At 45.8% G+C, this 71720-nt stretch overlaps 3 protein-coding genes and 1 long non-coding RNA gene across 5 annotated transcripts; 1 reads left to right on the top strand and 3 right to left on the bottom strand.

Moving 5' to 3' along the window:
* Window positions 1-20159: 20159 nt before the first annotated feature.
* On the top strand, window positions 20160-23621 carry LOC147971498 (uncharacterized). 2 transcript variants are annotated; one of them, XR_015604695.1, is made up of 3 exons: window positions 20217-20782; window positions 21947-22021; window positions 23328-23621. It is a non-coding gene; the product is annotated as an uncharacterized LOC147971498 (long non-coding RNA). The 2 variants fall into 2 exon arrangements; XR_015604694.1 differs by having other exon boundaries at window positions 20160-20782; window positions 21947-23621.
* A 1062-nt stretch (window positions 23622-24683) lies between these two features.
* On the bottom strand, window positions 24684-29553 carry HAG2 (histone acetyltransferase of the GNAT family 2). The gene is made up of 10 exons (XM_048674065.2): window positions 29315-29553; window positions 28301-28342; window positions 27773-27882; window positions 27542-27610; window positions 26593-26631; window positions 26434-26507; window positions 26284-26350; window positions 25914-25992; window positions 25683-25843; window positions 24684-25488 (listed from the first exon to the last, which is right to left on the bottom strand). The coding sequence occupies exons 1-10, from the start codon at window positions 29391-29393 to the stop codon at window positions 24817-24819; spliced, it is 1392 nt and encodes a 463-aa protein (XP_048530022.1). The 5' UTR covers window positions 29394-29553; the 3' UTR covers window positions 24684-24816.
* A 4095-nt stretch (window positions 29554-33648) lies between these two features.
* On the bottom strand, window positions 33649-38232 carry LOC125509161 (cell division cycle 20.2, cofactor of APC complex). The gene is made up of 5 exons (XM_048674066.2): window positions 37823-38232; window positions 35274-35552; window positions 34905-35174; window positions 34224-34814; window positions 33649-34119 (listed from the first exon to the last, which is right to left on the bottom strand). Exons 1-5 carry the CDS (start codon window positions 37970-37972, stop codon window positions 33979-33981), a joined length of 1431 nt encoding a protein of 476 aa, XP_048530023.1. The 5' UTR covers window positions 37973-38232; the 3' UTR covers window positions 33649-33978.
* Window positions 38233-46725: 8493 nt separating this feature from the next.
* LOC147971497 (E3 ubiquitin-protein ligase SINA-like 10) lies at window positions 46726-48074 on the bottom strand. The gene is made up of 2 exons (XM_087523998.1): window positions 48027-48074; window positions 46726-47316 (listed from the first exon to the last, which is right to left on the bottom strand). Exons 1-2 carry the CDS (start codon window positions 48072-48074, stop codon window positions 46726-46728), a joined length of 639 nt encoding a protein of 212 aa, XP_087380124.1.
* Between the last annotated feature and the right edge of the window lie 23646 nt (window positions 48075-71720).

The following is a 71720-nucleotide window of genomic DNA, read 5'->3' as shown; positions in this document are numbered from 1 at the left end:
TATCATGATGAATATGTTTGCTATAATATTGAAAGTGGGTTTGTAAGAGTGTCAACTCTAGGTAATAATGATCCCACTACTTTGGAGATTGATATATCTTATTTAATTTTTGATAAAAGTGGGTTCAGAGAGGTCATGACTTTATTTTATGATAATCCCACTATTTTGGAAGAGTGTCAACTTTGCATGCATGTGGATCATGTAGAGAATATGTTATGTGATAGCTATATTATTGAATTTGAATATGATCCCACATGTAATTATTATGAGAGAGGAAAATATGGTTGTAGAATTTTCATGTTACTAAATTACCTCTCGTTATGTTGAGATTGCTATTGTTTCCTTCTTGTTCCTTGCATATGCTAATTTGTGCTTGTCTTCATAATTTGTTTGCTTATATAATGCCTATGCATAGGAATTATGTTAGACTTAAACTTGTTTTTCACATGCTACATGATGCTCTCTTTGTGTTTCAATTGCTATCGTTCATGTGAGCATCATTAAAATTATCAACGCCTAGCTAAAAGGCTTTCAAGAAAAGCACTTGTTGGGAGAAACCCCAATATTTTTCTTTTCTATTTTTATATAAATACACATTATTACTTCTGTAGTGATTGCATTTTGGTGTTTTAATTAGTGTTTGAGCCAAGTAAGACCTTTGGGGTGGTCTATGGTGATAGTTGATTTGATCTTGCTGAAAAACAGAAACTTTTGTGCTCATTTCCGGAATTTTAAAAAATCACAGAAACGTGATTTTTCTCTGAATATTTTACACAATATTTATATACAAATTGCCTAGGTTTTCCTAATATTTCAGAATTTTTGGAGTTACAGAAGTTTACAAAGTTTTCAGATTGCTACAGACTGTTCTGTTTTTGACAGATTCTGCTTTCTATATGTTGTTTGCTTATTTTGATGAATCTATGGTAGTATCAAGGGGTATGAACCATGGAGAAGTTGGAATAAAATAGATATAACACCAATATAAATTTATAAGGATTTCACAACAGTACCTAAAGTGGTGAATTATTTTATTATACTAACGGATCTCACGAGTTTTCTGTTGAGTTTTGTGTTGTGAAGTTTTCAAGTTTTGGGTAAAGATTTGATGGACTATGAAATAAGGAGTGGCAAGAGGCTAAGCTTGGGGAATCCCAAGGTAACCCAAGGTAATATTCAAGGACAACCAAACATCTAAGCTTGGGGATGCCCCGGATGGCATCCCCTCTTTCATCTTCGTTCCATCGGTAAATTTACTTGAGGCTATATTTTTATTCACCACATGATGTGTTTTGCTTGAAGCGTCTTGTATGATATGAGTCTTTGCTTTTTATTTTGCCACAATCATCCTTGATTTACACACCTTTTGAGAGGGACACGCATTAATCCTGAATTTATTAGAATACTCTATGTGCTTCACTTATATCTTTTGAGCTAGGCAGTTTGCTCTAGTGCTTCACTTATATCTTTTTAGAGCACGACGATGGCTTTATTTTATAGAAATTGTTGAACTATCATACTTCACTTATATTATGTTGAGAGTCTTTAAACAGCATCGTAATTTTCTTAGGTTATGAATTTAGTCCTAATATGATGGGCATCCAAGAGGGATATAATAAAAACTTTCATATAAAGAGCATTGAATACTATGAGAAGTTTGATTCCTTGCATATTGTTTTGAGATATAAAGATGGTGATATTAGAGTCATGCTAGTGATTAATTGCAGATTGGTAGAAATACTTGCGTTAAAGTTTGTGATTCCCGTAGCATGCACGTATGGTGAACCGTTATGTGATGAAGTCGGAGCATGATTTATTTTTTGATTGTCTTCCTTATGAGTGGCGGTTGGAGACGAGCGATGGTATTTTTATACCAATCTATCCCCCTAGGAGCATGCGTGTAGTACTTTTTCGATGACTAATAAATTTTTGCAATAAGTATTTGAGTTCTTTATGACTAATGTTGAGTCCATGGATTATACGCACTCTCACCCATCCACCATTGCTAGCCTCTCTAGTACCACGCAACTTTCATTGGTGCATTAAACCCACCATATAACTTTCCTCAAAATAGCCACCATACCTACCAATTATGGCATTTCCATAGCCATCCCGAGATATATTGCCATGCAACTTCCACCGTTCAGTTTATTATGACACACACCATCATTGTCATATTGCTTTGCATGATCGTAAGATAGCTAGCATGATGTTTTCATGGATTGTCCGTTTTTTATGTCATTTGCTATGCAGATCATTGCACATACCGGTACACCGCCGGAGGCATTCATATAGTCATATTTTGTTCTAATATCGAGTTGTAATTCTTGAGTTGTAAGTAAATAAAAGTGTGATGATCATCATTATTAGAGCATTGTCCCATGTGAGGAAAGGATGATGGAAGCTATGATTCCCTCACAAGTTGGGATGAGTCTCCGGACTTTATAAAAAATAAAAGAGGCCAAAGAAGCCCAAACAAAAAATGATAGAAAAGAGAGAAGGGACAATGTTACTATCCTTTTTCCACACTTGTGATTCAAAGTAGCACCATATTCTTCATGATAGAGAGTCTCCTATTTTTTCACTTTCATATACTAGTGGGAATTTTTCATTATAGAACTTGCCTTATATATTCCAATGATGGGCTTCCTCAAATTGCCCTAGGTCTTCATGAGCAAACGAGTTGGATGCACACCCACTTAGTTTCTTTTTTAGCTTTCATACACTTATAGCTCTAGTGCATCCGTTGCATCGCAATCCCTACTCACTCACATTGATATCTATTGATGGGCATCTCCATAGCCCGTTAATACGCCTAGTTGATGTGAGACTTTCTCCTTCTTTTTTGTCTTCTCCACAACCATCATATTTTATTCCACCCATAGTGCTATATCCATGGCTCACGCTCATGTATTACGTGATAGTTGAAAAAGTTTGAGAACACTAAAAGTATGAAACAATTGCTTGGCTTGTCATCGGGGTTGTGCATGATGAAATACTTTGTGTGATGAAGATGGAGCATAGCCAGACTATATGATTTTGTAGGGATAACTTTCTTTGGCCAAGTTATTTTGAGAAGACATGATTGCTTTATTAGTATGCTTGAAGTATTATTGTTTTTATGTCAATATTAAAGTTTTGTTTTGAATCTTACGGATCTGAATATTCATGCCACAATAAATAAGATTACATGTATAAATATGTTAGGTAGCATTCCACATCAAAAATTCTGTTTTTATCATTTACCTACTCAAGGACGAGGAGGAATTAAGCTTGGGGATGCTTGATACGTCTCCAACGTATCTATAATTTTTTATTGTTCCATGCTATTATATTATCTGTTTTGGATGTTTTATATGCATTAATATGATATTTTATATTGTTTTTGGGACTAACCTATTAACTTAGAGTCTAGTGCCAGTTTCTGTTTTTCCTTGTTTTTGAGTTTTACACAAAAGGAATATCAAACGGAGTCCAAACGGAATAAAGCTTTCGCGATGATTTTCTTGAACCAGAAGACATCCAAAAGACTTGGAGAGGGGGGCAGAGGAGTCCCGAGGAGACCACAAGCCTCCTAGGAGCGCCCTAGGGGGCGCGCTCTAAGGACTTGTGGGCCCCTCGGGTGTCCTCTAACCCTAATTCTTGCACTATAAATTCCCAAATATTCCCAAACCATCAGAGCCATCCACCAAAATATTTTCCGTCACAAAAAGCCTCTATTCCCGTGAGGTCCCATCTTGGGGGCCTTTTCCGGCACCCTGCCTGAGGGGGATTCGATCACGGAGGGCATCTATATCAACTGTGTTGCCCTTTCGATGAAGCGTGAGTACTTTACCACGGACCTAAGGGTCCATAGCTAGTAGCTAGATGGCTTCTTCTCTCTCTATGGTCTTCAATACCATGTTCTCCTCGACGTTCTTGGAGTTCTAACCGATGTAATATTCTTTTACGGTGTGTTTGTCGAGATCCGATGAATTGTGGATTTATGATCAGATTATCTATGAATATTATTTGAGTCTTTTCTGAACTCTTTTATGCATGATCAAATATCTTTGTATTTATCTTCGAATTATCGGTTTGGTTTGGCCAACTAGATTAGTTCTTCTTGCAATGGTAGAGGTGCTTAGTTTTGGGTTCAATCTTGTGTTGTCCTCTTATGAACATAGTAGGGGTAACGAGGCATGTATTGTATTGTTGCCATCAAGGGTAAAAGGATGGGGTTTTCATCATATTACTTGAGTTTATCCCTCTACATCATGTCATCTTACTTAAGGCGTTACTCCGTTCTTATGAACTTAATACTCTAGATACATGTTGTATAGCGGTCGATGTGTGGAGTAATAGTAGTAGATGTAGAATCGTTTCGGTCTACCTGACATGGACGTGATGCCTATATTCATGATCATTGCCTTGGATATCGTCATAACTTTGCGATTTTCTATCAATTGCTCGACAGTAATTTGTTTACCCATCGCATGTTTTTTTAAAGAGAGAAGCCTCTAGTGAAACCTATGGCCCCGAATCTATTTTTCATCATATATTTTCAGATCTATAAGCCAAAAAACCCAAAAATACCTTGCTGCAATTTATTTAGGTTTACTTTAGTTTAATCTTTTATTTGTCTTTTATACCTATCTGTATTAAATCTCACTCTTATTCGAGACCGTGAAGGGATTGACAACCCCTTTTTCGCGTTGAGTGCAAGTGTTTGTTAGTTTGTGCAGGTGCATAGATTGGAGACTTGCTTGTGCCTCCTACTGGATTGATACCTTGGTTATTAACTGAGGGAAATACTTATCTCTAGTTTGCTGCATCACCCTTTCCTCTTCAAGGGAAAAATCAACGCAAGCTCAAGAAGTAGCACCTCCCGCTCAATTCTTTCGAGAGAAACTCCTTCTCTAGAAAGGATTCATTCTTGGCAACAAAGACCTTGCCTTCGGATCTGAGATAGAAGATGTACCCAACTGTTTCCTTAGGGTATCATATGAAGACGCACTTTTCCGCTTTGGGTTCAAGCTTATCTGGCCAAAGCCTTTTCCACATAAGCGACGTAGCCCCAAACCTTAAAAAACGACAACTTAGGTTTCACAACTCATACGATGTCGTCTCAATGGATTTAGATGGTGCCCTATTTAAAGTGAATGTAGTTGTCTCTAATGCATAACCCCAAAACTATAGTGGCAATTCAGTAAGAGACATCATAGATCACACCCTATCCAATAGAGTACGATTACGATGTTCGAACACACCATTATGCAGTGGTGTTCCAGGTGGCATGAGTTGTGGAACAATTTCCACATCTGTTTTAATGTATACCAAACTCATAACTCAGATATTCACCTCCACGATCATATCATAGACATTTTATCTTCTTGTTACGATGATCTTCAACTTCACTCTGAAATTGTTTGAATTTTTCAAATGTTTCAGACTTGTCTTCAATTAAGTAAATATACCGATATCTACTCAAATCATCAGTGAAGATAAGAAAATAACGCTATCCACCGTGTGCTTCAATACTCACTGGACCACATACATCAGTATGTATCATTTCCAATAAGTCACGTGCCCGGTCCACTGTACAGAAAACGGGGTCTTGGTCATCATGCCCATGAGGCATGGCTTACATGTCTCAAGCGATTCAAAATCGAGTGAGTCCAAAGATCCATGATCATGGAGCTTCTTCATGCGCTTTACACCAGTATGACCTAAGCATCAGTGCCACAAGTATGTGGTACTATCATCATTAATTTTGCATCTTTTGGCATCAATATTATGAACATGTGTATCACTACGATCGAGATTCAATAAATCATTCACATTGGGTGCATGACCATAGAAGGTATTATTCATGTAAACAGAATAACCATTATTCTCTGACTTAAATGAATAACCGTATTGCAATAAACACGACCTAATCATGTGCATGCTCAAGGCAGACACCAAATAACATTTTTTTCTAGGTTCAACACAAATCTCAAAGGTAGAGGGAGCGTGCGATGGTGATCACATCAACCTTGGAAACACTTCCAACACACATCATCACCTCGCCCTTAGCTAGTCTCCGTTTATTCCACAGCTTTTGTTTCGAGTTACTCATATTAGCAACTGAACCGGTATCTAATACCCAGGTGCTACTAGGAGTACTAGTAAGTTACACATCAATAACACGTATATCAAATATACTTTTGTTGAAGTTGCCAGCCTTCTTATCTACCAAGTATTTGGGGTAGTTCCGCTACCAGTAGTCGTTCCTCTTACAATAGAAGCACTTAGTCTCGAGTTTGGGTTCAACCTTGGGTTTCTTCACTGGAGCAGCAACTGACTTGCCATTCATGAAGTTTCCCTTTCTTTCCCTTGCACTTCTTGAAACTGGTGGTCTTGTTAACCATCAACACTTCATGCTCCTTCTTGATTTCTACCTTCGCGGCCTTACACTGGTAGAAAAAGGGCCTATAGTCCCGGTTCGTAAGGGCCTTTAGTCCCAGTTCAGGAATACCGACACTTTAGTCCCGGTTCAATCCAGAACCGGGACTAAAGGCCCTCCACGTGGGCAGTGCGCAGAGCCCAGCCAGGAGACCCTTTGGTCCCGGTTGGTGGCACCAACCGGGACCAATAGGCATCCACGCGTCAGCACTTCTGTGGCTGGGGGTTTTGTTTTTTTTTTGAAAGGGGGGGGGGGTTGGGGGTTTTGGGGGGTTAATTTAGGTGTTTCATATATTGTGTTAACTAGTTATAATTAATAGATAGAAGTGTCCTCTGTTATGTCCGTGCTTGGTCGACGCTACGTACTATACATACGTATATAGAGAGGACTAGACACGCTAGCTAGCTAGTAAGCAAACGAAGGAAACAGAAGATCCTCATGAACATATATGCATATATACAGAGAGAAGTGATATCGACCACCTCTCCTTCTCCGAGAGATTGGTCGAACAACAAGTTCTCGTATATCTATCTGACACTACCGGCTACATATATACAATAATTATCTCTTACAAATATAATCATACGGACTCAGGGTCCACATAGAATTCTCCGTCTTCAGGGATCACGTGGTCAAGAAAGAATGCCGCCAATTCCTCTTGAATTCCTCGCATGCGAGCTGGTGCTAGGAGTTCATCCCGCTTCCGAAACATCTAATTTAAAGAAGGGGGTCAATACATATATATATGAATGAATGAAACTCAACACAAATGATGGTAATAAAATAAAATTGTGAATGTTGTTATTTGCGTACTTCATATTGTTCATCAGTGTAGCCCCGCTCACAGGTCGTGTGGCGGATGGACTCGCAAACATAGTATCCACAGAAATCATTCCCTTGTTCCTGCCACAACCACTTTACAAGAAATAGAGGTTAATCAAACTGATAAGCAAGAATGCCAAATGGTATTGATGAAACTAGCGCTTGAATGACTAGTAGATGCGCTTAAAATGCTACTATAGCTAGTACTTACTTTCGGGTGTCTAAATTGCAGCTCCTTCGGCAGTCCCGGAGCTTTTCTGGTGAATTTTCTCCAAACCCTGCCGGACAAAGAAAACAATTACTTGATATATCAGAAAATGAACAAAGTTGCTGATATGGTGGATAATGATCGATTTAACTTACTTCTCGAGTATTTGAGTCATGTCTGCATAGTCCTTGGGATCTTTTCGTCTTGAGTCTAAGACGGTTACTAGTCCCTGCTCAAGCTTAATATGTAGGAGAATATAGTGGAAACTGCACACGCATGCATAACTCATCAATTACATTACTATAACCTTGACTAATATATAAGGGAAACCGAATACGCACAAGACAGTAACACTCACCTGAAGTTGTAAGGAAAGAGTAATATATCTTTGTTTTGATTTATTATCAACGATCGTAGCATGCTGGCCTCGGTTTCTGCGGCATGAAGTTTAACCTGAGTTGCATCTATGAGATATGTGTTAATGAACCCAATATCACCGACTTGTCTTTTCTTCAATTCGACGATCTTCAATCTGCATAATATAGTGAGGATGATTATAAATACATGCAATGAAAGAGCTAAGCTATATAGAGAAACTTAATGACAGAAGTAGTACTACTTATAGACAGTAGCAGGCGACCGTTGTTTTATCGAGGGCCAATTGATTGAAAAACTGATAGAACTCCTCAAATGGAACAGGCAACAGATCAATTCCAACGAGGTCATGCTCCTTTTTAACTTTCACATACAAAGTACTCCTCCCCCCAGAGTCTCTGCAGATTTTCAAGTACCAATCATGCAATCTTCGCATCATCGTTGATAGAGATCTTTCATCTTTGACGAGAGGCTTCCCGTACTCGTATCTTTGTATCTGCATCTCCATGGGTTCATAATGTACTTCGTCGGGCAGGTAATCTGCAAGATTGCTATAACCGGGCACCATCCTCGGATCATTATCGACGTTGTGGCTAGGCACCTTGAGCGGGGGGCACGATTGCTTCGCTTGTTCGCCGAGCTGGGCAATCTGTTTCCCAGCTCGTCGTTCTTTCAGCCTTTGATCACTGACAGTACTTCCCGACCGCTCCGCTTCGGCAAATTCCTTTCCAATAATGCGGTCATAGTTTCCTTTCGGCGGATCAGACTTCGGTGGTTTTGTCAGGGCAGCCAGAGTGCGCTTCACTTTCACCCGATCTACCTTCTCCTCCGGAGGTGGATGTTTCTTTGCTTTCACCCCTTCAAAGAATTTCTTCACTTCTTCTCGCGCGATCTCGGCGTTCTCCTCCTAGGTCCTCTCGTATGGTAACTTCTCTGGAGTCTTCAGAGAAGGACCGAATCTGTATGTCCTCCCGCCTCTGGTTGTAATGCTAGACGCCGACCGAGCAGACGTAGCGGTTGTCTTCTTTACTTGCTTAAGAGGCGGAGGAGAAGGACTACGACGCGCCGGAGCAGCTGGAGCGGCGGCAGGTCTCTTCCGCCCTTGCTGACGAGGCAGAGAAGGAGGAGGCTGGCTGCTCGGGCGCGTCGGCGCAGGCGGAGAAGGAGGCGGAGTGCCGCCATGCGCCGGAGAAGGAGCCGGCCGAGGGCCCTGATCGTCACTCGCCGGAGGAGGAGGCGGTGGAGGCGGAGTGCCCTGACTCGCCGGAGGAGGAGGAGGAGGCGGTGGCGTCCAGTTCGGAAGGTTGATGAGCTCCTTCCGCCATAGGCATGGAGTCTTCAGAGCAGGCCCCAGCCGAGTCTCCCCTTCACCGGTAGGGTGGTCAAGCTGGAGGTCCTCAAATCCCTCCGTTATCTCATCCACCATCACCCTAGCATATCCTTCTGGAATCGGCCGGCAGTGAAAAGTTGCGCCGGGTTCAGTAGGATAAACAGAGCCAACAGCCGCCTTGACCTTCAAATTCATCCATTGCGTCATAAGGTGGCAATTTTGAGACTCCGTTATAGCATCCACGGGATAGCTGGCAGGAGCCGTCAAGGCATGCTCCGGCTGAAGCAGCTCGGTGGAAGCCACGCTGCTTTTGCGCTGAGATGGCGGGGTAGCTTCGGGGGAGGCTTCGGCAGTACGTTTGCTGCGATTTGCTTCTCGTTCCTCTATCGCGTCTACCCTTGCTTGCAGCGCCTGCATTTGGGTATGCTGCACTTTTTTCCTCCTCTCATGGGATTTGTAACCGCCTGCGTCCGGAAACCCAACCTTCCACGGAATGGAGCCTGGCGTGCCTCGTGTCCGTCCAGGGTGCTCAGGATTCCCGAGGGCCATTGTGAGCTCGTCGTTCTCTCTGTCTGGAAAGAACGTCCCTTCATGCGCTGCTTCGATATACTGCTTAAGCTTACTGACTGGTATGTCCATTTGATCGTTCGTCCAAATGCACTTCCCTGTTACAGGGTCCAGTGTTCCGCCAGCCCCGAAGAACCAAGTCCGGCAACGGTCTGGCCAGTTAATTGTCTCTGGTTCGATCCCTTTATGAACCAGATCATTCTCAGTCTTGGACCACTTAGGCCGGGCTACGAGGTAGCCACCTGACCCCGTGCGATGGTGAAGCTTCTTCTTCGCAGCATTTTGCTTGTTTGTTGCTGACATCTTCTGACTCTTTTCCGATGTCTTGTAGGCCACAAATGCGGGCCAGTGATCTCTGATATTCTCATATCTGCCCTTGAATTCTGGTGTCTCGTTATTTTCGACAAACTTATTCAGCTCTTTCTTCCACCTCCTGAATAGTTCTGTCATCCTCTTCAGAGCAAAAGACTTGATTAATTTCTCTTTAACTGGGTTCTCTGGATTATCCTCAGGCGGTAGGGTGAAATTTGACTTCAGCTCAGTCCAAAGATCATTTTTCTGCATATCATTGACATAAGACACCTCAGGGTCTTCTGTAGCCGGCTTAAACCATTGCTGGATGCTTATCGGGATCTTGTCCCTAACCAGAACCCCGCACTGAGCAACAAATGCGCTCTTTGTCCGGAGGGGTTCAATAGGTTGGCCGTCGGGCGCGATTGCTATGATCTCAAACTTTTCATCCGAGCTCAACTTTTTCTTCGGGCCTCGTCTCTTTACCGAAGTTGTGCTCGATCCGGAGGGCTAGAAAAAAGAACAAAGACTTAATTAATATGTGTACATACCAAAACAATGAATGCATCAATCAGCTAGTCAGCATAGGCTTAACTAATATATATACCTGGCCGGACTCGGTTCGGTCACCGGAGCCGTCATCACGGTCTCCTTCTTGCACCGGCATTGGGTCACCGGAGCCGTCCTCATGTTCTTCTTCTTGCACCGGCATTAGGTCACCGTAGCCAGCTTGTTCACCCTCTCCTTCTAGACCATCGGTTTCGTTGAGAAACAACGAGATGGCATCACTTCCTTCTGCGATTATGTCCCTCAACAACGCTTCTTTTGTTGCTTCGTCTAGGGCGGTGTCCATAGTTTCTACAAATATTTACAACATGGCAATTATTATTCAAACATGACAGATGGATATATTAGTGCCAAATGTAGAACTAGCTACCTAATCATAGTAAGCTATCGGGAGGGGGTATATATCGACAACGACGACACTAAATCTATGTCCCTCGACGACCCTCGTTCCCGATAAAAAAAAGAGGAAGAAGAAGAAAAATAAGAGGAGAAGAAAGAATAGAGGAGAAGATCTCCTCTATTCTTTCTTCTCCTCTTTTTTTTCTTCTTCCTCTTCTTTTTTTATCCTCTTCTTCCTCTCATGTTCGATAGGATTGCCGAGGGGTCGGGAGGTTGCCTAGTGTCAAGGGATTCAACAAAACCATGTCTTCATCATTAGGCGAAAGTAACATGTGCATGATGGTACGAAGCTCTTCAAAGTTGTTCTGGAACGGACTCCCAGATAGGATAATCCGCCTTTTGGTACAAAGTTCAGCAAGAGCCTTCCGAATATCGCTATTTGGAAGGCCTTTGCTGAATTGGTACCAAAAGGCGGATTATTCTATCCGGGACTCCATTCCAAAACAACTTTGCAGAACTTCGTACCAACATGCCCTGGTTACTTCCGGCTAATGATGAAGGCATGGATTTCTTCAATACTTTGACACTAGGAAACCTCTCTCGACCCCTCGGCGATCCTCGACCCCTCGACGACCCTGGAACCCTCGACCCCTCGACGATCCTCTTCTTCCTCTCATGTTCGAGAGGATCGCCGAGGGGTCGGGAGGTTGCCTAGTGTCAAGGGATTCAACAAAACCATGTCTTCATCATTAGGCGAAAGTAATATGTGCATGATGGTACGAAGCTCTTCAAAGTTGTTCTGGAACGGACTCCCAGATAGGATAATCCGCCTTTTGGTACAAAGTTCAGCAAGAGCCTTCCGAATATCGCTATTTGGAAGGCCTTTGATGAATTGGTACCAAAAGGCGGATTATTCTATCCGGGACTCCATTCCAAAACAACTTTGCAGAACTTCGTACCAACATGCCCTGGTTACTTCCGGCTAATGATGAAGGCATGGATTTCTTCAATACTTTGACACTAGGAAACCTCTCTCGACCCCTCGGCGATCCTCGACCCCTCGACGACCCTCGACCCTCCTCTTCTTCTTATTTATTTCTCCTCTTCTTTTCGGTAGAGGAAACCCTAAATAGCTAGCAAGTATCGTGGGTGTGAGATACATGTGGCCTTCGGTGTCGGACACTACATCCACGTCCCACAAGTGACGTGGGCGTCGAAGCCCGCGCCACTTGTGGGATGTGGATGTAGTGTCTGACACCGACGGTACATGTATCTCACACCGACGATACTTTCTATTTAGGGTTTCTCCTCTACCGCTCGGCGACCCTCTCGACGACCCTCGTTCCCGATAAAATAAAGAGGAAGAAGAAGAAGAAGAAAGAAGAGAAGAAAGAATAGAGGAGAAGACTTCCTCTTCTTCCTCTCCTCTTCTTCCCCTTCTTCCTCGCCTCTCTCATGAATGTCCGGCGTTCTCGGCCCCCCCCCCCCGCCCCCACATGTCGAAGAAAAAAAAGAAGAAGAAAAAAGAGGAGAAGAAGAAAGGAATAGAGGAGAAAAGAGAAAATAGAATATGAATAGAGGAGAAAAGAGAAAATAGAATATATATTCTATTTTTCTCTTCTTCTCCTCTATTCCTTTCTTCTTCTCCTCTTCTTTTTCTTCTTTTTTCTTCTTCTTATTTATTTCTCCTCGTCTTCCTCTCCCCTCTCGGCGACCCTAGACCCCCTCTCGACCCTCGACCCCTAGGCGACCGTCGACCCCTCTCTTTTTTTTCTTCCTCTTCTATTTTATCCTCTTCTTCCTCTACCGCTCAGCGACCCTCGTTCCCGATAAAAAAAGAGGAAGAAGAAGAAAAAAAGAGGAGAAGAAAGAATAGAGGAGAAGATCTCCTCTATTCTTTCTTCTCCTCTTTTTTCTTTTCTTATTCCTCTTCTTTTTTTATCCTCTTCCTCCTCTCATGTTCGACGACCCTCGACCTCTCGGCGACCCTAGACCCCCTCTCGACCCCCTCTTCTTCTCCCTCTTCTAATTCATTTGTTCATATGAATATACAAACATTTTCATATTTACAATAATTAATATCACCAAAAAAAATCTATGAACAGAAAAAAATCCTAATTTTTCTAAAAAACTATCTTTTGCATATATACATGAACATAGATATATACACAGAGAACATATATATACATATATATAAAAAATCATATATATGAAAAAAAGCATATATATGAAAAAAATGCTAGCTAGGGCGCCGGCCGGACCAGAGGAGGACCGCGGAGTCGGCGGCGAGGATGGCGACGGGGCAGTGGGCGCGCGCTTGGGGTAGGAGACGCGGGCGACGGCGACGGCGGGCCGGGGCGGCGGGCGTCGGGCAAGGGGCCGGCACTGGCGACGGCGAGGGCGAGACGGGGCGGTGCGCGTCGGGGCAGGGACGAGGGCGACGGCGACGGGGGCGGGCCGGGGCGGCGCGCGTCGCGGGCAACGGCGATGATGGGCGCGGGCGACGGTGACGATGGGGGCGGGCGGCGTCGGGGCAGCCTGGCGGCGTCAGGGGCGGCAACTGCAAGATGAGAATGAAAAATTCCAAAGTGTGGCCTTATATAGAAGAGGCTTTAGTCTCGGTTCGTGGCAGCAACCGGGACTAAAGGTGGGAATTAGTCCCGGTTGGTGCCACGAACCGAGACCAATGTCCTCTTTTCGGCAGCCCAAAGGGTGGGAAGCGAAGCCCATTGGTCCCGGTTGGTGGCACCAACCGGGACTAAAGGGGGGCAATGGTCACGGCTGGTGCCACCAACCGGGACCAATGCCACCTTTAGTCCCGGTTGGTGCCACCAACCGGGACCAATACCCTTGTGCTGCCCCGCGCCCAAAAGTTTAGTCCCACATCGCTAGTTGACAGCGCCCAACACCAGTTTATAAGCTCTTCTGCCTCCTGCCTCTCGAACTCCTCTGAACTGCAGGCCTATGGGCCTAATTTGACACTGCTTTGCCTGTGGGCCTATTGGGCCTTCTGCGGGCCTGAATCCTGGCCCATGTAGGGTTTCTAGTCGTATTCAGGCCGTGGAGGCCCAGTAGGTGGCATTTTTTTTTGGTTTTTTCTTTTTTATTTCTACATTTTTTTCTATTTATTTTTTATTTCTACTTACAACTAAATACTTACAGTTTTTTAGTGATTTATTTTTGCTTTTAGGTCACAAAAATTATAAACTTTCTGTTAGTGCCATTAGTTTTAAATTTTAAATAGTTTAAATTTGAATTTTTAAAAATTTGTGTGAATCACTAGTTTATGAATAACTTTACTATAAAATTAGAATTTTTTTTCTATTTATTTTTTATTTCTACTTACAACTAAATACTTACAGTTTTTTAGTGATTTCTTTTTGCTTTTAGGTCACAAAAATTATAAACTTTCTGTTAGTGCCATTAGTTTTAAATTTTAAATAGTTTAAATTTGAATTTTTAAAAATTTGTGTGAATCACTAGTTTATGAATAACTTTACTATAAAATTAGAATTTTTTTCTTCTTTGCTATTTATTTTTTATTTATACTTACAATTAAATACTTATAGTTTGATTTTAGGTCACACAAATTATATTCTTTTTGCTATTGAAGAATATTATAGTTTTATTTTAGTTGATCATAACATAATATTTTAATTGATTGTTTTTATTTTCATAAAAGTTTTGTATTTCATTCTGTTTGCTATTAATTCATTCTTGGAGCTAAATGACTCTGAAATTGGAAAGCATTTCAAAATGAACTCTGAAAAGGTTGAAAGTTGGCATGGTATCATCATTTCACCCACATAGCATGTTCCAAAAAGTAGAGAGGGTTACGACAAAAACTTGATGCACTTCGTGTATAAAATGGACAATCACTTTCGAAGTATCAAAGTTTCGAACCATAAGACATGAAAGCATTTCAAATGAACTCTGAAAAAGTTGAAAGTTGGGATGGTATCATAATTTCACCCACATAGCATTTGCTTATTGCGGGAGAAAGTCTTCACTTTTTCTTCGCTTGTGTCATTTGCTTATTGCGCCGTAACCATGGATAATCTTCATTGTTTATCAGGATGCTTGGGTCAGCCTTGACATTGAAGGGAGGAATTTCATGAAACTTTTCATAATCTTCAGACATGTCTGTCTTGCCGTCCACTCCCAGGATGTCGCTTTTTCCTGAAAGAACTATGTGGCGCTTTGGCTCATCGTATGATGTATTCGCTTCCTTATCTTTTCTTTTTCTCAGTTTGGTAGACATGTCCTTCACATAGATAACCTGTGCCACATCATTGGCTAGGACGAACGGTTCGTCAGTGTACCCAAGATTTTTCAGATCCACTGTTGTCATTCCGTACTGTGGGTCTACCTGTACCCCGCCGCCTAACAGATTGACCCATTTGCACTTAAACAAAGGGACCTTAAAATCAGGTCCGTAGTCAAGTTCCCATATGTCCACTATGTAACCATAATATGTGTCCTTTCCGCTCTCGGTTGCTGCATCAAAGCGGACACCGCTGTTTTGGTTGGTGCTCTTTTGATCTTGGGCGATCGTGTAAAATGTATTCCCATTTATCTCGTATCCTTTGTAAGTCAATACAGTCAAAGATGGTCCCCTGGACAACAAGTACAACTCATCACAAACAGTGTTGTCACCTCTGAGACATGTTTCCAACCAACTACTGAAAGTCCTGATGTGTTCACATGTAATCCAGTCGTCGCACTGCTCCGGGTGTTTGGAGCGCAGACTGTTCTTGTGTTCATCGACATACGGGGTCACCAAGGTAGAGTTCTGTAAAACTGTGTAGTGTTCTTGAGACCAAGAATATCCGTCCCTGCATATTATTGAGTCTCTTCCCAGAGTGCCTTTTCCAGTCAGTCTCCCCTCATACCGTGATTTAGGGAGACCTATCTTGTTAAGGCCAGGAATGAAGTCAACACAAAACCCGATAACATCCTCTGTTTGATGGCCCATGGAGATGCTTCCTTCTGGCCTAGCGCGGTTACGGACATATTTCTTTAGGACTCCCATGAACCTCTCAAAGGGGAACATATTGTGTAGAAATACGGGCCCCAGGATGACAATCTCGTCGACTAGATGAACTAGGACGTGCGTCATGATATTGAAGAAGGATGGTGGGAACACCAGCTCGAAACTGACAAGACATTGCTCCACATCACTCCTTAGCCTTGGTACGATTTCTGGATCGATCACCTTCTGAGAGATTGCATTGAGGAATGCACATAGCTTCACAATGGCTAATCGAACGTTTTCCGGTAGAAGCCCCCTCAATGCAACCAGAAGCAGTTGTGTCATAATCACGTGGCAGTCATGAGACTTTAGGTTCTGAAACTTTTTCTCTGGCATATTTATTATTCCCTTTATATTCGACGAGAAGCCAGTCGTGACCTTCATACTGAGCAGGCATTCAAAGAAGATTTCTTTCTCTTCTTTCGTAAGAGCGTAGCTGGCAGGACCTTTATACTGCTTCGGAGGCATGCCGTCTTTTTCATGCAAACGTTGCAGGTCCTCTCGTGCCTCAGGTGTATCTTTTGTCTTCCCATACACGCCCAAGAAGCCTAGCAGGTTCACGCAAAGGTTCTTCGTCACGTGCATCACGTCGATTGAGGAGCGGACCTCTAGGTCTTTCCAGTAGGGTAGGTCCCAAAATATAGATTTCTTCTTCCACATGGGTGCGTGTCCCTCAGCGTCATTCGGAACAGTTAGTCCACCGGGACCCTTTCCAAAGATTACGTAGTGTAAATCATTGACCATAGCAAGCACGTGATCACCGGTGCGCATGGCGGGCTTCTTCCGGTGATCTGCCTCGCCTTTGAAATGCTTGCCTTTCTTTCGACATTGATGGTTGGTCGGAAGAAATCGACGATGGCCCAGGTACACATTCTTCCTGCATTTGTCCAGGTATATACTTCCAGTGTCATCTAAACAGTGCGTGCATGCGTGGTATCCTTTGTTTGTCTGTCCTGAAAGGTTACTGAGAGCGGGCCAATCGTTGATGGTCACGAACAGCAACGCCTTAAGGTTAAATTCCTCCTGTCTGTGCTCATCCCACGTACGTACACCGTTTCCATTCCACAGCTGTAAAAGTTCTTCAACTAATGGCCTTAGGTACACATCAATTTCATTGCCGGGTTGCTTAGGGCCTTGGATGAGAACTGGCATCATAATGAACTTCCGCTTCATGCACATCCAAGGAGGAAGGTTATACATACATAGAGTCACAGGCCAGGTGTTGTGATTGCTGCTCTGCTCCCCGAAAGGATTAATGCCATCCGCGCTTAAAGCAAACCATACATTCCTTGGGTCCTTTGCAAACTCATCCCAGTACTTTCTCTCGATTTTTCTCCACTGCGACCCGTCAGCGGGTGCTCTCAACTTCCCATCTTTCTTTCGGTTCTCACTGTGTCATCGCATCAACTTGGCATGCTCTTCATTTCTGAACAGACGTTTCAACCGTGGTATTATAGGAGCATACCACATCACCTTCGCAGGAACCCTCTTCCTGAGGGGCTCGCCGTCAACATCACCAGGGTCATCTCGTCTGATCTTATACCGCAACGCACCGCATACCGGGCATGCATTCAGATCCTTGTATGCACCGCGGTAGAGGATGCAGTCATTAGGGCATGCATGTATCTTCTCCACCTCCAATCCTAGAGGGCATACGACCTTCTTTGCTGCGTATGTACTGTCGGGCAATTCGTTATCGTTTGGAAGCTTCTTCTTCAATATTTTCAGTAGCTTCTCAAATCCTTTGTCAGCCACAGCATTCTCTGCCTTCCACTGCAGCAATTCCAGTACGGTACCGAGCTTTGTGTTGCCATCTTCGCAATTGGGGTATAACCCTTTTTTGTGATCCTCTAACATGCGATCGAACTTCAGCTTCTCCTTTTGACTAATGCATTGCGTCCTTGCATCGACAATGACCCGGCGGAGATCATCATCATCGGGCACATCGTCTGGTTCCTCTTGATCTTCAGCAGCTTCACCCGTGGCAGCATCATTGGGCACATCGTCTGGTTCCTCTTGATCTTCACCAGCTCCCCCCGTTGCAGCATCACCGTATTCAGGGGGCACATAGTTGTCATCGTACTCTTCTTCTTCGCCATCTTCCATCATAACCCCTATTTCTCCGTGCCTCGTCCAAACATTATAGTGTGGCATGAAACCCTTGTAAAGCAGGTGGGAGTGAAGGATTTTCCGGTTAGAGTAAGACCTCGTATTCCCACATTCAGTGCATGGACAACACATAAAACCATTCTGCTTGTTTGCCTCAGCCGCATCGAGAAACTCATGCACGCCCTTAATGTACTCACGGGTGTGTCTGTCACCGTACATCCATTGTCGGTTCATCTGCGTGCATTATATATAATTAAGTGTCCAAATTAATAGAAGTTCATCATCACATTAAAACCAAAGTGCATACATAGTTCTCATCTAACAACATATAGCTCTCCAGAGCATCTAATTAATTAAACCATACATTGAAACTATGTAAAACATTTCAATGCGAAAACAAATGCGATCATAATCGCAACCAAGGTAACAATTGATCCAACGGCATAATGATACCAAGCCTCGGTATGAATGGCATATTTTCTAATCTTTCTAATCTTCAAGCGCATTGCATCCATCTTGATCTTGTGATCATCGACGACATCCGCAACATGCAACTCCAATATCATCTTCTCCTCCTCAATTTTTTTTATTTTTTCCTTCAACAAATTGTTTTCTTCTTCAACTAAATTTAACCTCTCGACAATAGGGTCGGTTGGCATTTCCAATTCACATACATCCTAGATAAATAAAATCTATGTCACGTTGGTCGGCATAATTTTCATAAACAATAAATGAACCAATAGTTATAAAGATAATATACATACCAAATCCGAATCATAGACAGGATGAGGGCCGACGGGGGCGGATACCAAAACCATCGCACTATATAAGATGCAATAATAAATGTAAGAAAATGATACAAGTGTCTATCTAAACATACAAGTAAGAATATTTTTCCTTTCAGAAAGAAGATAAGAACAAGAGGCTCACCACGGTGGTGTCGGTGATGAGATCGGCGCGGGTGATCGACGGCGGTGAAGACGGGGACGGGGCGTGACGGACCGCTAAATCTAGACAAATCTTGAGGAAAATGGAGCTTGGAGGTCGAGCTTCGAGAGGAGAAAGCTTAAGTAGTGTGGCTCGGGCATTCCATCGAACACCTCATGTGCATAGGAGGTGAGCTAGAGCACCACAAAGCCCTCTCCCCCTCGGCCAGAAAAAACAGAGCACTGTGCTCTGCTCTTGCGCGAGGGGGTATATATAGGCACCTCATTGGTCCCGGTTGGTGGCATGAACCGGGACTAAAGGGGAGCCTTTGGTCCCGGTTCAAGCCACCAACCGGGACCAATGGTGGTGGGCCAGGAGCGAGGCCCATTGGTCCCGGTTCGTCCCACCAACCGGGACCAAAAGGTCCAGACGAACCGGGACCAATGGCCCACGTGGCCCGGCCGGCCCCCTGGGCTCACGAACCGGGACCAATGGCCCACGTGGCCCGGCCGGCCCCCTGGGCTCACGAACCGGGACCAATGCCCACATTTTCTACACTGAACCGGGACTAATGGGCTGAGCCGGCCTGGACCATAGCCCTGTTTTCTACTAGTGTTAAGCACCGCGAACAGCTCCGAGATCATCTTCATCCCTTGCATTTATAGTTCATCACGAAGTTGTAGTAGCTTGGTGATAGTGACTGGAAAACTCTTTCAATCACTATCTTATCTGAAAGTTTAACTCCCACTTGATTCAAGCGATTGTAGCACCCGGACATTATGAGCACATGCTCATTGGCTGAGCTATTCTCCTCCATCTTGTAGGCAAAGAATGTGACGCCCGGATATTTAAGCTACAGTGACCTCACACTAATGGTGCCATGTCATCACGTTTAACTAAGACAATTTTCCACTTGATAAAAATCAAAGCCAATTTCAAATTTAAAATAAAGTTAAATACGTTATTTCTTTAAACAGTAAAACTAAATTGTTCCCAATGTTGAAAATAAACCATAGTTAATTCTGGTGGATAAAAACTATGTCACTTGCTTGCTTAATTAAAAGTTGTCACCCAAAAACAGTACCTAAAGAGCCCTTTTTAATCCAATTTCTTTTGAAAAAAATTCAGATGAAATTATCTTGCCTCAAAACCTTTTTATGGCAGTGCTAAATATTGCAAAGTATTTATGTGGCACCATTAGATATTTTACAAAACTATTTTTGTGGCCTAACAATTTGCAAAACAGTAAAGAATATAGGAAACGTAAAAAGAAAGGAAAGGAATAAAAGGAAAATCCTCCCTGTGCACTTAGCCCATCCCTTCTACTGTACCAGGCCCAGCCCACCACCAGGGCCTTTCCTCAACCCCTGTACAGGAGAGAGGCGGAGCCATGGCGTGGAGCTGGCGCGCCCGTCCACGTCGCCGATGGGCGCGTGTCAACCATCCGCCGGCACCCTTGACCTAGTTAAGCTGGAGCCCGACCCAGTGGACGAACCCTAGCCCTCGCTATCCCCTCGCTCCCTCTCTCTCCCTCAAAATTTGTTCGTGCCCGAGCTGCTCGCCATGGTGGCCGTCGTCGTCATGGCCACTGGCCTCCCCGACTCTTGATAATACGTCCATGGGCTCCTCCATCGCCGCCTCCTTCGCCCTCGACTAAGGTCTCCAGCTAGGAGAGCCCCGTGCGCCGCCATCGACTATCTTCTCCGCGCACGGCCGCCCGCCATTCGTCGTCGATCTCCATCACCGGCGCCTCCCGGCCTCAGCGAGCTCGTCCAAGGCCTCCCCGGGGTGAGCCTCCGCCCGTTCCCCCTTTTCCCCTCTCCCCAACGCCTTTTGCCGCCGCCCCGCGCTGCCCAAGCTCCGGTCGTTGGCCGTGGTCCGCGCCCGCGCCTCATGCCACGGTGCCCTGTACGCGCCCTGATGCGCTCCCTGGCCGCGTTCGGCCTCGCGCTGGCCATCCCTTGGCCGCACCCCGTCGCTTCCGTCGTCGTGTGTCGCGCCCGCAGCCTGCTACTTTACCGCTGTTGCCGCTGAAACTCTGCTGTTGTTGCCTGCTTCATACTGCTGCTTCTTGTTACTACTACGGATGCATAGCTGCTGCCGCCGCTGCTATTCCTTAACTGATGCCGCTGCTGTTTGCTGGTCTTCCTAGCGCGTATCTGCACAGTCGTATCTGCAAAGTTGTTTGATGAACAAATAACTGACGAAACTGGACTGGCTTATAAAGGTACCGAAGAAACCCATGACTAGCAGAGAGCTTGCCCCGCCCAAGCATGGTCTTGTGCTATGTGTGCGTTTGTGTGCACACCCGCAAGGCTAGCTGTGCAATTAGGACGACCCTTGTTTATTAGAGCTTGGTTAGTTAGTGCTAAATTAGTCTAACAACAGATGACGTTTGGTCCCCTATTAATTAGATTTGTTTTATTTATTTGTTTATAGGTATAGCATATGACATGCGAGACCCCACCATGTTCTGTTGACAGTTGACCGGTCAACTGTTGACTGCTGAGTCAATAGTTGACCAGGCCCACCAGTCAGCCTCTCTGGCTGTGTACCCAATGGGTGCATCTAGCATTTTGCTATTATTTCCAATTTGTTAATAAATTCAGTAAACGCAATAAAACTTTGAAATTCATATAAAATAAACCGTAAGTCAAATGAAAATACTTTATACATGAAAGTTGCTCACAACGACGAGACGAACTCGAATACGCAGTCCGTTTGTCCGCCACACGTCCCTAGCATAGCGTACACGCAACTTTCCCCTTTCGGTTCATCTGTCCGAAAACGCGAAACACCGGAAATACTTCCCGGATGTTTCCCCCCTTTGTCGGTATCACCTATCCCTACGTTAGGTCACCCCTAGCACAACGTATTGCCGCATCTTGCTTTGTGTTACATTTGATTGCTTTGTTATTTATTGTGTTCCCCTCCGTTACTTCTTTCCGGAAGACTCCGAGATTGCTGCCGATATCCGTGTGTTCGACTACATTGAAGATGACCCCTCCTTCTTGCCAGAGCAACCAGGCAAGCCTCCCCCCTTTGATCACCAGATATCACATATTCTGCTCTCTACTGCTTGCATTAGAGTAGTGTAGCATGTTACTGTTATCCGTTAATCCTATTCTGATGCATAGCCTGTCCTTGCTACTACTGTTGTTACCTTTACCTACAATCCTACATGCTTAGTATAGGATGCTAGTATTCCATCTGTGGCCCTACATTCTTGTCCGTCTGCCTTGCTATACTATCGGGTCGTGATCACTCGGGAGGTGATCACGGGTATATACTTATATTCTTTACATGATACCTGTGGTGACTAAAGTCGGGTCGGCTCGTAGGAGTACCCGCGAGTGATTCACGGATTGGGTCCGAAAGGGCGTTTGTCCCGACGACCCTTTGAGTGGATCTTTGTGACGGAGCGACAGGGCAGGTTGAGACCACCTAGGAGAGAGGTGGGCCTGGCCTTGGTCGGCGTCCATGGTTATTTCTAAATAACACGCTAAACGAGATCTTGGTATTTGATCTGAGTCTGGCCACTGGCCTATACGCACTAACCAACTACGCGGGAACAGTTATGGGCACTCGGCGTCGTGGTATCAGTCGAAGCCTTCGTGACGTCAGCGACTGAGCGGCGTGTGCCGGATTGGACTGGAACGCCTGCTAGGCTAGGTCTGCTTCCGGCCACCCTCGCAATGTGTAGGTGTGCAATGGGCGATGGGCCCAGACCCCTGCGCCATAGGATTTAGACCGGCGTGCTGACCTCTTTGTTGTGCCTATGTAGGGCTGCGACGTGTTGATCTTTCGAGGCCGGGCATGACCCAGTAAAGTGTGTCCGGACAAAGGGGATCGAGCGTGTTGGGAAATGTGGTGCACCCCTGCAGGGAAGTTAATCTATTCGAATAGCCATGATTTTCGATAACAGGACGACTTGGAGTTGTACTTTGACCTTATGACAACTAGAACCGGATACTTAATAAAACACACCCTTCCAAGTGCCAGATACAACCCGGTGGTCGCTTTCTAACAGGGCGATGAGGGGACGATCGCCGGGTAGGATTATGCTACATGATGCTACTTGGTGGACTTACCTTCTGTTCTCTTGTACATGTTGCAAGATGAAGGTGGCCAGAAGCGTAGTCTTCGATAGGACTAGTTATCCCCCTCTTATTCCGGCATTCTGCAATTCAGTCCACATATGATACCCTTATTCCATTTGATACCAATGCATACATATGTAGTGTAGCTCCTTGCTTGCGAGTACTTTGGATGAGTACTCACGGTTGCTTTGCTCCCTCTTTTTTCCCTTTCTATACCCGATTGCTGCGACCAGACGATGGAGTCCAGGAGCCAGACGCCACCGTCGACTACACTGGAGGTGCCTACTACTACGTGCAGTCCGCTAACGACGACCAGGAGTAGTTTAGGAGGATCCCAGGTAGGAGGCATGCGCCTCTTTCGATCTATATCTCAGTTTGTGCTAGCCTTTTTAAGGCAAACTTGTTTACTTATGTTTGTACTCAGATATTGTTGCTTCCGCTGACTCGTCTATGATTGAGCTCTTGTATTCGAGCCTTCGAGGCCCCTGGCTTGTAATATGATACTTGTATGACTTATTTTATTTGTAGAGTTGTGTTGTGATATCTTCCCGTGAGTCCCTGATCTTGATCGTAACGTACACGTTTGCGTGTATGATTAGTGTACGATTGAATCGGAGGCCACAAAGAACTTGTCAGAGGTCTCATACCTCTCAACATGGGCGCACTCTCAGCCGCCGCCACATGTCGCACTCTCGGCGCTTTCAGCGGATTTTGTTTTTTTATTTTTCTGCACACGTTTTCGCCTTTTTAGATGTTTTTCCCCTGTTTTTTGGCTTTTCGGGTTTTCACCGGTCTTTCTTAGCTTTTGGACAATTTTAAAAAAATCATGAAAAAACACTTTTTTGCTTTCGCGGGGGGCGCGGATTTGCTTTCGCGAGAGGCATGGTCGTGCCTTTCGGAAATGAAAAAAATGTTTTTCTTTCGTAAAAGGCACGGGTTTGCTTCTGGAGTGGCGCAGATTTGCTTTCGCAAGAGGCACGGCCGTGCCTCTCGAAAACGAAAAAACGCATTTTTTTCACAAGGCACAGTCGTCGTGCCTCTTGTGCGAGAGGCACGGGTTTACTTCTCATGGAGGCACTGATTTGCTTCTACAAGAGGCATGTCGTGCCTCTTTCGAAAAGGAAAAAAACGTGCTTCCTATTTATTTTTCATCTGTTTTTTTTTTGTGAATTTTCTTTTTCATCAAAAGCTAACAACATGGGATCTAGTTTTAAAAATCTCCATGCGAGGAATCCAACAGCGAAAGCAGTTTAAAATTTAGATGCACAGTATAAAAGATTAAACATTTTGAATAAACAAATCTACAAAAAAAAGGAAACTCCCAAGTTGCAACAATGTACCACTTGTCGGCAACCTCGAGAGTTAGGAGGACCATTGCAAGGAGTGCTCCGTAGAGCATCTCTAGCAAATCCCGCAAGTCGCCGTCCCATAAATCAGCCCAAAAAGCATAGTTCACCAAACCTTTAAGGGATTTGCTAGAGATGTTCTTAATTAGTGATTTTGGGGGTTGGTACCTGGCATGATATTGCAAGTTCTGGCGTTTTTTCCTATTTGTTTTTCACTCAAATAACATCAGTTGGTACGGTTACTAAGTTGAAACAGTATAACAATATAACATTCTCAAAACAGAAAATCCGCATTGCATAGTTCTCCACGTCGAGGATAACCTCCGGTCAAGAAATTTTCCAACTTTCTACCAACGAGCTACAAGATCTCACGTCATCAAGCAGCCAATTTATCCTTGCCGCGTGAGGCAACGTTCTTGGCGACCTCAGCAATCTCTTCCATTTGATTGTCCACCAATTCATTTAGCTGCTGCTCCTGAGTGGCGAGATCTTCCGGCTGCTGCTGGACTGTCTGATTATCTTCTTCCCCGCCCTCCTTTGTCCAGAACACAGCAAATGACGTGTCCTCATCGAAACTAGTGGGCACTTGGACAAGCCGCTTCCCGTTGGTTCCAGAGGCGCCACCGAGCAGCTCACCTTTGGTGCGGTCGTAGATGCAGGCCCTGAAGTTGTCGATGCACTTGAGGTTTTCGGCGTCAAGGTGTAGATAGATCAGAATTTCCCAGCACCGCAGGAACTGCTTCTTGTTGATCTTCAGCTTCTGCCGCACGGTCTCGGCCAGGTCAGCCGGCGGAACCATTATCGAACTGCGAGTTCTTTTAGACAGGTTGGTCTGTTCTAGAGACAAGACCATAGCACCAAGTGCAGGCTTGATTGGCTCAAAGGTGAGGAGACGGAGACAGTCGATGGACGAACGTACATACTGCAGGTAATCAGAAGGGTCTTCGATAGTTACGTCATACATGTTCTCGGATTCTGCAATAGAATTGATTGCCTCAAGAAGACGACGGCCGTGCCCTTCACCCTGATAAGGTGGTAAGACCAGTATCTGATTAAAGTAAAAGAAACATATCAGCCAACATCCAAAGTAGAGTCCAAAACCAACTTTATTTTCCAAAAATCAGGTTATGCAATTATGTTCATGTCGGTTCAAACATTGGAAACAACAAAATGTATATGAGCTTGCTTTAAACAACGATGCAGACACATGAAGAAATAGACAGTAAAAGCTGCAATACCAACCTGACTGATACGCAAGCGAGTGCTCTCAGGGTAATGATAAAAATGGTGGACAGCTGCAAAGCCTAGCAACTGAAATTTTGAAGCAGATGACTCAAGCTCTGCCTTCTTCACTACAAGGAGCATTTGCCATCCATGTTCCGTGATATCTATAGGTGTGGAACCTAGAGTGTGATGATGTTAGAAAAGGGTTCCAAATATAACCGACCACTATACTCTAAAACTTTCAGTTACCTTCAACCAGAAGCAAAACAAGTGATACCAAACGTGAATAAAGGTATGCAGCAGCACCTTGGAGTTCAACTCGAACAATCTGACAATAGAAAAGGAGATCAATTTCAGTACATGTGCAACCCCAAAGAATGGCAATGGATTGAATGCAAACTGTCATTAAAGTAAACGACCTAAACCACATAACCATTCGTTCTCACAATTACATTAACCTTTACTTTTTAGAAGCATCGATGCAAAAATTGCATCTTAGTATTAAGTAATAGCACTTGATAGGAAAACATGTATTTTAAGGACTTCAGTTTGCATGCTGAATTCATAACTAAGTTAACAAAACGCATCAATCGCGCAACGGGACAACAAAAATACCTACCTGAACTGACAGATCATCTTCATCTGATGCATCATGTTTAATGGAATTACCATTCTTCACAACATCACTGCAGAAGTTTGAAATAAGTTCTGCCTGCTTCCAGGAGCAGTAAAGAAATGATCTATGGCCGAGCTCTACAAATAAAGGTACCTGATGCACTGGCATTCCTTTGAGAATGCCTCCAGAAATTCATCTTTTTCTACTAGGTTTTCCCCGAAAATGTTCTGTCAAAAAGAATAAACGAGTCTTAGATCATGCACATGGAAGTTTCTTTAATTACAACAGATATTCTAAACAGGCAGATCTTACCTGAAGGACAGGCTTTATATCTGTGATCCCTTTCCCTCCCTGAAAGAAATTTAGTTGATTGTATGATATTTGATAGCTTGAGAAAATCAGGAAATGCTTAGTTGCCATTACTAATAAATACAAAACAAGTGAAGTTTCAAATCCAGGATTAACTCACTGAGTCATTCGTACAGACAGAAAACATTACTGAAATTGAAGTCGTAGTGGTGTTGATTAATGGTTACACAGAATGAATGCAATTAACAAAATGAAGATTTCCATTCTGGTGAAATCATGTAAAAGCATGGCAAATACTACCTCTATAACTTAATATAAGACGTTTTTTGACACTGTCATAGTGTCTAAAAACGTATTATATTAAGTTATAGAGGGAGTACATGCTATTAAATAGCAGCATCAAAATAGCTACATCATATTCCATTACGGTTGCAAATGGAACACGAGGTGCCAGTTATAAAGCATATTAAACGCAACATGCTATTACAGTAATTCAGCAAGTATTTTTAGCAGATGAAAACGAAATGCTTCAGGTTTAGGTCAACAACAACAACCAAGCCTTTAGTCCCAAACAAGTTGGGGTAGGCTAGAGGTGAAACCCATAAGATCTCACAACCAACTCATTAAAAAGGGGATGCAACACGAGGACTTCCCAGGAGGTCACCGATCCTAGTACTACTCTCGGCTCTCGCCCAAGCATACATACTCAGTCATAACAAATATATACTGGTAGCCACTAACCATACATACTCGGATACTCTTACGATAAAATAAAATTACATGAGGTTAAAATTAAGAAACACATTGCAATAAATGGTAATGACTGGGGTAACAAGCATACAAATTATCTGAGGTTCTGTAGGCAAAGCTACAATTCATGACAGATGTAATTTCTTATAGAAGTCTCAAAATATCACAATAGAATAACCAATACTTGCAAAATAGTACTCACATCAGATGTTTCCTGGAATGAAATCTCGGCATATGCATGAAATGATATAGCACTTATCCACACATTGATCTGCACCAAGTGATATATCAGACATAAACAAATAGCATCCCATATTGCAAATTACAAGCATGTGAAACTTAAACATTGAAATAAAAATATCATGGGTTGAAGAGCCTGTCTTTTTTATCGTAAGACTATCTACAGATAAGAAATCATAATTTTGCTTTCTACCTTGAGATTTGTGTAGCCATATATCTTGCCATCTTCACCAAAGAAATGGTTTAGGTCAAATGGCTCAATGGGAGTGCTGTCTGCTGAGCCCACCTCGTCAGGGTTTCTTGCTGTAGTAATGCCAATAACAAAATACATTAAGGATCTGAAGAAGCGAAAATAACAAGATTATATATTCACTGAGCCTAGTTTGAAACCCTGCAGGCATAATTCTTTGCTTTATTGCAGTTAATTAAATTTGGCAACTAGATATGAAAGGCTCGTAATTTAGAATGATGTTACATGGAATGGTGAAAAATGCCATTCTTACACTATATAATGTTTTTCGCATGAACTTTTAGTACACCAAAGATGCTTGTATTTTTCTCCTCAATGATGATAGACTAAGTTACTGCTACAAAATTCCCTCTGTAATTCCAAGCTATGTAGGATAGTTTGAAATTGCACAACAGGAACTAGAAAGTAGAGACTAATGCTTGCTGCCAAGATACTGCACACCAGATGGGACTAAGGAAAGCAATTTCATACCAATAAACACTTGCATGCATTCATTCGCTTCAGTTCCAGCATCTGTTGAACATGTAAAAAGAGATAGCATTAAATTTGGCCATGTACCTATACAAAACAAATTACCTAGAAGCACTGAAATCAGTGCCCGATCTAGAAAGGCCTCATAGGGGCTGCCAACCTTACACAAATGCATTTGAGCACTGCTAATAGACACATGTTAGCCTAATTAGTATAGGTTAAAATATAAAAAAATGTATTTTGGAGGGGATGCCATGGCACCCATGTCACCCCCACTGGATCCGCCACTGGCTGAAACGCGCATCAGAGATGAACACAGCTGCACCATGAGTAACAAATGTAAACAATAGCTCTACAAGCCCGATACAATAAAAATGGAGTGATTGCTCTTCCTGTTTCTACAGGCCAATACAATCATAAACAAATAAACAGTTTATTGTACCACTCATCACCATAATTAACAGGTCAAACAGCTAGCGATTTCGTATGCAAACTAACGAGGATATGAAGTTCTCACGCAATGTGCAGTGCCCATCTTAATCCTTTGACATGCTGAAAGCAACCATGCAAAAATAACCAGTCCAACAAGTCCATAAGTACGAAATAAAACGCTTGAGGAATGCGCAGCCTCCCATCGGAATTGACCACACAGAACTGTCCAGTGTCGAAACCAAATGTGTTGGCAAGGTCACTTCCCCTGTTGACTAGCACAGAACAAAATGAAGAGAGAGAAAAAAAACGAAGCACACTGATATTGCCCGGAGAAGAAAGGCCACTCCGTCTGAATCCAACGGAACACGAATACAGCGGCACAAACACCTCGACTGAGGGCACCTCAGTCTCTCTCAGCTGAGTGGCCCCGTGTGCGTGTGTCTACGAGCCTACGCGGAAGCGCGCCTGAATCTAACAACACGCTCGCGGGAACATCAGGCCGTAGCCCGAGCACGAACCCCGACCTCGAGAACCAAATCTACGAATCGAGAGAGGATGTGGGGGAAAGGCGGGGTTGCGTACCGATGCCGGCGAAGCCGACGCGGCGGCGCTTGCTGGTGTCGGCGGCGGCGGCGTCGCTCCCCTTCTGCTTGAGAGCCATGGGTGGCTGCCGATCCGGTGGCGGAGGCGGAGGCGGGGGGGTCGAGGGGGGCTCTAGGGTTTCGGGGTTTGGAGAGGAGAAGACGCGGGAGATGGCGGAAGGGGGGAGGCGGGAAATGGGGAATTGCTGCGGAGTGCCCGCCTCTTGGCGACAACAAGTGAGACAGCCAGGGGTAGATTAGGAATTCACTATCTTCTTCTTCTTTTCTTTTCGAAGTGGCCTTTGCTCCCACGCCAGATCTCACCGTTGGCCCCTCCCCTCTTCCCCTGGCTTGCTGGTCGTGAGTAGGGCAAGAGCCATCTCTTTTCGTAGTCTGGCGGAGAATAGTCCTCGATGTTCTTTCTCTGCTCCGACTCGTAGGGCATGTAGAGGTGCGTTTATCTTTTTAGGTTCGGTCCGATTTGGTCTTCGGCGAATCTATTTGAGTTTTGCTAAAGCACATCTAGATGTGTCATAAGTATTGCACATCTAAGTCATATCATTGATTTTACATTGAAATTCATATGAATATTTTCTTTCTCTTTTTCCTTTTTCTCTTTATGCTTGATTCACTTACTTAGATGTGCAATAACTAGAGCACATCTAGATGTGCCCTAGACACACCCAATCTATTTAGATACGGTTGGTGTTTGTTTTCACAGATCCATCTGGAATCGACTGGTGTTTCTTGTCATTGATGTGTTTACATGTTTGGTTTTTTCAATCTATATTTTTCTTTATCGGCGATGTATATTGTTTTAGTGCACTGGTCCTTTGAAGTCTTAGCACGATAACTTTTTGATTGTGAACTACAACAAGATTTGTACAAGTCCGGTGAGGAAGAAGGATGACAGCGGTGTGCTTTCGACTCGTTTTAGTATTTGTATTGTAGTTGTCATTGGATGGTCGGTTGCAATTTTTGTTAACTCTAGGAATCTTTGTACTGTTGTTACATTTTACATTTTATTATAGATCCAAAGACTTTAAAAAAATGTATATTGTCTATTCATCGCCAATTTTGTTATGTTTACTTTTTAACTTTTAAGACCTTCACCTTTGATAGCAGACCATTGCAGCTTATCATTGTATTGTCGTGTATTTTTCGATTGGCTGTCTCTTTGTGTTCTGTTCGTCTAAGCAACCAAATAACGACCAGTTAGGTTTTTCAAACTTCTTAGCTTTTGAATACATCAGAAACATCTTATAACCAGCTAATGGATTGGTCACTAGTAAGGGCCTCTTTGATTTGCAGGATTCTAAAAACACGGGGATATGACAAACATAGGATTGAAATGTCATGTTCATCTCAATGCCATGTGATTTTGGATTGTTTGATTGCATCATAGAAAAAATAAAGAATTTCTTTCAAAGAGATTTGAGTGTATGCTAGAAAACCTATAGGAAGTAACAAAAAGTCCTTAGGAAAAATTCCTATAGGATCCATTCCTACGAATAAAACAAGCAACATTGGAATATTCCCAAGATTCTAATCCTCCAAAATTCATATGAAAATCCTTTGAGATTCAAAGGAGCCTTAATTATACCAATACTCCTTTTTCTACTTCCATTTTTCTAAACAACTGAGACCGGTCGCTAATAAGTATGGAAGCAATCATACTTTATGCTGATCCAATATAAAAGAATTATGAATCTTTCGGGCAGTCAACTGAACTCCGGAACTTACACAAAAGTAAAGCCATAGTGATAATTAATCATCTGAATACTCCAGCCATGTTAAGTCAAGTCAAAGATGAATTTTAATATCATTCTATCAAAGTGAACCCTGCTCAATCATAGATGTCACGCCTTATTCACCTCGGTAGATTCCCGAGAATGCTCCTTGCATAGTAGTCTCGACTTATTCTCTCCGGCGGTGGTGAAAGGTTGACTTGTTCGGCGGAGTGGGTTGTATTGTTTAGTTTATTTTTGTGCGGTTGGCAACGTCGCTCACAATGGTGGGCTTATCCCGTGGAGTTTGAGTGGGTTTGGCCTTACATGTATCGGGTTTTTGTTAGTTTCCACAATTAACCGAGCAACAACCGTCCACTTGATTAACGTAATAGATAAAGTTTTTGCCTTGCGTTAAAAAAATCTGCTCAATCATTAATGCTCGAGCTAGTATCTGGCGCGAGAAATCTTTTTTTTTTTCCTGACGGGAGAACTTTGTTGCGTTGGAATGTTTACAAGAATACATGTCAGAAACATAGGATCTGGAAACTAAGGGACTACTATGCTCCTTAAAATTTAGCTCCACCCTAGAAAACGCAAGACAAATAGGGTAGCTCCACATTTCGCCACTCTGCAAAAACTAGAATCTGTGATACAACTCCTAATTTTTTGTGAAGCTCTTCAGGGGTGCTCCAAAAGACTCTACAAGCTGAAGTTGAGGGAAAATTACCCACCACTGCCATCAGTAAGTGTATACCCTTTTATTTCTCCTCACTCTTCCAATCAAATAGATCATTTCCACCAAGCGGGTCGGCAAGCAAGCCGATTGTTCTAGGGGAGTTTATTTTTATTTTTTTACTCCTTCATTTAGTTTTTCAAAAAACACGAAAAACATTTGTTAAAAAGTCTGAAAACTTTTTTGAAACGCGAGCATTTTTTATTTTTTTTGAATTTGTTTGAAAGCACAAACATTTTTTCCAAAATCATAAACAATTTTTGTCAGGAAAGAGATTTTAATTTGATAATTTGATATTTTTTGAATGTTTTGAACTTTTTTTTGAAATGTTTAACATTTAAAAATGAATCATTTTTCGAGAAAGTGAACAAAATTTCAACATTCTGTATGTGAAAAAAGAGAGGTCTCCTTTGGTTTGGAGGAATTTTATATGATAGAATTTCTATAGAAAAAATTCCTTTAGAGTCAGGGCTGACCGAGCTCACATTGGGCTCGCAGGATTCCTTCATGGGCTTTCTTTGTATGGTGCGTCGTGCGCTATCCGGCCAGCCTCTGTCACACCAACTAGCGGCGACCGTCACCGCTTTCCCTCGCCGCCGGTGCTACCACGCCGCCACCAACGCCATACTCTGCATCTGAAGATGCATCCTCACCCAACGCCTCTGTTATCCCGTCACACATTCCGTCTCCTCTCTCCCGCCACCCAACGCCTCTGTTATTCAGCCGCCTATTCCGTCTCCTCTTTCCATTCAATCCCTAATTCTCCTGCACAACACTTGATTACTGGCTCCGCGTTCAATCCCTAATGCTCCTGCCATTGCCCATTGCTTGATCTCATCTACGATTAGAATACAATACTCATCAATCGATCTAATATCCACACAACATGACGGTAGAATCAAACCCCTTTCCTCCTCGCCATTTCGTCCTCGGTTGGTGTAGGAATATGCTCCCTCTATCTAGAATTACTTATCATAGAAAATAGATGTATCTAACGTATTTTAGTTCTGGATATATCCATTTTTATCCATTTCTGCGACAAGTAATTTGGGAAGAGGGAAATATATATTGTGGAACTAAGATCCGTTCACATGGCCCTACTACTAATCATCCTGGAAGAAGATAAAGAACATGGTTTAGATGTCACTATTATAATTTTTTTAGGTGCAGATGTCACTATTTTCATTGTACTGATGAAGCATATTTGTGCTTTAACATATTTTATACAGACCTGCAAAAATTAACACAACTTCTTATCTTCAAATAGGACTTGCTGCCCGAACCGGCTTGCTTATCTTCTACAATCTAGTTTAAGTAGTGTTTTTTTAAATGACTAGAACTTCTATCGGAAAAAGTACAGAAACAAAGAGTTAAGGGCTGTTTGGTTCTAGGACTAGCATTGCCACACTTTGCCATACATTTTTACCAAACTTGCCTAAGGTTAGTTCATCAAAATGAGAGCCACAAGTTGGCAAGCCTAAGGAATCTTGCCACACTTTTTGTGTGTATGCCATGTGGGATTCAAATGTGGCTTGCCTAAGGTGTGGCTTGAACCAAACACTCACCTAAGTTGGTCAAACTTACCTAACCTTAGTTGTGGCAATCTTTGACTAAGTTAGTCACAAACCAAACAGGCCCTTACTCCCTCTGTCCCAGAAAACTTGTCCCTCAAATGGACATATATAGTATTAACTTGGTGTTAGATACATCCATTTGAGAGACAATTTCTTTCGGACGGAGGGAGTATAACACACTTTTGAATGCAATAGGAGCAGAAAACAGTAAGCAACGTGGAAAACAACGGAATGCTATCACATACTCATGGTCATTCCACTATCACAGGGAAAAAAAACAAAGGTGAGAAAATTACACTAGGACGGCATCCAGGAGGACACTACATGGATGGAGTCAGCATACAAAAGTGACAAAGCATATTCATGTATTAGGACCTCATATTTGTAGGTAATCTAGCGTCAGGAGAGTGATTCTCCTGGTGGCTTTGTCTAAATCGCGGTAAACTTCTCTCTGGACAAAATGATGGTTAAGTTGCAAATCAGATCAGAAGATGGTTACAGTTCCAAGTTGGTCAACTCCCGCAAAACATGGATGCTGATCAGGTACTAGAGAATATGTACATCTTTTGTATGCTTCTTCATACTAGTATATACGGCGATTACCCGCAACCCTATTCCAGATAAAACTTCATCTGATATGACTGAAACTAAACATTCCAGTGTGTACGGTCTTGGCTGCAGGTTTCGGTGCTTCAGAAGTTCCAAACACATTCCAGAACCTTAGAGTCTCATCTGCTGCAACGGAGGCTACCGTGGAGCCATCGGGGTTCTGCAACAAACATAAAAGTACCAAGAAATCATGTTATATCAACAGCATAAGCAAGCAATCATCATTACCATATATACGGTGCCACAAGAGAGAGAAATAAATACCTGTGCCAAGCAGAGGACACGTGAAGTGTGGCCTTCGAGTTCGGCCAATTTAACCATCGACGGGTACTTCCATAATGTGAGTGGTTTCTGTACAAACCCGCAGGCGCTCAACAGCTCCTTTTCATTCTTATTCCAGAGCAGTGCGCATACCTGGGCCCCAGTATCAACAGAATTCAGACATAGACCAGTGTGTGTGTTCCAGAATTTGATGCATCGATCATTTCCACCACCACCAGAGGCAAGTAAATTGCTCTGGAATGGACACCAGGCAAGAGCCTTCACTGCAGACAAGTGGTCACTAAACCTATGGAGCCATCTATCGTGACCCAGAGATGGATTAGAAGACGCCATTGATGCATCCCATATGTGCACCAGATTGTCGTTTCCACCACTCGCCAATTGCTGCAAAGATCCTGACCATCTCAACCCGCATACCTCTGCTTCATGCCCTCGGTATGTCTGAACCATATGGGATCTCATCCTGACATCATTGTTCACGATCTTGCCATCCATTCCACCGGTTGTCAGGATGCTACTGTTCCAAGCCAGTGAACCAACCCTTGACTCATGGACACCTCGGAGTGTTCTCAGCTGCAAATTTTATGAGATATATATTTGTATCAGTATGAGCCAATTTGTTTACACTACAGTACAAGAAAAAAAAGTGTCAAGAGAACTAACCATACGATTAGAACTCGTATCCCAGAGCTGGATGTCAGAAGAGTTAAGGCCAACGGCAATATGTTGCCCCTCACAAGCCCAGCTGACACTAGTAATGGGACCATAGTCAGCGTCAACAGTCACAAGCTCAGAGGTAGAGCTATCAGATGCATTCCACAAGTACAGGGTATTCTCAAGGGCAACGGACACCACATTTTTGCTTCCCCAGTCCAGCACGTTAAGATAGTAATCATCAACCACTCCAGGGGCATCTAACGTCCTCTCAGCAAACTGAAAAAACGAAGCAATCCAAGCATGATGTAACCAACAGAATAATGCTAGTTGTCTGAAGAACCAGAAGATCCACAAACAGTAAAGCAATTGGCATACCTGGGGAATCTTTCGGCGCTGTTTAGTAGGCTTGGTCTGACTGGAAGTCGGAGTTTCAAATAAAATCTGTGGCAGCATCCCTTCCGGTTCTGGTGGCTTGTTCCTGAAGGCAAGAATCCTGGTTCTGCTGCCCAGGAGTTTCTCAGCAAGAAGCCTCCTGTATGCTTCTTTAGCCGGTGATACCACGGCTTCATTTTCCTTTCCCTTCTTAGGTTCCGTAAGGAGGTAATATGCCATGTCCATGTCCATCGCTGACCTATCTGGTATGAATCTGTCACCCTGCCATTATAGAAGACCCATAAACATATCAGGCATAACTATTTCTTTAAATATTTATTGTAAATTCAGGGAAGTTATGCACAAAGTTAAGGACCATTACACCATCTAGTATATTGCAGTGATGTGCTTGCTGGAACGTACATAAAAGCGTCATGGTTTAATTTATGATCCAAGGAAACAAGGAGTTCTGTACATGGCACGATACAGTAGGAGTTTACACAGAACATAATGAATAGTTATTTCATGGTATATGTCGCAGGCTATTTACTAAGCAGAATACAGCAACTATCATAGTTCAAAAAAGCGCTAGGCGTTAATTGTGCGTTCTGCCACCTCCTTGCGATTTCTGACCAAAGTGCATGCTTATGCACAGATTAAGCGCAGTTATACGCTAGGCGTTTTGCTATCGCCTAGAGCCTAGGCGCACTTAAGCGCTCGCTTAGGCGCGCCTTTTTTAACTATGGCAACTATCAATGTATGCAGAAAATATATCAAATAAAAATACCACCAGTGTGAAAATAACAAACAACCAATCCATGTTTAAAATGAAGGGCACATGATATAGCAATAACTGCAGTAAATCCAAACAATTGGCATAGAGAATGCAATTTTCTGAGCTACCAAACATAAACTGCAGTTTATGAAGGATTACTCCTTCGCAACCGTATGTACCGAATGAGGGCAATGTTCTTATTCGACAGATCAAGTGCTGAAAAAAGGACCGCTATGTAGGATAACCTTTCCATGTTTAAAATGAAGGGCACATGATATAGCAATAACCGCAGTAAATCCAAACAATTGGCATAGAGAATGCAATTTTCTGAGCTACTGAACATAAACTGCAGTTTATGAAAGATTACTCCTTCACAACCGTATGTACTGAATGAGGGTAATGTTCTTATTCGACAGATCAAGTGCTGAAAAAAGGACGCTGTGTAGGATGACCTTTCCATGTTTAAAATGAAGGGCACATGATATAGCAATAACTGCAGTAAATCCAAACAATTGGCATAGAGAATGCAATTTTCTGAGCTACCGAACATAAACTGCAGTTTATGAAGGATTACTCCTTCACAACCGTATGTACCGAATGAGGGCAATGTTCTTATTCGACAGATCAAGTGCTGAAAAAAGGACCGCTATGTACCTTTCCATACAAATTCAATAGTACTGCTGATAATACCAATAACAATGAGACCTAGAAGGTCATTGCATTTTAAAGCCATACAATTGTGGACATCTTTAGAAATATTTATGAAACACAAAATGGGGCTAGGAAAAAAATCAAGAAATCATGCCGACCTTTTAAATAAATTCAAAATGTCCTGCGATGCTTGTGTTTACAAAAATAGATATTTTTACCGTTTCAATTGTTTGTATGCTCTACCTTTTTGTGTAAAAAAAATTTAAATTTATGACCAGCAACTTGCAGGACATGAATGATTATTCTTTTTTAAACAAATGTACCGAATTAGCCATCTATGGCCAAATCTTTTTCTTCAAATAAACACTAGTATGCATGGTGCCCTGTGATCAACTGATCTTACAATTTCAATAGGTTGTTGTTGGTAACACCAACAATAATGAGATCTAGAATGGAGCATTGCAGTCCAAAGCCGGACAAGTTTATAAACCTTGAAAAATTGTTACAAAATGGGCTAACAAATTCTATGCAACAAATGAAGTGATTACGCCGAGCTTTAAAAAGGTGAAACCACAGCGTTTTGTGTTTCAACAAGCAGTCCTTTCAAACAAAGCACTGAGCAGGAACTGTACGAACACAGGTAGTTTGGCTCAAAAAGACGGACCATACTTCTTACAGATGCAGCACTAGTAAGACGATATGTTCATTCAGTTAGCACAATTTCCTGACAACATATCGTCAATGCTACCAATCAACAGCAGCCCCATAACAAAAGGGGATACAAATTCGTTCCTTGAATTCAGAATTGCTAACTCGTCCATGGCTGGGGTGCGATGACACATTTCCTGAAGCAATATTATTAAAGCAAGACAGCCTAGGATTAGCCACTAATCAAATCGTTTGCCCTAGCAACATCAAGAACCACCAAATAACCAAGAACTGGAATACGCGGTCATATTTCTTTCAGAAAATTAATTTCATGGCATCCCGTTAATAATCGCCTAAGCGTGGCAAGGCAGGACGCAAGCACGGGCTCCTTTCAAGAACTAGCGAGCGCACGGCAACCATCAAGGGATTCAACAAGCGAAGGAGCCAAGAAAAGGGGGTTTCCGGCGCGGCAACTCACGTAGCATTTGGTGGACGGGTTCTTGGAGTTGGTGCAGAGGGACGGCATGTACGGCGTCCTCGCGCCGGCCACCTCCAGAGGCGCCGACGGACGCAGCCCGGGCCGGCGGCGCTTCGGCGGCCGGGACGAACTGGAGCCCGCCGCCTCCATGGAAGAGGGACAGCGAGGAACCCCCCCTCCCGAAGGATCAGACAATCAGCAGCGCGGCGAGATCCAAGAATCGACCGAGGGAAATCGGAGGGTTCGAGCGTGCCGGAGTACGGGGGCGACCGATGCGAGTTGCGAGGAGGCACGGAGGAATTCGCCGCCAGAGGTTTTGGGAGGATTTGGGGTGTTCGATGCTCGACGGATTTCCCCCCTTTTCTTGACGGAAACGCTCGACGGATTTGGTTGGGGGGGTATTTTAGGAATAGAAACTTTGCGTGTCCCTCACTCCGGGTTGAAGAGGACCCTAACGGCTAGTACGCTGACGGTGCTAGTACTCCCTATTCTGAATTCTTTTTTTAGGGGCCCTATTCTGAATTCAACCATTCAATTTTTCATGTGTTCACTACATGATGGAGTAGCTCACAAGCTCAATTGCACGTACAAACTTAGCTTTGATACCCCTTCATTTCTTTTTTACTTCGCGTATAAAATTTATCTAAAGTCAAATTACGCAAAATTTGACCAAATTTATATTAAAATTTGTCAATTATAACACTAAAGTTACATAGTATGAAATTAATTTCATGGCATCTAATGATATTGATTTCGTCTCGTGCTTGTTGAATTTTTTTCTATAAAGCTGTTAAATTTTACAAAGTTGAACTTCAGTCAAATTTTATATGCAGATAAATGAAAAGAAGTGGACTTAGCACACATTAAGAGCATCTACAGCCGCATACAACAAATCCGGCCCCTCAAATTTTTGTGGACGCATGATGACCCACAAGTATAGGGAATCTATCGTAGTCCTTTCGATAAGTAAGAGTGTCGAATCCAACAAGGAGCAGAATGAAATAATAAACGGTTTTCAGTAAGGTATTTTCTGCAAGCATTGAAATTATCGGTAACAGATAGTTTTGTTTTGTGATAAGATAATTTGTAACGCGTAACAAGTAACAAGTGTAACTAAGGTGTAACAAGGTGGTCAAATCTTTTTTTGGCAAAGGATAAGCCTGGACGAACTTTTATATAAAGCAAAGCGCTCCCGATGACACATGAAAATTACTGTCAAATTAGTTTTCATCATGCTCATATGATTCGTGTTTGTTACTTTGATAATTTGATATGTGGGTGGACCGGTGCTTGGTTGTTGTCCTTACTTGGACAAGTCTCCCACTTATAATTAACTCCTCTCGCAAGCATCCGCAACTAAAAAAAGAAGAATTAAGATAAATCTAACCATAGCATGACACATATGGATCCAAATCAGCCCCTTATAAAGCAACACATAAACTAGGGTTTAACCTTCTGTCACTATAGCAACCCATCATCTACTTATTACTTCTCAATGCCTTCCCCTAGGCCCAAATCATGGTGAAGTGTCATGTAGTCGACGTTCACATAACATCACTAGAGGGAAGACAATATACATCTCATCAAAATATCGAACGAATACCAAACTCACATGATTACTTATAACAAGTTTTCTCCCATGTCCTTAGGAACAAACGTAACTACTCACAAATCATATTCATGTTCAAGATCAGAGGGGTATTGAATATCATTAAGGATCTGAACATATGATTTTCCACCGAATAAATCAACTAGCATCAATTATAAGGAGTAAGCAACACTACTAGCAACCCACAGGTACCAATATGAGATTTTGAGACAAAGATTGAATACAAGAGATGAACTAGGGTTTGAGAGGAGATGATGCTGGTGAAGATGTTGATGGAGATTGACCCCCTCTCGAGGAAGGATCGTTGGTGATGACGATGGCTTCGATTTCCCCCTCCCGGAGTGAAGTTTTCCCGGCAGAATAGCTCCGCCGGAGCCCTAGATTGCTTTTGCCCAGGTTCCGCCTTGACACGGCGACGCTTCGTCCCGGAAGCTCTCTTCCTGTCGGGGATATACCCCGTGGTATGACCCGGCCGGACTTGGCGAATCACTAGTAACCCACCCTAACTTGGCGACTCACTAGTAACCCGCCCTAACTTGGCGACTCACGAAGTGACCCGCTCGGATCTCTCCACTCACTGATGACCTGGCTGGGCCTGGTGACTCATTGGTGACCCGGCAGACGGGTCAAAGGAGCAACAAGACCCGGTGGCCCAGCGGGCGGTTCATGAAAGGCCGGCTCGTATTATGGTGGGCCCGTTTAAGAGAAAAATATAAGGAATATTCCCTTACAAAGGAAGCAAGACTAGGACTCCACTTGTAATAGAGTAATCTTAATCCTAATAGGACTAGTCATGTAAGCCGCCCCTTCAACATATATAAGGAGGGGCAGGACTCCCCAAGGAGGACAAGTTTGACAAGTTAGGTTTAGACAGACAAGTCTATAGCTCTCAAGTTAGAGCACCCGTGTAATCGTGATCATCATCATCAATATCAATGAAGCAGGATGTAGGTTTTACCTCCATCGTGAGGGGCCGAACCTGGGTAAAACCTTGCGTCTCTCGATTCCGACCAACCCCTTCAAGCTACTACATAGATGCGCTGGCCTCACGACCAAGTCCTCACACTAGGACATCTGCCGTGACAATTCCATAACAGTTGGCGTCCATCGTGGGGCCTGCGCACGGTGATATTGAGTTTTTGAAGGGATCTTTTTTAGGATTCGAGAAGTTCGCAATTTTAGGATAAAGAAGAACCGGATTTGAACGTAACAAGCTGACATAACGGCATATACGAGATGAAGAAGATTTCAGAAGCTAGGGTTTCGTCAAAAGCGCTGCCGCACACGTCTGTGGCGATCCGTCCAAAAATGGATCAATGTCTACTACGGCCGAGACCAACAAGAAAACTGCAGCAACACGCACAGGCGGAGACATAATCATTACAACTTCGAGACCTCCTCTGATTAGCACCGTTCGACGTGTGCAAGGGACAGTCCGAGTTCTACTCACAAAGGGATCAGGCCGCCCATTGAAATCACCGCAACCAGCCCCGAGATTGGTATTGTTTGATATCGATTGAAAAAAGTGCAAATACAGCCGGTATTAGTACTGGTCCGGCTCATTAAAAAAAGAATGAAATCAAGCGGCGACCCGGAGGAAGAGATGGTTGACCACGGAATTAGACCCCGAGCCGCCACGGCCAGCTGAGTATGCCTCGACCCGACCCTCCGCCAGCTCGCCGCCTCGCTGCCAGAACTGGCCCTCCGCTCCTCCGCTGCCGACCCGCCGGTCCACGCTCCGCGCTGAGCCGCCTCGCCAGGGACGCCTCGCCCCGTCCACAGCTGTTGCGGTATCGCCTTAAACTGTCGGCATGTTGTCTCCTTTACTGGTGTTGCCTCCCAGCCGCCACCATGAGCTATGCCCTTGTTTTAAGTCGCCGACGTGTTGAGCCGCCGCTTCGTGCATGTCCGAGCTGCCGCGGGCTTGCTTTGCCGCCATTATAGGCCACCGCTACCTCAAACACAGCCGTGCCAAGCTGCCGTCCGCCTCAAGTCGCCGGTGCCCCTCTGACATGGCCGTCGGGCTGCCGCTGGAGTGCCATCGCGCCTGCCTGAGCCGCCGTCGCGCAGATTCGCCTCAAGCCGGCCCTGCCTTCGCCGCTGCTGATGCCACCAATACTATCCTAGGTGGAACTGACCGTGTGATGCTCAGTGGCGAGATTGCAGCAGGGGCATATCCGCTGTCAAATCAATTGATTTTCAAGCATCCATACGAAAGATCAAAGTACTGAAAGTACTACTTCACAATCCAATGGATTAACATTAGTACTAGTTACACGTACTCACTCTCCAAGATCCAACTACCTGTCACCTGATGTAGAGCCCGTGCAGTACTCCGTCTGGAGAAAGCCAAGGGATCATCGGTTTTTCATCTGCTACCAAATAAACCAGATGAGGTCTAAAGAAGAGACAATTGATTGCAACAAATGCTGGGACGGGTCAGTCAGTTGACTGTCGAAATGACGTTGCTCCGTGAATACAGGTCCCATGCGTCCTCGATGGAGTTTGGGCCAGCGTCCACCCTGCAGACGCACCTACTGCATAGTGAAACTAGCCGAAGCCTGTTGAAAAAAAGAATGACTTGGAGGATCTGTTCTGAGCCGCCCAGTTCTGCGGCCGTCGCGTTTTCAAAACCATTCCCTTCATAAGCCGTCGCTGTTGCTACTGTGACCTCACGCTGCCATGCGTAGCTGCGTTCTGAGCCGTCGTGCTTTCGCTACGCGTCGCCTTTGTTGCTACGGCCCGCTACCTCTGCTGCGATCTCGAGAGAGTGGCTGAAACACCGTTAAAATTATCAGAGATTATTCATGGACACTATATATGCGGATCATCCATCGTCCGGACAAATCAGGTGATATTCATCTAAGTCTATTTTTAGCACATATTGTTTTTCTCAAAGAACAATTTATCTTTGTGGTTTGCAATATTGTTTATACAGGACAATAGCTCACTGTTTATGGAGGCATGACGAGATCATCTCTCGCTCAAACATCAGGATAGTCATTCAGGACAAAGGTAAAGGTGTTGTACAGCGGATATGGAGTGTGCACCAGTATAACTCTGCACTGGCGTTCGTCCATGTCATGTTGCTTGACGAATACGCATGCAAGTCGCCGCTTCCGCTGTTCGGTTTACATCTGTCCGCACTTACGGCTGATTCTCTCGTCCGTGCCGGCTTACAACGCCGGCGATCGACTCGCCTGACCGCACCGGCTTACAACACCGCGGCCCGCTCGTCTATCTGCTCCCGTGGCCGACTCGACTGTGATTGATTTCAGCTTCATCGTGGTGATCATCAACTCCGCGGTGGATAATTTCCGGCCTGGCATATGAGGTGAAATCCATCCAGCATATTTTTATATTACATGTTGCTTTCTTTAAAAGAACAATTATGCTGGCTTGCAAGTTCGCCAATGCAGGACAAGTTATATCATTGAGCTGTTGAAGGACTCATACCGGTTTGTATCACGGTCAAATATGGAGAATCTCAAGACAACTTCTCGAGCCGCCTTAAGACTCGGGGGCTACAATGGCATGACTCGGCAAAATTGGCCAGTATCAATAATCCAGAACTCCGGGTCATTGGAGGGAAAAAATAACCCGGCCCCGGAGACTACCGCTATATTGATAAGAATTTATAGGTCGTTAGAAAATTTCCGGTTCAAAATGAAGAATGCCGGTTTAAAATCTGGCTCAAGGTAAACCTGTCTCCCACAAAGCTTTGAAGCTCTCAATATCCGGTTTAAAAATAATTCACCTCTCGCAAGTTCGAGTTTTCAGAAAAAAATATAGGGACCAAAGAGAGTTTGTTGCACAACACAACTCAAACATAGGCACCCGACGAGCATAGCTCGGAAATATATCACTTGGGGGCTTCCGGCTTATTGAGCTAAGCTATGATTACCCTTTGATCCGGCTCATAGCCATAGTTACAGGTCATTTGGGGGCTTCCTGTTCAAACATAGGTCGTATTCGAACCAAAGAGAACATAGATGTCGGTACCCTCTTGATCGGCGCAATGCCAACCCACTAGGGGGCTTCTTGATCGTATTCGAATCATAGCTTAACCCATTTTGGGTCCGACTTTGATCATATTCGAATCAGAGTCGTTAAAAAACTCTCAAGGTCATTTGGGGGCTTCCTGTTCAAACATAGGTCGTATTCGAACCAAAGAGAACATAGCTGTCGGTACCCTCTTGATCGGCGCAACGCCAAAACCACTAGGGGGCTTCATGATCGTATTCGAATCATAGCTTAACCCCTTTTGGTCCGGTTTACTGATCATATTCGAATCAGAAGCCTCATTTTTCTCTGTTTGGCTTAAGTTTTTTGAGAACAATCTTTGGTTTTGTCTTGAGACTTTTTGTTCATATCTGAAGCATATATGTGGTTTCGATTAACCCGGCTTGACTTTGGATGATAAGTCGCCATATATGACAATCATAAACATTTGAAAGTTTTGGCTTCTAAAGATTGGGTTATCACCCTTATTGCACAGGTATCCTAAACCGGCAGTACGATTCAATATCACAGGAACCGATTTTCCAAACCGGATTATATTATTCAAATCTTTAATAGCCAACATGGCTAGATTTTTATTATGGTTATCAATAGCCAATATTATGATGGAGGTCTTCAAAGTCACTTCAGCGCAATGGTTATTATTTTATTAAGGGACATGATTTATTTTTACAATGGAGGGAATAGTCCCAAGTCGCTGCAGGCTTACGACCCGGCACTTGGGGGCTACATTATTCAAATTGAGATTACATCAAATATGCAAGTCCCATGTCACTGCCAGCATGCACCATGGCACCTGAGGGCTAATGTAAAGTCATTTTTTGATCAACTTATTGAAGACCCGACTCATCACATTATAATGAGTCGGCCCTTGGGGCTACCAATTGCTCCTGTCAACAATTCAAGGTACACAAGTCTTAAATCCATTATATTGAAAGGTCCACTACTCAGTTGAAAGAGTACAAAGCTCTTAACCTTATGGACGTGGGTTCGAGCCCCATGGAGAGGATTACATCATATGATATTCTTTTCAAGGAAATATATATAAAGTCCCAGCTCAATATTATCTTACTGAGACGGCCCTTGGGGACTACATCTTGCTGCTCAAGTCTACATCTACAAAGTCCCTGCTCATTACTGCATAATGACCCGGCCCTTGGGAACTACATCAGTTGAAGTTTTTGTGAGCATAAGACAATTACAAGTCCCAGGTTGATGCAAGCATGACAACCCGGCACTTGGGGGCTACAGGTAACACGGATATAAGGAGAAATACTTTCGAATTCTCAGTTTTGAGCAAATCAGATTGACCCGGTGTCACCAATCATTATGACCCGGTGTCTGCAACAATCATAGCCCGGCGTCATCAATAATTATGACCCGCCGTCGGCAACAATTATGACTCGGTGCCATCAATATTTACAAACCAGCAATTTTGGTAATATTAAACCGGCAAGTTCTACATCTTCAAACCAGTTGAATATCAGATGAGTATTTCAAATACCAATATTTCTTAAGCCGACGCTTTGGAAGCCGACTCAAGTGGATTATTCTTCACAATATTTCTCTACAAGAGACCAATGTCAGCAAATTGACTCTGAAGCTGGCCTATTGACCCGGACTTTTCAAAACAAGTATCTGGATTTTTTGCATTGACAAAGTTGAAACATATCTGCTAAAGAAGATTTTCTATGAGATCATGGACATGTACATATCAACAAGGAAATTACAAGGACTTAACAATGATCAAATGCCGGCTCAGAAGAACCTTCGACCCGGCGTATAATCTATCAGAGTTGGTCTTGATTTGCAGGATCAGTTTAACATGGATAAATCCAAATTAAACTGGGGGCTAATGTCGGGGATATACCCCGTGGTATGACCCGGCCGGACTTGGCGAATCACTAGTAACCCACCCTAACTTGGCGACTCACTAGTAACCCACCCTAACTTGGCGACTCATGAAGTGACCCGCCCGGATCTCTCCACTCACTGATGACCTGGCTGGGCCTGGTGACTCATTGGTGACCCGGCAGGCGGGTCAGAGGAGCAACAAGACCCGGTGGCCCAGCGGGCGGTTCATGGAAGGCCGACTCGTATTATGGTGGGGCCGTTTAAGAGGAAAGCATAAGGAATATTCCCTTACAAAGGAAGCAAGACTAGGACTCCACTTTTAATAGAGTAATCTTAATCCTAATAGGACTAGTCATGTAAGCCGCCCCTTCAACATATATAAGGAGGGGCAGGGCTCCCCAAGGAGGACAAGTTTGACAAGTTAGGTTTAGACAGACAAGTCTATATCTCTCAAGTTAGAGCACCCGTGTAATCGTGATCATCATCATCAATATCAATGAAGCAGGATGTAGGCTTTTACCTCCACCGTGAGGGGCCGAACCTGGGTAAAACCTTGCGTCTCTCAATTCCGACCAACCCCTTCAAGCTACTACATAGATGCGCTAGCCTCACGACTAAGTCCTCACACTAGGACATCTGCCGTGACAATTCCACGACACTTCCTGATTTTTTCCAGGTCAAAATGCTTCATATAGCAGAATATGGGCACCGGAGACCTGCCAGGGGGCCCACAAGCCCTAGGGGTGCACCCAGGGGGTAGGGCGGGCCCCCGGGCTACCACATGGCGAGTCCCCTCTGGTATTTTTTCGCCCAATATTTTTATATATTCCAAAATAATTCTCCGTAAATTTTCGGGACTTTTGGAGTTGTGCAGAATAGGTCTCTCAGATTTGCTCCTTTCCGGTCCAAAATTCTAGCTGCCGGCATTCTCCCTCTTCATGTAAATCTTGTAAAATAAGAGAGAAAAGGCATAAGTATTGTACCATAATGTGTAATAACAACGCATAATGCAATAAATATCAATATAAAAGCATGATGCAAAATGGACTTATCAACTCCCCCAAGCTTAGACCTCGCTTGTCCTCAAGCGAAAGCCGGAATCAATAATCATGTCCACATGTTTAGAGATAGAGGTGTCGATAAATAAAATATGGACATGAGGGCATCATGATCATCTTTAGGACAACAACATATATTGTCATATAATTTCTTATGCTAAAGTAACAATTCGTTCACAAGGTAAAGTATGAATCAGAAACTTTATTGAGAACTAACAAACTATGATCTCAGTCATTGAAGTAATTGCAATTTATCATAATATCAGAAAGAGTCAATGTAAGAGTTTTTGTATAGCAAGTCCACATACTCAACCGTCTATTAGTCTTTCACAATTGCTAACACTTACGCGATACTTATGAGATCAAAGCCTCAATCTGTTTGTCACCTTCATTTCCACCTTGACGGCGTCGGTCCAGCCTTTGGGCTCCCCCGGCAGGCCGTTCGCCCATAGCTTGGCCACGTAGTGCGGAAGTGGGGACGACCCCGCTCTGATGCAGACGACCGACACGGCGATAGGCGCGCCGATGTCGAGCACGCAGCCGACCAAGAAAAACGCGCGGCCGTCCTCCTCCGCGAACAGCAAGAGCCGTGGCTCCGACAGTGGGACTTGCAGCTGGAGCACCTTGCTGTACTGGATCATGTGCACGGGCATGGGATGCATGGTGCTGATGTGGTGGGAGAGCGCCGGCGGCGGGCCTTCGTAGCCACAGACGAGCACATGGCATTTGCAGGGCGCGAGCGGACACACGCTCTGGTGATCGGCGAGCTTGTGGTAAGTGACGTAGAGCCCACAGCCTTCGCGCGGGCACTCCACCCTCACAGAGGAGAGGACGGTGTCCACCACCGTCTTCCGCACGTCAAAGCCACCGCCGCGCTCGCACTTCTGGCATTGCCGCAGGTTCCTGGGGCGCTCGACGCGGCAGTCCGCGCAGGCCAGGTGCCCTCCCTTGCACTGCACAAATCAATCGAACAACACATCAATCAAGAAACCTGCACCTTGCTCGATCAGCTGAACGTTCGAGGTGTATTCGAACCTCATACACTGGAGGCTTCAAGGGGCGGAGGCACAAGGGGCAGTGGAGCAAGGTGAGGTCCATCGAGACCAGAGAGAGCTCCATCGTCGGGTCCTGTTCCGCCTGCATGATCTCGCCCTCCTCTTGCACAACCATCTCTCGCTTTATTAGGGCCGAGGCATTACAAAGCTTTACCGTCACATATTCATACTACTTCAAGGTGCATTAAATCAACACATGCAAGTATCAAAAGGAGAGTCACGGCATGCATGCGTTGTAATTAATGCATCGGTAAACGCAAATTATTGAAATATATCGAGTGCGGTGCTTTGATGTGTCGCGTCAACTCGTACAAGACCAAGAAGTTTGATTACTACAACGCCCTCTCCCTCGCGGACTGAGCTCCGGTGCCTTAACCGCACCTGCCGTTGGCTGCGTGATGGGTGGGCCACCCACCTGTTGGGCCCACCTGTCATACACGCAAAGGCAAGAGAAGTAAGTCAATGAAGCTGCGTCCCTCCCTCACCCATGAGCATGGTGGCTGGAAGGACTAGGAGAAGATTTCGTTCGCTACATCCTCTCCCTCCCGCACGCGGTGGACATGCAACAGTTCAGTCGGTGTCAGATGGCCAGAAGCATACTGTAGTACCAGTAGTACTCCATCATTGTTTGACTTCCTGAAGAGGCGAACAGCCATGCGCAGCCCGGACACTCATGTGGCAGTTTCATGTGTAGAGTAGTCTAGGATAGCGTGTACCATGCCTATAAGCTTAAAATCGTTGGGGTTGGCTCCATGCTTTTTTATTAAAATAATCTTCTGGCCCTACCTGTCATCCCGGTGATTGTAGTTTGCACGCTCATGTTGGAAATATGCCCTAGAGGCAATAATAAAAGCATTATTATTATATTTCTTTGTTCATGATAATTGTCTTTATTCGTGCTATAACTGTATTATCTGGAAATCGTAATACACGTGTGAATACATAGACCATAATATGTCCCTAGTAAGCCTCTAGTTGACTAGCTCGTTGATCAACAGATAGTCATGATTTCCTGGCTATGGACATTGGATGTCATTGATAACGGGATCACATCATTAGGAGAATGATGTGATGGACAAGACCCAATCCTAAGCATAGCACAAAGATCGTGTAGTTCGTTTGCTAGAGCTTTTCCAATGTCAAGTATCTTTTCCTTTGACCATGAGATCGTGTAACTCCCGGATACCGTAAGAGTGCTTTGGGTGTATCAAACGTCACAACGTAACTGGGTGACTATAAAGGTGCACTACGAGTATCTCCGAAAGTGTCTGTTGGGTTGACATGGATCGAGACTGGGATTTGTCACTCCATATAACGGAGAGGTATCACTGGGCCCACTCGGTAATGCATCATCATTATGAGCTCAAGGTGACCAAGTGGTTGATCACGGGATCATGCATTACGGCATGAGTAAAGTGACTTGCCGGTAACGAGATTGAACAAGGTATTGGGATACCGACGATCGAGTCTCGGGCAAGTAACATACCGATTGACAAAGGGAATTGTATACGGGGTTGATTAATCCTCGACATCGTGGTTCATCCGATGAGATCATCGTGGAGCATGTGGGAGCCATCATGGGTATCTAGATCCCGCTGTTGGTTATTGACCGGAGAGTCGTCTCGGTCATGTCTGCTTGTCTCCCGAACCCGTAGGGTTTACACACTTAAGGTTCGGTGACGCTAGGGTTATGAAGATATGTGTATGCAGTAACCCGAATGTTGTTCGGAGTCCCGGATGAGATCCCGGACGTCATGAGGAGTTCCGGAATGGTCCGGAGGTAAAGAATTATATATAGGAAGTGCTGTTTCGGCCATCGGGACAAGTTTCGGGGTTATCGATATTGTACCGGGACCACCGGAGGGGTCCCGGGGGCCCACCGGGTGGGGCCACCTATCCCGGAGGGCCCCATGGGCTGAAATAGGAGGGAACCCAGCCCATAGTGGGCTGGGGCGCCACCCCCTATAGGCCCATGCGCCTAGGGTTTCCACCAAGGAAGAGTCCAAGTGGTGGAAGGCACCCCTAGGTGCCTTGGGGGGGGAGGGAAACCCTCCCTTGGGCCGCCGCACCTAGGAGATTGGATCTCCTAGGCTGCGCACCACCCCCCTTGGCCCTCCTATATATAGTTGAGGAGAGGGAGGACTTCATATCTCAGCCTTTGGTGCTTCCTCTCTCCCCGTTACGTCTCTCTCTCGTAGTATAGGCGAAGCCCTGCTACTGTGACGCCCTGCATCCACCACCACGCCGTCGTGCTGCTGGATCTTCATCAACCTCTCTTCCCCCCTTGCTGGATCAAGAAAGGAGGAGACGTCATCCGTTCCGTACGTGTGTTGAACGTGGAGGCATCGTCCGTTCGGTGCTAAGATCTTCGGTGATTTGGATCACGTCGTGTTCGACTACATCATCCCCGTTCTTTGAACGCTTCCGCTCGCCATCTACAAGGTACGTAGATGCATCTAATCACTCGTTGCTAGATGAACTCCTAGATGGATCTTGGTGAAACCGTAGGAAATTTTTTTGTTTTCTGCTACGTTCTCCAACAGTGGCATCATGAGCTAGGTCTATGCGTAGTTCTCTTGCGCGAGTAGAACACAATTTGTTGTGGGCGTAGATGTTGTCAACTTTCTTGCCGCTACTAGTCTTATCTTGCTTCAACGGAATTGTGGGATGAAGCGGCCCGGACCAACCTTACACGTATGCTTACGTGAGACCGGTTCCACCGACAAACATGCACAAGTTGCATAAGGTGGCTGGCGGGTGTCTGTCTCTCCTACTTTAGTTGGAGCAGATTCGATGAACAGGGTCCTTATGAAGGGTAAATAGAAGTTGACAAATCACGTTGTGGCTTTCACGTAGTTAAGAAAACGTTCTTGTTAGAACCCTACTTCAGCCACGTAAAACCTGCAACAACAATTAGAGAACGTGTAACTTGTTTTTGCAGCAAGTGCTTTGTGATATGATATGGCCAAAGTTGTGATGAATGATGAATGATCAATATGTGATGTATGAGATGTTCATGCTATTATACAAGGAATCACAACTTACATGTCGATGAGTATGACGGTGACAGGATGATCATGGAGCCCCAAGATGGAGATCAAAGGAGCTATGTGATATTGGCCATATCATGTCACTATTATTATTTGATTGCATGTGATTTTTATCATGTTTTGCATCTTGTTTACTTAGAACGACGGTAGTGAATAAGATGATCCCTTACAACAATTTCAAGAAGTGTTCTCCCCTAACTGTGCACCGTTGCTACAGTTCGTCGCTTCGAAGCATCACGTGTTAATCGGGTGTGATAGATCCTTTCGTTCACATACAACGGGTGTAAGCAAGATTTACACATGCAAAAACACTTAGGGTTAACTTGACGAGCCTAGCATGTGAAGACATGGCCTCGGAACACAGAGACCGAAAGGTCGAACACGAGTCGTATGGAAGATACGATCAACATGGAGATGTTCACCGACGATGACTAGTCCGTCTCACGTGTTAATCGGACACGGCTTAGTCGACTTGGATCGTGTAACACTTAGATGACTAGAGGGATGTCTAATCTGAGTGGGAGTTCATTAATAATTTGATTAGATGAACTTAATTATCATGAACTTAGTCTAAAATCTTTACAATATGTCCTGTAGATCAAATGGCCAACGTTGTATTCAATTTCAACGCGTTCCTAGAGAAAACCAAGCTGAAAGACGATGGCAGCAACTATACGGACTGGGTCCGGAACCTGAGGATCATCCTCATAGCTGCCAAGAAAGATTATGTCCTACAAGCACCGCTAGGTGATCCACCCGTCCCACAGAACCAAGACGCTATGAACGCTTGGCAGACACGTACTGATGACTACTCCCTCGTTCAGTGCGGCATGCTTTACAGCTTAGAACCGGGGCTCCAAAAGCGTTTTGAGAGACATGGAGCATATGAGATGTTCGAAGAGCTAAAAATGGTTTTTCAAGCTCATGCCCGGATCGAGAGATATGAAGTCTCCGATAAGTTCTTCAGCTGTAAGATGGAGGAAAATAGTTCTGTCAGTGAACACATACTCACTATGTCTGGGTTACATAACCGCTTGACTCAGCTGGGAGTTAATCTCCCGGATGACGCGGTCATTGACAGAATCCTCCAGTCGCTTCCACCAAGCTACAAGAGCTTTGTGATGAACTTCAATATGCAGGGGATGGTAAAGACCATTCCTGAAGTATTTTCTATGCTGAAATCAGCAGAGGTAGAAGTCAAGAAGGAACATCAAGTGTTGATGATGAATAAAACCACTAAGTTCAAGGAGGGCAAGGGTAAAAAGAACTTCAAGAAGGACGGCAAGGAAGTTGCTGCGCCCGGCAAGCAAGCTGTCGGGAAGAAGTCAAAGAATGGACCCAAGCCCGAGACAGAGTGCTTTTATTGCAAAGGAAAGGGTCACTGGAAGCGGAACTGCCCCAAATACTTAGCGGACAAGAAGGCCGGCAACACCAAAGGTATATTTGATATACATGTAATTGATGTGTACCTTACCAGTACTCGTAGTAACTCCTGGGTATTTGATACCGGTGCCGTTGCTCATATTTGTAACTCACCATAGGAGCTGCGGAATAAACGGAAACTGGAGAAGGATGAGGTGACGATGCGCGTCGGGAATGGTTCCAAGGTCGATGTGATCGCCGTCGGCACGCTACCTCTACATTTACCCACGGGATTAGTTATAAACCTCAATAATTGTTATTTAGTACCATGTTTGAGCATGAACATTGTATCAGGATCTCGTTTAATACGAGATGGCTACTCATTTAAATCCGAGAATAATGGTTGTTCTATTTATATGAGAGATATGTTTTATGGTCATGCTCCGATAGTCAATGGTTTATTCTTAATGAATCTCGAGCGTATTACTACACATGTTCATAGTGTGAGTACCAAAAGATGTAAGGTTGATAATGATAGTCCCACATACTTGTGGCACTGCTGCCTTGGTCACATAGGTGTCAAACGCATGAAGAAGCTCCATGCAGATGGACTTTTAGAGTCTCTCGATTATGAATCATTTGACACGTGCGAACCATGCCTCATGGGTAAAATGACCAAGACTCCGTTCTCAGGAACAATGGAGCGAGCAACCAACTTATTGGAAATCATACATACTGATGTGTGCGGTCCAATGAGTGTTGAGGCTCGCGGTGACTATCGTTATGTTCTCACCCTCACTGATGACTTGAGTAGATATGGGTATGTCTACTTAATGAAACACAAGTCTGAAACCTTTGAAAAGTTCAAGGAATTTCAGAGTGAGGTTGAGAATCAACGTGACAGGAAAATCAAGTTTCTACGATCAGATCGTGGAGGAGAATACTTGAGTCACGAATTTGGCACACACTTAAGAAAATGTGGAATAGTTTCACAACTCACACCGCCTGGAACACCTCAGCGTAACGGTGTGTCCGAACGTCGTAATCGCACTCTATTAGATATGGTGCGATCTATGATGTCTCTTGCCGATTTACCGCTATCCTTTTGGGGGTATGCTTTAGAGACTGCCGCATTCACTTTAAATAGGGCTCCGTCGAAATCCGTTGAGACGACACCGTATGAATTATGGTTTGGGAAGAAACCTAAGCTGTCGTTTCTAAAAGTTTGGGGATGCGATGCTTATGTCAAGAAACTTCAACCTAAAAAGCTCGAACCCAAGTCGGAAAAATGCGTCTTCATAGGATACCCTAAAGAAACTTATGGGTATACCTTCTACCTCAGATCCGAAGGCAAAATCTTTGTTGCCAGGAATGGATCCTTTCTAGAGAAAGAGTTTCTCTCGAAAGAAGTAAGTGGGAGGAAAGTAGAACTTGATTGCCTCTTGAACCGGTAAATGGCGCAACTCAAGAAAATGTTCCTGAGGTGCCTGCACCGACTAGAGAGGAAGTTATTCATGATGATCAAGATACTTCTGATCAAGCTCCTACTAAAATTCGAAGGTCCACAAGGACACGTTCCGCACCAGAGTGGTACGGCAACCCTGTCTTGGAAATCATGTTGTTAGACAACGGTGAACCTTCGAACTATGAAGAAGCGATAGCGGGACCGGATTCCAACAAATGGCTAGAAGCCATGAAATCCGAGATAGGATCCATGTATGAAAACGAAGTATGGACTTTGACTGACTTGCCCGTTGAACGGCGAGCCATAGAAAATAAATGGATCTTTAAGAAGAAGACAGACGCGGATGGTAATGTGACCATCTATAAAGCTCGGCTTGTCGCTAAGGGTTATCGACAAGTTCAAGGGGTTGACTACGATGAGACTTTCTCACCGGTAGCGAAGCTAAAGTCCGTCCGAATCATGTTAGCAATTGTCGCATTCTATGATTATGAAATATGGCAAATGGACGTCAAAACGGCATTCCTTAATGGTTTCCTTAAGGAAGAATTGTATATGATGCAGCCGGAAGGTTTTGTCGATCCTAAGAATGCTAACAAGGTGTGCAAGCTCCAACGCTCGATTTATGGGCTGGTGCAAGCATCTCGGAGTTGGAACATTCGCTTTGATAAGATGATCAAAGCGTTTGGGTTTACGCAGACTTATGGAGAAGCCTGCGTTTACAAGAAAGTGAGTGGGAGCTCTGTAGCATTTCTCATATTATATGTAGATGACATACTTTTGATGGGAAATGATATAGAACTCTTGGACAGCATCAAGGCCTACTTGAATAAGAGTTTTTCAATGAAGGACCTTGGAGAAGCTGCTTATATATTAGGCATCAAGATCTATAGAGATAGATCGAGACGCCTCATAGGTCTTTCACAAAGCACATACCTTGATAAGATATTGAAGAAGTTCAATATGGATCATTCTAAGAAGGGGTTCTTACCTGTGTTACAAGGTGTGAAATTGAGCTCAGCTCAATGTCCGACCACGGCAGAAGATATAGAAGAGATGAGTGTCATCCCCTATGCCTCAGCCATAGGTTCTATTATGTATGCCATGCTGTGTACCAGACCTGATGTAAACCTTGCCGTAAGTTTGGTAGGAAGGTACCAAAGTAATCCCGGCAAGGAACACTGGACAGCGGTCAAGAATATCCTGAAGTACCTGAAAAGGACTAAGGAAATGTTTCTCGTTTATGGAGGTGACGAAGAGCTCGTCGTAAAGGGTTACGTCGACGCTAGCTTCGACACAGATCTGGATGACTCTAAGTCACAAACCGGATACATGTATATGTTGAATGGTGGAGCAGTGAGCTGGTGCAGCTGCAAACAGAGCATCGTGGCGGGATCTACATGTGAAGCGGAGTACATGGCAGCCTCGGAGGCAGCACATGAAGCTATATGGGTGAAGGAGTTCATCACCGACCTAGGAGTCATACCCAATGCGTCGGGGCCAATCAAAATCTTTTGTGACAACACTGGAGCTATTGCACTTGCCAAGGAGCCCAGGTTTCACAAGAAGACAAGGCACATCAAGCGTCGCTTCAACTCCATTCGTGAAAATGTTCAAGATGGAGACATAGAGATTTGTAAAGTACATACGGACCTGAATATAGCAGATCCGTTGACTAAACCTCTCCCTAGGGAAAAACATGATCAACACCAGAATTCCATGGGTGTTCGATTCATCACAATGTAACTAGATTATTGACTCTAGTGCAAGTGGGAGACTGTTGGAAATATGCCCTAGAGGCAATAATAAAAGCATTATTATTATATTTCTTTGTTCATGATAATTGTCTTTATTCGTGCTATAACTGTATTATCCGGAAATCGTAATACACGTGTGAATACATAGACCATAATATGTCCCTAGTAAGCCTCTAGTTGACTAGCTCGTTGATCAACAGATAGTCATGATTTCCTGGCTATGGACATTGGATGTCATTGATAACGGGATCACATCATTAGGAGAATGATGTGATGGACAAGACCCAATCCTAAGCATAGCACAAAGATCGTGTAGTTCGTTTGCTAGAGCTTTTCCAATGTCAAGTATCTTTTCCTTTGACCATGAGATCGTGTAACTCCCGGATACCGTAAGAGTGCTTTGGGTGTATCAAACGTCACAACGTAACTGGGTGACTATAAAGGTGCACTACGTGTATCTCCGAAAGTGTCTGTTGGGTTGACATGGATCGAGACTGGGATTTGTCACTCCATATAACGGAGAGGTATCACTGGGCCCACTCGGTAATGCATCATCATTATGAGCTCAAGGTGACCAAGTGGTTGATCACGGGATCATGCATTACGGCATGAGTAAAGTGACTTGCCGGTAACGAGATTGAACAAGGTATTGGGATACCGACGATCGAGTCTCGGGCAAGTAACATACCGATTGACAAAGGGAATTGTATACGGGGTTGATTAATCCTCGACATCGTGGTTCATCCGATGAGATCATCGTGGAGCATGTGGGAGCCATCATGGGTATCCAGATCCCGCTGTTGGTTATTGACCGAAGAGTCGTCTCGGTCATGTCTGCTTGTCTCCCGAACCCGTAGGGTCTACACACTTAAGGTTCGGTGACGCTAGGGTTATGAAGATATGTGTATGCAGTAAACCGAATGTTGTTCGGAGTCCCGGATGAGATCCCGGACGTCATGAGGAGTTCCGGAATGGTCCGGAGGTAAAGAATTATATATAGGAAGTGCTGTTTCGGCCATCGGGACAAGTTTCGGGGTTATCGGTATTGTACCAGGACCACCGGAGGGGTCCCGGGGGCCCACCGGGTGGGGACACCTATCCCGGAGGGCCCCATGGGCTGAAATAGGAGGGAACCCAGCCCATAGTGGGCTGGGGCGCCACCCCCTATAGGCCCATGCGCCTAGGGTTTCCACCAAGGAAGAGTCCAAGTGGTGGAAGGCACCCCTAGGTGCCTTGGGGGGGAGGGAAACCCTCCCTTGGGCCGCCGCACCTAGGAGATTGGATCTCCTAGGCTGCGCATCACCCCCCTTGGCCCTCCTATATATAGTTGAGGAGAGGTAGGACTTCATATCTCAGCCTTTGGTGCTTCCTCTCTCCCCGTTACGTCTCTCTCTCGTAGTATAGGCGAAGCCCTGCTACTGTGACGCCCTGCATCCACCACCACGCCGTCGTGCTGCTGGATCTTCATCAACCTCTCTTCCCCCCTTGCTGGATCAAGAAAGGAGGAGACGTCATCCGTTCCGTACGTGTGTTGAACGCGGAGGCATCGTCCGTTCGGTGCTAAGATCTTCGGTGATTTGGATCACGTCGTGTTCGACTACATCATCCCCGTTCTTTGAACGCTTCCGCTCGCCATCTACAAGGTACGTAGATGCATCTAATCACTCGTTGCTAGATGAACTCCTAGATGGATCTTGGTGAAACCGTAGGAATTTTTTTTGTTTTCTGCTACGTTCTCCAACAGCTCATCTGGTCAAGACAGGAATCTATATTTTAGTTCGTGGTGGGGTAAATGTTAGAGGTTGCAGCAAATGGAGTATTGTACACTGCGGGTCTTTCAGCCAAGTTTAGAGGCAACCATGTGGGTCTAGTGCTATGATGTCTCGTGTCAACTCGTACAACGAGTAGAAGCTTGATTTTACTACCACACGCCTTCTCCCTCGCCCATGCGCGCGATGGCTCGCAGACAAGGACAGGCTTTTGCTTAGGCTGGTCATAATGGAATACTAGTATCATGCATATGATACTAGTGTATGATACTACACATCCGTAGTGCATAGTATCATATGTTAGTATCATCGATGACCTCATTTATTAGCATGCATGACACATAGTAGCACAACATTTAATATGATACATTATCATGATATGATACTCAACTCTCTCTTTCTTCATTTACTTCTATGCCACCTCATCAAATTTGCCTAGTTGGCATGCATGATACTCCCTCCGTTCCTAAATATTTGTCTTTTTAGATATTTTAAATGGACTACCACATACGGATGTATATATACATATTTTAGAGTGTAGATTCACTCATTTTGCTCTCTATGTAGTCACTTGTTGAAATCTCTAGAAAGACAAATATTTAGGAACGGAGGGAGTACTACCTATGATAGTACTCCCATTACAACTAGCCTTATAGAGTACTACAACAAGCTATCCCTCCCGCACGCGGTGGACGAACATGCAGCAGTGGATTCGATACTGTAGAAGTAGTAGTAACATCATTGTTCGTCTTGTCGAAGAGGCAAAGATCCAAGCACAACCCGAACGTGGCAGTTGCGAACTTTGGAGCACGCATATAGCCAGGCTCTTGCATGAGACAAAATTGCTATGTGAGCTCACTATTGTAGTACTTGCTAGTATAGCCCTGTAAACCAGAAAGGACTATTTGCCTTTCTAGAGATTTCAACAAGTGACTAGACTACACCGAGACGGAGTACATATGGAGCAAAATGAGTGAATCTACACCGTAAATAAATACGTAGTTCTCTCGTTTTCCTATCCGCCTTGGTCGCGGTGCACAATATTGAGTATACTAGTACTATCATCTTGAAATTTACGAAGTCACCATAGGCACCTTGTCGTCGACGAGAACGTCTCTGACACGTGATAGACGCGAGCGGCAGTCGCCTCCATAGGTGCTTGAATGCCATTGCCAAGGAAGGAGAGGGTAGCGGTTCCGAGACATTGAACGGTCAATGATGCATCCTCAATTACATGCAGATGAAATTAATTGGAGAAGCAGAATAGAGCCAACATGATGTGAATGCAACAGAGTTTGGATTCTCATATAAAGGTTCCCCACCACTCCAATCCATCTACTCCTAGTCTCTGCGCAACACTGCTCACTCCAATCCAAGACCAAGTGACCAGAAGCCACAAGCACCTATGGAGGCAATGGACGCGAGCGGTAGTCGGCTGTGCCAAATCATCCAAGGTGCCAGCCTGCGGCCCCGCACCGTGCAACATTTCCAGACAGTGCTGGTGACCGCCGGCGGCGTAGCCCTTGCCGACGCCGGCTTCGCCTCTCGCATGGACGACATGATGGTCAACTCCATCCGCAAGTTCACCGCCGTCAAGAAGCGCGCGGACGACCTTGTCGTACTGCTCCAGCCCGCGCGCCTAGGCTCCTCATTGCCTGCCACCCTCATCGGCCTCCATGGCGAAGAATTCTTTCAAGCCCTGGTGGCCCTGCAGGTGCCGTAGGTCGCGACGAAGAATGTGCACCTCGAGGTCGCGCTCGCTGCGCAACGCCTCGCCATGTAAGAAACAGTCGATTTGCACATCCATGTCTACGAGGAAATCGTCTATATAGGCCACTACAAGGCCAGCGAGGACAGAAAGATGTTGGCCTTCTTCCAACGGCTGGAATCTTTGGATGCCATTGTTCAAAAGCACGTCGACCTGGCCACGAAAGCCGCTGCTACTTAGCCGCCGTTTGGTGGGCCGGCCCCCTGAGTCGAGGAGGTGGACGTTCGTCGATGGATGCATCTCTTCTTCTTGCCTCCTGTAACCAGCACTGCATCGCCTCGTGGCCTTAATGTTTTATTAGTATAGTACTCCCTCCGTTCCCAAATATAAGTCTTTCTAGAGATTCCAGTAAGTGACTACATACGGAGAAAAATGAGTGAATCTACACTCTAAAATATCTCTACGTACATCTGTATGTTGTATTCCATTTGAAATATCCAAAAAGTCTTATATTTAGGAACGGAGGGTGTATATGGCATTTTTATTCCAGTCATAAAGTTTTCACTGTGAGGTGGGGCCGTGCTACCTCTTGAGCACTGCATTGGTTTTCCCTTGAAGAGGAAAGGGTGATGCAGCAAAGTAGCGTAAGTATTTCCCTCAGTTTTTGAGAACCAAGGTATAAATCCAGTAGGAGGCCACGCACGAGTCCCTCGCACCTACACAAATAAATAAATCCTCGCAACCAACGCGATAAGTGTCGTGGTTCTAACTCTGACAGTGATGTAGGGGGGTGAGTATGGAGAGGTGAGATCCTAGCTATTGGGAAGTTGTTACACGCGAGGTTTACGAGTTCAGGCCCTTCTCGGAGGAAGTAATAGCCCTACGTCTCGAAGCCCGGAGGCGGTCGACTGGATTATGCATGTATAGATTACATGGGTGCGAACCCTTCCTACTGAGGAGGGGGGTGGCTTATATAGAGTTCTCTGGCCCCCTCCTGCCCTCAGTAATGCAGGGTTTAAAGTACATTTAAGATGGGGCGTTACTGGTAACGCCTCTAATAAAGTGCTGTAATGACCATGAAGACTACTTAACAGCTGACCGTTTGCCTACAGAGTGACTGTAGGTCTCCTGGCAGTCGAGTGAATAGCTTCATGGTCGAGTGGTAGCTTCTTGGTCGAGTGTCTTGAACCCGTCGAGTGGAGTACCTTCAAGTCGATTGATGGGTGATTTCTTCTAGGGATGTCCTTGGGTAGGACTCTTTGGGACGGGTCCATGCTCCTACCCCAGGTACACACCTTCATCATTAGCCCCCGAATGGATCGAGGTTAGAGTGGGGGAAGAGTTGGGGATCCTTTCCGACCGGTTCTTCGGGGCTGTAAGAGTGCCTCACTCAGGGTCAGTTGTCGCGGACGACGTCACCAACCTCTTTCAGTCGCCTTGATCCATTCCAAGCCCTTCGTCGAGTGAATATCCTTGCTTGCAACATGCCGAGTGTTGGTACGAGCGGGATACTCTGTTTTTGGCAAGCAGTTCTGCGGCCCGCGGATCTCACGGGATTTGGATTCTGGGAAGCGCGCGGGATGGGAACAGCCGCAGTAATCGGAAGTGATAAAGCGGAAACTCCTCGATCCTCACGTCACCTTTTTCGCCACGTACTACGCGCGTGTCCATTGTGGGATTTGACTGGGCTGCCTGGGCCTACCGGTCAGCCACTCGGGAGTGGCCCCTTATAAGTTGCCGGCTCGGGGTTTCCAAGCCGCGCGCTTCTCTTCTTCTTCCTTCTTTCTTTCTTCCTCTCTCCCTTCGCCAGCCCTCCTGCGACCCTCGGCCGTACCCTAGCGTCGTTAGCCCGTGCGAGACCTCGCCGGCGACGATGGTGAAGGGCAAGACCACTGCTTTGGAGCGCGCGAAGAAGGCGGCGGCGGCGGGGAAAGGAAAGAAGTCTTCGCAAGGTGGATCTTCCTCCCGGACCACCCTGCCCAAGGGTTGGATTCAGGGCGATTGGATGCCATCGGTGCTCCGGCAGGAAGATCTCGACGATATGGTCGAGGGAGGAGCCATTCCCCACGAGGCTGCGCGTCTCCCGGGGAGGAAGATCGAGCTGCAACCCCGCGACGGTGAGTGCGTGCTCCTTGCCACCCACATCGACCGAGGGTTTTCTCTGCCTCCCCATCCATTCTTCCGGAGCTTCTTGAATTTCTTCGGAGCGCAGCTCCATCATTTTACCCATTCCATAGTCTACCTTGCCGCGTTCATTTCCATGTGCGAGGCCTTCCTGGGTTGCCGTCCGCATTGGGGGCTTTTCAAGCATATCTTTACTTGCCGCTCTCAGTCGGTGAAGAAGGCCAAGTCGAGTGACAAGAAGACGCAAGTCATCCAGTTGTGCGGGGGTTTGGCGATCCAGACGAGGGGGAAGAGCTGTTTCCCCTCTATCACCTTCCCGGAGTCGGTCCGCGGCTGGCAGTCGACCTGGTTCTACTGCCAGGACCAGGCGACCCCCGGACAGTCGACCACTCTTCCTCCTTTTTCACTCGACCGAGCCGAGAAGCCTATCTCTCTGAAAGTCACGCCGGAGGAAAGTGCCCAAGTCAAGGTATTGGCGGGTCGAGTGGTTGAACTTGTCCGTGAGGGGGTGACTGGGATGGACTTGTTAGAGGTCTTTCTCCAGAGGCGCATCCAACCGCTCCAGGCGCGAGACCATCCGATGTGGCTGTATTCTGGCCTTGACGACACCACTCGGATCCACCCGGAGGAGGTCACCGATGAGATGCTGGAGGGGTGGCTGTCAAGCATCACGGGGAACAAAGACAACCCCCGAGGAGCCAGAAGGGTGATTCCACTCGACAACTCATATGAAGTGGATCAGGTATGTCTTTGTGTCAGATATCTGGCCTTCTGTATTAGTCTTCTTTGTGTAAGTCGACTGACTTTCGTCCTGTCCGTTGTCCTCCAGGCTACCACTGAGATGTACTCGACGCCCAACGGGGCACAAGGGCCGACCGAGGAAGGTGAGGGGAGCGGAGGCGAGAGCGGGGACGACCAGGTCGAGTGGGAGTCCGACGGTGAGGGAGAGGAGGGCGACGACATCTTCTCCAGTGAAGAGGAGGAGGAGGCTGAACCCTCCCGCCCGGGGGGACGGTCCAAGCTCGCCCACGATCCAGCGCAGGAACGTGGCAAGGCGGCCGCTCCTGTTGGGAAGTCGTCGAAACGCCCTCGGACTTCTTCTCTTCCGCCGACCGGGAAGGCTCCCAAGCACCCACGAACGGCGCCATCTAAGCCGCCCAAGGCCTTGCCCAAGATGAAGATACCTGTTCCCACCATTTTGGGGTAACAACAACACTTGCTTTCCTTTGTCGACTGTGGACGGATCCTTGGTCGATTCACTGGGCCAACTGACTAACTTTCAAGATTTGCAGTGGTGCAACTTCTGAGGTCTCCGCCAGGAACGACGACCAAGAGATGGAGGACGCTGCCACCTCCAACCCTTGTACGATCACTGCCGTCCTGCTTACGAGTCGACTGAAGCGTTGGTCGATTGAATGTTTTCCTTGCAGCTCCTCCTCATGTTATCGACCTTCCGGACGACGACGACAACGCACCACTAAGGGTGAAGAGGAAGAAGAAGGTGTTGGCTGGCAAGACTCCGCAATCCACTCCCGCGCCTGAGGCTGCAGTTCGGGATGATGGCGAACCCACTCGGGCTTCCGTGACTTTCGCTGTTCCTTTGACGAGTGTGCAACCTTCAGCGTCGACTGCAGATCTGTCTTCGCTTTTTGCTGCGTACCCCGTCCTCGAGGACCAAGCGGCTGCTGCGAAGGAGGCTGTACGCTAGGCTGGAGTCATGATGGAACAGGTAAAAGTGGCTCGGGTGGCTTGCCAGGCGGCTTACGACGCAAGCTCGGCTCTTCAGAGCAATGTCCAGGTCAGTCGACTTCAACACTTGGTCTGTTTTGGTATGTTCTTTGAAGAATCTCTTTTCCGAAGATCTTTAAGTTTGTACACCCACTGGGGTTTTTTTTGGACGAGTGGGGGCACGCTAAGTGCACCCACTGGGTGTAGTCCCTGAGACTACGGTCGGCTGCTGGCAGTCGGCTGTAGTCTTTAAATTGAGTCGTAGTTGAGTTTCTTCGCTCTGTCTGATCGGGCCATGTCGAATGGAACGGTATCCCGTCGACTGCGGGCAGTCGACGTCTTTCTCTCTCTTCTTTTTTTTACTGGGTGTAGGCTTATTGTCTCTTAGCTGCTCGGAAGCAACTTGTCTTTGACTCGACTTCAGGGATCGGTCGGGTGGTCTTTGACTCGACTTCGGGGGTCGGTCGGGTGGGATAGGAACCGGTGGGGGCACGCTAAGTGCACCCACTGGGTGTAGTCCCCGAGACTATGGTGGACTGCTGGCAGTCGACCGTAGTCTTAGTATTTATTGTCTTTGTTGCTCTTCTTCTTTTTTTTACTGAGATTGCAACTCCTCCCCTTTGACTTCAGAAGTCTTGTGATCTTGGAACCCGCTTGGCTGACCTGGAGAAGCAGCAAATTCAAATGAACCTCGATCTGGAGCTGGCCAGGACGGAGCTGCAGAAGGTCAGAGACGGCGCCGCAGGTAAGACGCCTTTGTCGACTGGTTAGTTTTCAAGCTTGAGCATCTCTTCGCTTTCTCCGACTCAATCATCATTTTTGCAGAAAAACTGAAAGAAGCTCTGGCGAAGAAGGATCAGGACTTGGCTGCTGCCCGTAAGGAGGCTGATGACAAGACCGCTCTGGCCGCGCAGAAGCTGGCTTCGGTCGACCAATTAGAAGGGGAGAACACCAAGTTGAAGACCGCTCTGAAGGAAGCCAACAGGGAGTGTTCGCGTTGGAAGAAGGAGCACCTCAACCTGAGCGAGAAGATGGAAAGCATCGCTCGCAGGAGAGACGACCTGGAGAGCTACTTGAGGAGCTTTGCCAAGAAGCTGTACATCAAGCTCGAAGGTGCACAATCAGTTCCAACTGGTTCTTTTTGTGTCGACTCAGTTTTATGAAATTCGACTTATCCTTGGGTCGTGCATGCAGAACTTTGCCAGAACTTCGAAGAGGAGACCGGGCGGATCGAAACAGGTTTGGATCCAATCAACTCTCCGGTGCAAGACGAAGCTGCATGAACCTGCTCCGACTGGAATCCCGCGTTGACGGCGTCGTGGATTACTTGGCTCGATTGAAGGTCGCCATGACGCGGATCGACCCGACGCTTTGGCCAGAGTCCACGCTCCAGAATGATCTCGAGTCTCTGATGACTCGACTCAACGGAATCCCTGACCGAGTGCAAGAGTGGAAGAAGTCTTCAGCTCGGTGTGGTGCCGACGTGGCTTTGTCTCTGGTCCGTGTCCATTGCAAGGAGGTGCGGGAGGAGAAGCTGGCCGCCATCCAAGTTGCCAACACGAGGAATCACAACTTCCAGGACTTCATGGAGACATTTATTGCTGCTGCTACCCGCATCGCAGATGGGATCGACTTGGATGAGTTTGTCGCCCCTGCCAGTCCTCCTCCTCCTGAGGAATGAAAAAACTTGCCTCGGGATGCCGAGTGTATTTTGTAATCCGTTAAACTCTGCCTTAAATTTGCCTCGGAATGCCGAGTGGAAGTGTAACAGTTAAACTCTGCCGAGCTGTGGGCTCGAGTACTTCGATCTGAGGTCTCTCGGATATTTTAGGCTTTATTTGAACTTGATTTGTCATTGAATCTCTTTGTGGATGACCCGTCGAGTGGGATTTGATCTTCACTCGAAATAACTTTGTGTCTGTGGTGCAGCTCCGAAGGAGAAGGTGGCGGTCGACCTGCCTCTCGTCGTCCTTGGGAAATGAGAAGCGTTTCATACTTAGGCGAGTGCGGGACTGCAGCTAAGCCTCCGAGTGGGAGGATTGCTCTCCACTCGGTAGGATTTTTCAAACTTAGGCGAGTGCTGACTGCAGCTAAGTCTCTTCGTAAGAGAACTTAGGTGAGTGCTGGACTGCAGCTAAGCCCCGAGTGGGAGGTTTTCTCTCCACTCGGTAGGATTTTTCAAACTTAGGCGAGTGCTGACTGCAGCTAAGTCTCTTCATAAGAGAACTTAGGCGAGTGCTGGACTGCAGCTAAGCCCCCGAGTGGGAGGTTTGCTCTCCACTCGGTAGGATTTTTCAAACTTAGGCGAGTGCTGACCGCAGCTAAGTCTCTTCGTAGGAGAACTTAGGCGAGCGCTGGACTGCAGCTAAGCCCCCGAGTGGGAGGTTTGCTCTCCACTCGGTAGGATTTTTCAAACTTAGGCGAGTGCTGACTGCAGCTAAGTCTCTACGTAGGAGAACTTAGGCGAGTGCTGGACTGCAGCTAAGCCCCCGAGTGGGAGGTTTGCTCTCCACTCGGTAGGATTTTTCAAACTTAGGCGAGTGCTGACCGCAGCTAAGTCTCTTCGTAGGAGAACTTAGGCGAGTGCTGGACTGCAGCTAAGCCTCCGAGTGGGAGGTTTGCTCTCCAATCAGTAGGATTTCTTTTGAACTTAGGCGAAACGGGTTCGCGGCTAAGTCACCCACTGGGGGTTCTCGTATGTAAACAGAAGTGACAGCAATCATTGGAACACTCTTGACTTTGATAAAAATGAACTGCGGAAGTTTCTCTTATTACATCTTTATGGGAAGGAACTTAAGTGTAAAAGGGGTGGAGTAGTTCCGCATTCCAAGCTCGCGGCTCGTCAATCTGGCGATCAACATTGTAGAGGTGATACGCTCCGCTGTGGAGGACTCTGGTGATGATGAAGGGGCCTTCCCAAGTAGGAGCAAGCTTGTGTGGTTTCTGTTGATCCACTCGGAGGACCAAATCTCCTTCTTGGAAGGCTCGACTCTTCACATGTCGGGCATGGAATCGATGCAAGTCTTGCTGATAAATGGTCGATCTGATCATGTCCATCTCTCTTTCTTCTTCCAGGAGGTCTACTGCATCTTGCCGAGCCTGTTCTGCTTCATCTTCGGTGTAAAGCTCGACTCGGGGAGCGTTGTGAAGGAGATCACTTGGCAGATCGGCTCCATAAACAAGAAAGAATGGGGTTCTTCCAGTCGACCGGTTAGGGGTGGTCCTTAATCCCCACAAAACTGACGGAAGCTCGTCGACCCAGGCACCTGCTGCGTGCTTGAGATCACGCATTACCGAGGCTTTAGTCCTTTGAGGATCAGACCATTTGCTCTTTCAGCTTGTCCATTCAACTGGGGATGGGCGACTGACGCATAGTCGACACGAGTGCCTTGAGAGGCGCAAAAGGCTCTGAACTGGTCTGAATCGAAGTTTGACCCATTGTCAGTGATGATGCTGTGAGGGACTCCATATCTGAATGTTAGTCCTCTGATGAAACTAATAGCAGTGCCAGCATCGAGGTTCTTGATGGGTTTAGCTTCAATCCACTTGGTAAACTTGTCGACTTCCACAAGCACATGGGTGAAACCGCTCCTGCCTGTTCTCAGAGGACTGACCATGTCCAGTCCCCAGACAGCGAAGGGCCAGACGAGTGGAATGGTCTTCAGGGCTGATGCGGGTTTGTGGGACATGTTGGAGTAGAACTGACACCCCTCACACTTGTCAACTATCTCCTTTGCCATCTCATTTGCTCTTGGCCAGTAAAATCCCGCTCGGTATGCTTTGGCCACAATGGTCCGGGAGGACGCATGGTGACCGCAGGTCCCCGAATGGATCTCATCAAGGATCATCTGACCTTCTTTCGGAGTTATGCACTTCTGACCGATTCCAGTCGCGCTTTCTCTGTACAACTGCCCCTTTATGACTGTGAAGGCCTTGGATCGGCGGACGATCTGTCGAGCCTCTTCCTCGTCCTCTGGGAGCTCTTTCCTTAGGATATACGCGATGTATGGTATCGTCCAATCGGGAGTGATGGCCAAGACTTCCATGATCAGGTTGACCATAGCAGGAACTTCGACTTCAGTCGGATCTGTGGCACTTTTCGGTTGTGGGGCTTCTTCTGTGAAAGGATCCTCCTGGACTGACGGTGAGCGGATGTGCTCCAAAAACACATTGCTGGGAATGGCTTCTCTCTTGGAGCCTATCTTTGCCAGATCATCGGCTGCTTGATTTTTGAGTCGGGGGATGTGATGAAGCTCTAACCCCTCGAATTTCTTTTCTAGCTTTCTCACTGCGTTGCAATAACCGGTCATAGCCGGACTTCTGACGTCCCACTCCTTCATCACCTGATTAACCACCAAATCTGAGTCGCCGTAGACCATGAGGCGACGGACGCCGAGTGAAATGGCCATGCGCAACCCATACAGAAGTGCTTCATACTCTGCTTCATTGTTGGAGGAATCGAAGTGAATCTGGAGGACGTATCTGAGCTTTTCTCCTCGGGGGGAGACTAGAACTACCCCAGCACCGGAACCATTCAGCATCTTAGATCCATCGAAGAACATGGTCCAGTGCTCCGAGTGAACTTGAGTCGGAAGCTGCTGTTCAATCCACTCGGCGACGAAATCTGCGATTGCTTGGGACTTAATAGCCTTCTTTGCTTCAAACCTGATATCTAAGGGAAGGAGTTCAATCGCCCACTTGGCCACTCGACCAGTTGCATCTCTGTTATGCAGTATCTCTAACAGTGGGGCGTCGCTGACGACTGTAATGGAGTGGTCAGAGAAGTAATGTGCAACCTTCTTTGTGGTCATGTAAATCCCATATACAAACTTCTGGTAGTGAGGGTATCTTTGTTTTGAAGGGGTCAAAACTTCAGACAGATAATAGACTGGGCGCTGAACTCTGAAGGCCTTTCCTTCTTCTTCTCGCTCGACCGTGAGTACTGTACTGACAACTTGTCCCGTGGCCGCAATGTACAGCAGCAGAGGCTCTTTGCTGATTGGGGCAGCAAGCACCGGCTGGGTGGAGAGCAGAGCTTTGAGTTCTGCAAACACTGCGTCAGCTTCTGGAGTCCACTCGAACTTGTCAGACTTCTTCATCAGTCGGTAGAGAGGCAACGCCTTTTCACCGAGGCGAGAAATGAATCGACTCAAAGCGGCCAAGCAGCCTGTAAGCTTTTGGACATCGTGCACGCGTACAGGACGCTTCATCCGGAGTATGGTGCCAATTTTCTTAGGATTGGCGTCGATCCCTCGTTCAGAAACGAGAAAACCGAGTAACTTTCCGCCTGGAACTCCGAATGTGCATTTTGATGGATTGAGCTTGATATCATACCTCCTGAGGTTGGCAAAAGTTTCGGCAAGGTCAGCTCGCAGGTCGGAACCTTTGCGTGACTTGACCACAATATCATCCATGTATGCCTCCACATTCCGACTGATTTGAGTGAGTAAACACTTCTGAATCATTCTCATGAACGTGGCTCCGGCGTTCTTGAGGCCGAACGGCATAGTGACATAACAGAAGCATCCGAATGGGGTGATGAAAGCTGTTTTGATTTCGTCGGGTCCATACAGACGGATCTGATGGTACCCGGAATAAGCATCTAGAAAAGACAATCTCTCGCACCCCGCAGTCGAGTCGACTATTTGGTCGATGCGAGGGAGAGGAAAATGATCTTTCGGGCAGGCCCGATTGATATGTTTGAAATCAATGCACATGCGAAGTGACTTGTCCTTCTTGGGGACCATGACGACATTGGCGAGCCACTCAGAGTGGTAAATTTCTTGGATGAACCCTGCTGCTAAGAGCCGAGCCACCTCCTCGCCAATGGCTTGCTTCTTCTGGACGGCGGACCGTCGAAGATGTTCCTCCACAGGCTTGAATTTTGGGTCGACCCGTAGACGGTGCTCAGCCAGCCCCCTGGGAACTCCAGGCATGTCGGAGGGTTTCCATGCGAAGATGTCCCAGTTCTCACGGAGGAGCTGGATGAGCGCTTCTTCCTATTTGGAGTCAAGCGTCGTTGAGATGTGAGTCGGGGCAGCATCGGGGTCGGTCGGGTGAATGTCGACTGTTTTTGTTTCACCGGATGACTGAAAAGCTGATTCTGAAGCAGGCTTCTTGGCTCGTAGCAACTCGCTTGGGTCGGTAGTCTTTTGGTACTCTTGCAGCTCGACCACTGCCATCTGAGCATCTGCAATCTTTGAGCCCTTCTGAAAGCACTCTTCCGCCTTCTTCCGATTGCCTGTGACAGTGATCACACCTTTGGGGCCAGGCATCTTCAGTTTGAGGTACACGTAACATGGCTGGGCCATGAAGCGTGCGTAAGCTGGCCTGCCCAAAATGGCGTGATAAGCACTTTGGAAGTCCATGACCTCGAATGTCAACTTTTCCTTGCGGTAATTCTTTGAATCACCGAAAACCACATCAAGAGCGATCTGGCCGAGTGATTGGGCTTTCTTCCCAGGAATGACTCCATGGAAACTCATGTTACTGGTGCTGAGTCTGGACATCGGAATGCCCATTCCTTTCAATGTTTCAGCATACAATATGTTCAGGCCACTGCCTCCATCCATCAGGACTTTAGTCAGTCGGGTGCCTTCAACAATTGGGTCGACCACCAAAGCTTGCCTCCCAAGGGTGGCAATGTGCGTCGGGTGATCAGACTGGTCGAATGTGATGGCAGTATGGGACCACTTCAGGTAACTGGGTGTTGCCGGGGCAACCATGTTCACCTCTCGGTTAATGACTTTTAGTCGACTTTTGCTTTCGACATCGGCAAAAATCATCAGGGTGGAATTGACTTGGGGGTATCCATCGTCACTGTCTTCCTTGTCCTCGACTCTGTCCGACTCTTTTTCCTTACCCTTGGACTGTTTTCCTTGGAACTGCTGGATCAGGAGCCGGCACTGTCGAGTGGTATGCTTTGGGTAAATAAAATTACCCTCTTCATCCTTCTTGGTGTGGATGTTGTTGGGGAACGTTGCAGAAAACAAAATTTTTCCTACTCGTTTCACCAAGATCCATCTAGGAGTTCATCTAGCAACGAGTGATTAGATGCATCTACATACCTTTGTAGATCGCGAGCGGAAGCGTTCGAAGAACAGGGTTGATGTAGTCGAACACGACGTGATTCAAATCACCAAAGATCCTAGCACCGAACGGACGGTACCTCAGCGTTCAACACACGTACGGAGCGGATGACGTCTCCTCCTTTCTTGATCCAGCAAGGGGGGAGGAGAGGTTGATGAAGATCCAGCAGCACGACGGCGTGGTGGTGGATGCAGGGTGTCACAGTAGCAGGGCTTCGCCGTGTACTACGAGGGAGAGATGTAACAGGGGAGAGGGAAGCACCAAAGGCTGAGGTATGAAGTCCTCCCTCTCCTCAACTATATATAGGAGGGCCAAGGGGGGTGGTGCGCCAGCCTAGGAGATCCAATCTCCTAGGTGCGGCAGCCAAGGGGAGGTTTCCCTCCCCCCCAAGGCACCTAGAGGTGCCTTCCACCATTGGGACTCTTCCCTTAAGTGGAACCCTAGGCGCATGGGCTTTTGGGGCTGGTGCCCTTGGCCCATCTAGGCCAAGGCGCACCCCCTACAGCCCATGTGGCCCCCCGGGACAGGTGGCCCACCCGGTGGGCCCTCGGGACCCCTCCGGTGGTCCCGATACAATACCGATAACCCCGAAACTTGTCCCGATGGCCGAAACAACACTTCCTATATATAATTCTTTACCTCCGGACCATTCCGGAACTCCTCGTGACGTCCGGATCTCATCTGGGACTCCGAACAACATTCGGGTTACTACATACACATATCTTCACAACCCTAGCGTCACCGAACCTTAAGTGTGTAGACCCTACGGGTTCGGGAGACATGCAGACATGACCGGGACGACTCTCCGGTCAATAACCAACAGCGGGATCTGGATACCCATGTTGGCTCCCACATGCTCCACGATGATCTCATCGGATGAACCACGATGTCGAGGATTAAACAACCCCGTATACAATTCCCTTTGTCAATCGGTATGTTACTTGCCCGAGACTCGATCGTCGGTATCCCAATACCTTGTTCAGTCTCGTTACCGGCAAGTCACTTTACTCGTACCGTAATGCATGATCCCGTGATCAACCACTTGGTCACCTTGAGCTCATAATGATGATGCATTACCGAGTGGGCCCAGTGATACCTCTCCGTTATATGGAGTGACAAATCCCAGTCTCGATCCGTGTCAACCCAACAGACACTTTCGGAAATACTTGTAGTGCACCTTTATAGTCACCCAGTTACGTTGTGACGTTTGATACACCCAAAGCACTCTTACGGTATCCGGGAGTTACACGATCTCATGGTCAAAGGAAAAGATACTTGACATTGGAAAAGCTCTAGCAAACGAACTACACGATCTTGTGCTATGCTTAGGATTAGGTCTTGTCCATCACATCATTCTCCTAATGATGTGATACCGTTATCAATGACATCCAATGTCCATAGCCAGGAAACCATGACTATCTGTTGATCAACGAGCTAGTCAACTAGAGGCTTACTAGGGACATATTATGGTCTATGTATTCACACGTGTATTACGATTTCCGGATAATACAGTTATAGCATGAATAAAGACAATTATCATGAACAAATAAATATAATAATAATACTTTTATTATTGCCTCTAGGGCATATTTCCAACAGTCTCCCACTTGCACTAGAGTCAATAATCTAGTTACATTGTGATGAATCGAACACCCATGGAATTCTGGTGTTGATCATGTTTTGCCCTAGGGAGAGGTTTAGTCAACGGATCTGCTATATTCAGGTCCGTATGTACTTTACAAATCTCTATGTCTCCATCTTGAACATTTTCACGAATGGAGTTGAAGTGACGCTTGATGTGCCTTGTCTTCTTGTGAAACCTGGGCTCCTTGGCAAGTGCAATAGCCCCAGTGTTGTCACAAAAGAGTTTGATTGGCCCCGACGCATTGGGTATGACTCCTAGGTCGGTGATGAACTCCTTCACCCATATTGCTTCATGTGCTGCCTCCGAGGCTGCCATGTACTCCGCTTCACATGTAGATCCCGCCACGACGCTCTGCTTGCAGCTGCACCAGCTCACTGCTCTACCATTCAACATATACACGTATCCGGTTTGTGACTTAGTGTCATCCAGATCTGTGTCGAAGCTAGCGTCGACGTAACCCTTTACGACGAGCTCTTCGTCACCTCCATAAACGAGAAACATTTCCTTAGTCCTTTTCAGGTACTTCAGGATATTCTTGACCGCTGTCCAGTGTTCCTTGCCGGGATTACTTTGGTACCTTCCTACCAAACTTACGGCAAGGTTTACAT

The sequence above is a fragment of the Triticum urartu genome, chromosome 5A, assembly GCF_056163025.1.
Source record: "Triticum urartu cultivar PI428250 chromosome 5A, HENAU_Tu73, whole genome shotgun sequence".
Classification (NCBI taxonomy): Eukaryota; Viridiplantae; Streptophyta; class Magnoliopsida; order Poales; family Poaceae; genus Triticum; species Triticum urartu.
This window is presented reverse-complemented; position numbering and strand designations above follow the sequence as displayed.

Coding starts and splice junctions, on each gene's coding strand:
- HAG2 (XM_048674065.2), bottom strand. CDS start 29,393: ATGGCTCTCAAGCAGAAGGGGAGCGACGCCGCCGCCGCCGACACCAGC. Junction 27,611..27,772: donor ATGGCTACACAAATCTCAAG/GTAGAAAGCAAA, acceptor CACTTGGTGCAG/ATCAATGTGTGGATAAGTGC. Junction 25,844..25,913: donor TGTTTTGCTTCTGGTTGAAG/GTAACTGAAAGT, acceptor ATCACACTCTAG/GTTCCACACCTATAGATATC.
- LOC125509161 (XM_048674066.2), bottom strand. CDS start 37,972: ATGGAGGCGGCGGGCTCCAGTTCGTCCCGGCCGCCGAAGCGCCGCCGG. Junction 35,553..37,822: donor ACCCGTCCACCAAATGCTAC/GTGAGTTGCCGC, acceptor CTATAATGGCAG/GGTGACAGATTCATACCAGA. Junction 35,175..35,273: donor AGCGCCGAAAGATTCCCCAG/GTATGCCAATTG, acceptor TCGTTTTTTCAG/TTTGCTGAGAGGACGTTAGA.
- LOC147971497 (XM_087523998.1), bottom strand. CDS start 48,074: ATGGCTGTTCGCCTCTTCAGGAAGTCAAACAATGATGGAGTACTACTG. Junction 47,317..48,026: donor ACAATGATGGAGTACTACTG/GTACTACAGTAT, acceptor TGATTTGTGCAG/TGCAAGGGAGGGCACCTGGC.